The sequence below is a fragment of the Podarcis bocagei genome (assembly GCF_964188305.1).
Source record: "Podarcis bocagei genome assembly, chromosome: W".
NCBI classification, from domain to species: Eukaryota; Metazoa; Chordata; class Lepidosauria; order Squamata; family Lacertidae; genus Podarcis; species Podarcis bocagei.
The window spans coordinates 50993543-51063208 of record NC_138131.1 but is presented as its reverse complement, the minus strand read 5'-3'; the positions used below and the strand labels follow the sequence as shown (position 1 = coordinate 51063208).

At 50.0% G+C, this 69666-nt stretch overlaps 3 protein-coding genes and 1 pseudogene across 6 annotated transcripts; 3 read left to right on the top strand and 1 right to left on the bottom strand.

Moving 5' to 3' along the window:
• Positions 1 to 2905: 2905 nt before the first annotated feature.
• On the top strand, positions 2906 to 11141 carry LOC308578104 (carboxy-terminal kinesin 2-like; the record flags this gene model as incomplete). The annotated part of the gene is made up of 17 exons (XM_081178376.1): positions 2906 to 2950; positions 3072 to 3209; positions 3364 to 3478; positions 3561 to 3626; positions 4763 to 4804; positions 4906 to 5122; positions 5214 to 5412; positions 6231 to 6377; positions 6457 to 6588; positions 7240 to 7356; positions 7806 to 7979; positions 8387 to 8554; positions 9725 to 9863; positions 10042 to 10181; positions 10510 to 10583; positions 10775 to 10888; positions 11030 to 11141. The coding sequence occupies exons 1-17, from the start codon at positions 2933 to 2935 to the stop codon at positions 11139 to 11141; spliced, it is 2112 nt and encodes a 703-aa protein (XP_081034502.1). The 5' UTR covers positions 2906 to 2932.
• Positions 11142 to 32077: 20936 nt separating this feature from the next.
• LOC308578016 (barrier-to-autointegration factor pseudogene) lies at positions 32078 to 32697 on the top strand (annotated as a pseudogene). Its single transcript has one exon. The product of its transcript is annotated as a barrier-to-autointegration factor pseudogene (transcript).
• A 4297-nt stretch (positions 32698 to 36994) lies between these two features.
• LOC308578251 (anaphase-promoting complex subunit CDC26-like) lies at positions 36995 to 39152 on the bottom strand. The gene is made up of 2 exons (XM_081178496.1): positions 38916 to 39152; positions 36995 to 37426 (listed from the first exon to the last, which is right to left on the bottom strand). The coding sequence occupies exons 1-2, from the start codon at positions 38994 to 38996 to the stop codon at positions 37280 to 37282; spliced, it is 228 nt and encodes a 75-aa protein (XP_081034622.1). The 5' UTR covers positions 38997 to 39152; the 3' UTR covers positions 36995 to 37279.
• A 165-nt stretch (positions 39153 to 39317) lies between these two features.
• Positions 39318 to 54899, top strand: LOC308578234 (U4/U6 small nuclear ribonucleoprotein Prp4-like). 3 transcript variants are annotated; one of them, XM_081178477.1, is made up of 14 exons: positions 39318 to 39368; positions 40821 to 40998; positions 46075 to 46261; positions 46364 to 46451; positions 46641 to 46720; positions 46948 to 47041; positions 47487 to 47581; positions 48048 to 48106; positions 48958 to 49081; positions 51244 to 51333; positions 51930 to 52052; positions 53238 to 53345; positions 53751 to 53869; positions 54286 to 54899. In XM_081178477.1, the coding sequence occupies exons 1-14, from the start codon at positions 39345 to 39347 to the stop codon at positions 54477 to 54479; spliced, it is 1563 nt and encodes a 520-aa protein (XP_081034603.1). In that variant the 5' UTR covers positions 39318 to 39344; the 3' UTR covers positions 54480 to 54899. The 3 variants fall into 3 exon arrangements, with proteins under 3 accessions (XP_081034603.1, XP_081034602.1, XP_081034604.1); XM_081178476.1 differs by having other exon boundaries at positions 39321 to 39377; XM_081178478.1 differs by lacking the exon at positions 39318 to 39368 and adding an exon at positions 39558 to 39576.
• Positions 54900 to 69666: the final 14767 nt, after the last annotated feature.

Here is a 69666-nt window from a genome sequence, read left to right as displayed (position 1 = left end):
GGAGGCTTTCGCGTCTGAGTTGCAGGAGGTCCACGATCAACTCCGACGGCAGCTGGAGCTAGCGAAGCACGCATACAAGGTGCAAGCTGACAAGCACAGGCGGGTTGGCGAAGAGATACGAGTGGGAGACTGGGTCTGGTTGGCAGCCCACGCAGTGCCGACCAGATCGTTAGCCAAGAAGAAGTTGGGGCACAAGCAACTCGGTCCATACCAAGTCGAAGCGCAGATCAACCCAGTAGCTTTCAGGCTGGTGCTACCGGAGGGTTCCAGGATGCATCCGGTGTTCCACAGGTCGGTGCTCACTCCCTACAGGACACCTCACAGGTTCCAGGAACCAGGAACGGCACCGAGTCCGTCTCAGGAGCGGACGGAGGCGGGGAGATTGCCACAGCAGGACCCCATCAACGAAGTCACGGAGATTTTGGACTCCAGATGGGGGGAAGACGGAGTAGAATACCTCCTAGCCAGAGAGGGCACCCGGGCCAGTGCTAATAGCTGGGTGCCAGACTACGCTTTGGAGGAACCCCTGCTCAAGGACGAGTTTCATGCCCTTTTCCCACACAGACCCATGCCGGCAGGCTTCTTCGACGACTGGTTGTTCACGCCCACACTTTCCTCCAGCACGTTCCATGGCTTCGACTCGGACGGGGAGCCCGCACAGGGCACACGTTCCCCAGAGGGGTCACCGGAGGGTTCGGCGTCCGACACCTCGTATTGGTGGGACGATCGGCCAGAGGAGCAGTGGCGCCGGAGGTGGCTGGAGATGCCAGGTCAAGCGACCGACGCAGAGACTGACATGGACGTGTGCGGGGAGGATCTCGGTTTCGAGCACGGCGGCACTGAAATGGAGGCGGAGCAGCTCACCGTTGACGAACGCGAGGAGGAAGACTCGGAGGTCTTCAGTTGGCGGCCAGCGACGAGGAGCGAACTGTATCCGGCATTCACTCCTGTGATGATGGAGCACCCAGCAACCACCCTTGAAAGCGGGGAGGGGGGAAGGGGGGGCTTCGAGGGGGGGATGGATGTCAGGGGTTCAGGAGCAGAGACGCAGAGAAGGGAGGAGACAGAGAGCGAGGGGGAGGAATACGAAGGAAAGATGAGTGGGGATGACGACCCGAGATCACCGAGCCTGTCCAGTGAGTCCGAGGATTCCCAGAAGGGAGCGCCAGCGGTCAGAGCAAGGGGGGAAAGCAGGGGGACACCCCAGGAAGAAGGGTCCAGAGAGGGATCAGAGAGCAGCAGTTGGAGATCGGGACCCACGTACCCAGCCGGGAGCAGCGGGGAGAAAGGGGACCAGATATCGGGTTCCGGAGGCTTTCAGAAGGAGGGAGGGCATGAGTCAGGAGTAGTCACGCCCACCTCGGGGAGCGACGAAACGATCAAGAGGAAGGTAGAGAGTTGGGCGCGCGCGCCAAGTTCAAATGTAGCGGAAGCTGGCGCAGTAAGCAGCCCAGAGAGTGAGCCAGGTCCCAAAGCCCGCCGCAAGGAGGCGGAAGGGTCAGAGGTCAGGCGGGCGCTGGTCCGGGTCAGGCGGGCCGAGGCGGGGGAGGGGCGGGGGGGCGCCCCCTTGCCGGCTCCGCTCTGGGGGTCCCTCTTGCCGCGGGGGGGGGCGGGGGGGTCTCAGGGGCGGCGGAGCGGGACCCTCGGCGGCTCCAGCCTCCCGCCGAGCGCCAGTGACGCAGCAGCCGGAGCGGGGGGCCGCCAGGGGGGATGCCGAGGGCCGGGCGGCCCAGCCCCCCCCCAGCGCCCCCACCCGGGCCCGCCACGCCTCCGCCGGGCTGGGGGGGGCAGCGGGGGAAAGACCGTGGCAGCGCCCGGGGGTCCCCCCAATGCCAGGACCCCCCGCCCCCCTCCAAGGGGATCGCCCCGCTGCAGCGTCCCTGTGTGCCCCCCCTGCCTCAGGCCCCCCCGAACCCCCTTCATGGGGGGGAGGGGAAAGGGGCCAGTGTCACTCGGGGTCCCCCCCCTCCAGGCCCCGCCCCACCTGCGCAGAGGGGCAGGCGAGTGTTCAACGGGGGAAGCTGCTGCCCCGGTGGCCAAGGCGCGCTCCGCCGGCCTCCCCCGGGGGGCCCCTCCCGTTTGTTTATTGATCTCCCTAGACATTGATCTCTCTCCCCCTAGATCTCCCTGGCCCCGCCCCTCCGGCGCAGGCCCCGCCCCCGCACTCACGCTCGCCCTCCCGCCGACGCTCCTTCCGGCGGAGGCGGGCTCGGGCGCCTTCTTGGGCGGCGCGCGTGCGCAGTGCGTGCGCCGAGGAGGGACTTAGGGGCGGAGCCGTGGGCGTAAGACGAAGGGGGCGGGTCCGGCCCGCGCGACGGGCGGCGCGGATTGGTCTCCTCCTCTCGCCGCCTGGCCATTGGCTGCCGGGCGGCGCCGCGGAGGAGGACGGGAGCTGTCCGTTTAAATCGACGGCGTTTGGGTCGGAGAGGGAGACGGAGGGCGAGGCGGAGGAGCCGGAGGGGCGCCGGTGAGGCCTCGGGGCGCGGGCAGAGGGCAGAGGGGCCCCTTCCTCGGGCGGGAGGGAGGGGGGACCAGCCAAGCCCCAGCAGATCGGGGGGAGGCGGGCTGAGGCCCGCGGGCGGATCCGGCCCCCGTCGCCTTCTCCCTCCGGCCCGCGGAGGGCCCGGCAATCGGCGCCCTTGGACATGCGCAGAAGGTGTCCTTTCCTTGAAAAGGCATCTCTGGCTTCTTTGCGGGGCAGAGGAATTCGCTCTCTTCCCCCCCCTCCCCGTGTAGTCCGGCCCCCCCAGGGCCTGCGGGACAGCGGACCGGCCCCCTGCGGGAAAGGGTTGCTGCCTCCCGGCCCAGAGGCAGCCTATCTCGGTGCTGGGGGCCATTTGGACTAGCCGGGCCTCCTTTGACCTTGCAGGCTGGGCTTCATTTCCTTACTGGCCTCCCACTGGCTTCTCCCCGAAGGCCTTGCCTGGAGCTGATGGATGGTCCACCTCCCGTGAGTCCCTTTCGGGGGTCGGGGGGGGGCGCCTCTCTCTTGCCTGCCTCGGCCTTTGACTCCCCCCCCTCCACCCTGCTTCTGAGATTCTTCATTAAATGAACTCAGCGGCCTTCCTCAGTTGCCACTCCGGGAGCAGAAGATGAACTCTGAGGGGAAAAGTTTCCTGCTGCCGAAAGGCCCCTCCCGGCTCCCTGTGTCTGCGCTGCACCTCAAGCGCCCGGCCAGCGATGAGAATGAGCCCCCCAAGGTGGACCGGGTGAGTTCCCAAGCCCCTCCCTTCTGCAGCATGGGGGGGGGTGCGAATGGGGCGTTGCCATTTCCAGCAGAGAGGGACGTGGAATAGGACCGGTGAGGGGGCATCCAGCCTGGCCCTGGAGAATAACAAGCGGCTGCCCTTTCCTTCCTCCCAGAAACGGGCTCGGGCTCCCCTGGACCCTACCAAGCAGGGAGGACCTGTGACAGCAGCCCCCTCCGTTCCGAAGCCTCCGCCAGCGGCCCCTGCGCTCCGAGGCCACCGCCAGGCCGGTAAGCTCAGGTCGGGGGGGGGGGGCGGGGCAGAACCTGGGGAGCCCTTCTGGACTTTGCTGTAACACCGCTTTCTTGGCAGGGGGGCGCCGCCGCTCGAGCACTCGAACCCGGGGGACTGCGGGTGTGGCAGGGCCGTCCACCACAGGTAGGCAGCGGGCTGCAGAAGCGTCCCTGTTAAGGGTGCCATATCGTACCTGTAAGGAATTGATCATTTAGAGGAGCAGCACCCATCGTGTTATTTTTCAAAAATATTATAAATATTGTTGTATTGATTTCCATTACAGTGGTACCTTGCTTCTCAAACGGCTTAGTTGTTGAACAAATTGGCTCCTGAACGCCGGAAACCTGGAAGTAAGCTTTCCAGTTTGCGAACGTTTTTTAGAAGCTGAACATCCGACACAGCTTCCGAATGAGTGCAGGATGCTCCTGCAGCCAGTCGGAAGCCGTCCCTTGGTTTGCGAATGGTTTCTGGAGTCTTGGACTCCAGGAACGGATGAAGTTTGAGAACCAAGCCACCTCTGTATAAAAAACAATGGCATTGCATAGCTAACCTATGGAACTTCCCCTCCCACAGGAAGTAGTGATAGCTACTAACTTGGATGGCTTTACAAGAGGATTAAACAGATGCACATCCGAGAGGGCAATCAATGGCTACTAGCTGTGATGTCTGTGCTCTGCTTCTATGGCTGGAGGCAGAAATTCTTCTGGATACCTGTTGCTGGAAGCCACAAAGGGGGAGAGGGCTCTTGGACTTGAATCCTGCTCTCTGGTTTCCCACAGGAAACTGTTTGGCCACTGAGAACAGGATGCTGGGCTAGACAGGCCCCCTTGGGCCTGATCCAGTTATGTTCTTACAACACCAGGCAGCTATCTTTGCTGGACTCTTTTTGGCACCTGCTGAAGCCATTTTAGTTTTGTCAAGCTGATTCAGATGTGTAGAATGTGGGTTCCCCGTAATCCTGCATCTGGTGCCCCTTTAACTTGTGTGCATTCAGTGTAGGAAACAATATAAAAAGTTTGGAGAGGGGCTGGGGAAAATGCTCTGGCAATCCTGCCCACCATTAAATCCAGCATATTTCAGCTATACGTGATTTTGACTTTAGGCGCAATCCGTGGAAGGGAACCCCCACATATGTTGCTTTAATCTGTCTTGAGTTCCTTGCTGATTTTATGTTTTGAAGTATTACTATTGTTTGGAGATATTTCATGAAGCAACGGAGGGGAGACAGGGTCCCCTTGGGAATCCTTTCACTGCTTCATGTCTCGTTCCTTGTTTCCCAGCAGGATCCCGTCGGACGGTGGCTGCGGCAGCCCCTAAGCCAGGTAAGGCCTAGAGAAGGGAGGGAGGTGCCCCCCCCGTGCCATCCTTGAGCCGCCACCGGGACCCTCACACTGTCCTCTCTCTCTCCCTCTCCCCTTGGCAGCCGCTGCTCCTGCCGCTGCTGGCGGGGGTGAGAAGAAGCGGGCCCCCTGGGACTTGAAGGGGCAAGTGAGCGACTTGCGGGCCAAAGGGGGGACCTACAAGGAGAAGGCCCAGGGGCTGGCCGGGGAGAATGAGGCCCTGAGGCATCAGCTGAACCAGCTGGAGGGGGAGCTGAAGCAGGCGACGGCCCGCAACCAGCAGCTGGAGGGGCAGAACAGGTGAGCGAGCAGCAGCCTGAGAAGGGCATGGCGGGCTCCGTCTGCTCCTCCTGCTGCAGGACCTGACCTCTGCCCTACCCTCTCTTGGCAGTGCCCTGGCCTTGGAGCTGCAGACCTGCCAAGCGCAGGCCACAGAGAGCCGGCAGAGGGTGGAGCAGCTGGTGAAGCAGGAGCAGCAGCTGCAGGAGACCGTCAAGAGCCAGAGCCAGGCGATCCGGGAGCTGGAAACCGCTGGCCGCAAAGCCAGGGAGGCCAAGGAGGATTTGGCTGCCCAGCTGGAGGCCAGAGAGGTGAGGGGGGGGGCTGGGGACCCTTCCACCCGCCCTTTAATGGTGCATGGAATCCCAAGGTGAGGCGAGGAATCCTTGGGACTAGCCAACATCCGCTTGTGACGCCTGCATTCCAGCGGGTTGGACTAGATGTCCCGTAGGTACCCTTCTGATTCCACAATGCCAGACTCAAGATCACAGTTAAGGGTCCTCAGCCCCAGAAAAGAGAGCTAGATACCTTAAAAAATGTTTTTTTAAAAAAAATTATTAAATATTTTCAACATATAATACAAACCAAACTAGTTTAAAAAAAGATAATAAGATGAGAGAAAGATGTTGCAAACACTTTTGGAAAACAAGAATTTTTTAATAAAAGATAATAAGAAATACAGAAAAAAGCAATAAAAGGTGGGAAGATAAGGAGAAAAAGAAAGAAAATAAATAAAAATCACAACAGTAATAGTAATAATTGCAATAAAACACAAAATTTTATGTGTCTAGCCCTCTATCATAATTATATCTTAATCTTCAATCCCCCCCATACAGAGAAGTGTATCCCTCTCGGCTCTCGCTGGAAGCGCTTCCCTTCTCCTCAGCCTCACACCCTGTTTCTCACACAAGTCCCTTTTCTATCCATCGCAAGAGGGCCCTAGATATCTGTCTGGGGGAATTGCTAACCTCTGCTGTGTCTGTTCCTGCTGGTGCTTTTCCTTTCCCAGCTGAGGAAGCCTGCATTTGCCGCCTCCTCCCTGAATTGTTGCCTGGCTGAGAGGGCGGGTGGGCGGCTCTGGGTTTGAGGTGGCCCGTCCCTCACTGGCCCTGGGGTTTCTCTGACGCAGGCGGAACTGCGCCTGGCGCTGGAGAGCCTGGCCCGGCGGGCGCAGGAGAATGAGGCGCTGGCAGCACACAAGGCCCAGCTGGAGCAGAAGCAGCACGAGTCGGAGATGGAGCGGCGCTCCCTGCACAACGCCGTCCAGGAGCTGAAGGTGGGCCGGTGGTGGTGGGGGGCTGGCACTGGGGGACCCTTTGTGGGGCTGGGTGCTGACGACTCCCCGCTCCCTCCAGGGCAACATCCGTGTCTTCTGCCGCGTGCGCCCCCTGCTGAGCAGCGAGAAGGAGGCCCAGAAACAGGGGGTGAGCCACCTCCGCTTCCCGCCAGACAACAGCAAGAGCCTGGTCTTATCCAAGGCGGAGGAGGTCAGTCTGGGGGTGGGGGGACAAGGCGGTTGTCGAAGTCTTGGTGGCATCTTGGGCTGTCACAGTTGCCAGGGGACGTCAGGAAGTCTCCACCTGCCGCAAAGCCTGCCGAGAGCCAGTGTGGGGTAGTGCTTAAGAGCGGTGGCCTCGTAATCTGGGGAACCGGGTTCGCATCTCCGCTCCTCCACATGCAGCTGCTGGGTGACCTTGGGCCAGTCGCACTTCTTGAAGTCTCTCAGCCCCACTCACCTCATAGAGTGTTTGTTGTGGGGGAGGAAGGGAAAGGAGAACGTTAGCCACTTTGAGACTCCTTTGGGTAATGATAAAGCGGGATATCAAATCCAAACTCTTCTTCTTCTTCAAATAAGCCAGTGTTGTTCCTGCAATGACCTTTGCAGGAGCAGGAGAAACCCAAATGTTGATGGCCGGCCCAAGGCCAACAGACCCAATGCCAGCTGGAGGATATGTGTGTGTGTGCGAGAGAGAGCATTGTGGCCCCGGGAGAGCTGGCCAAGGGGGAACGCGGCCCCTGTCACCACTTAGTCGGTAGAGGCTCATAATCTCAGAGTTGTGGGTTCAAGTCTTGCTTGGGGGTGGACTAGATGAGCCTCGTGGGTCTTCCAACTCTGCAATTCTTTGATTCTCTGCCAGTCCCACGTTGGCCGGGAGCAAAAAGAGGACATTGTCTATGAGTTCAACTTTGACCAGGTCTTCCCTCCGTCCAGCTCCCAGGAGGAGGTCTTTGAGGAGATCTCTCTGCTTGTGCAGGTAAGGAAAAGCATATTATTCTGTCAACCACCCTGAAGAGCACATAAATCAATCAAATAAATATATAGAATAAATACATTAAGGGGGGAAGCGGCCCAGTTCTTCTAGTTTGTTATTATGTTGAGCATGGTACAGTCGTATCTTGGCCCTCAAACACCTTGGTACTCGTACACTTTGGCCCCTGAACGCTGAAAACCTGGAAGTAAGTGTTCCAACTCCCCAACATTCTTTGGCAGCCTTAGTTTTTGAACGGACTCGGTTCGACAACCAAGGTGCCACTGTATGATGATGATGATCGTGAGGATGATTCCCTGGCTGATTTGGCTGGTTTGTCCTGTGAGTCGTGGCTGAAGGATGGTCTGGAAATTCCACATAGGGCGGCTCTCCCCCTCCGGGGGCAGGTGGGGTCTGGTGGACGCCAGCCTGACGGCTTCCCTTCCTCCCCGCAGTCGGCCTTGGACGGCTACCACGTCTGCATCTTTGCCTACGGGCAGACGGGGAGCGGCAAGACGTACACCATGGAGGGCCCCGACTGCCAGGACCCTTCCACGGCCGGCATGATCCCCCGCGCAGTGCAGCAGATCTTCAGGAAAGCCCGGGAGATGGAGGCCAAAGGCTGGAAGGTGGGGGCAGAGAGGGAAAGCGGATGCAGGTGTCCAAAGGGGGTGGAGACCCCCGCTGCATTCACTCGCCATGCTGCAATTGCCAGGGGGGTTTCGCACTGGGCTTGGGAGCTCCCAGAGAGGGCGCTGGTGAGAGAGGGCTGCCTCCTTCACCCTCACCCACCCCACAGGATGGTGAGACCGCCAGTGTTTTTCTGCAGGGCCTTCCGTTCAGCCTCACAAGATCCCCTGAACACCCGAGGGCTGGCCTGTCTGAACTCCTGGGCCTCACCTTTGGAAGCCTCCTCTTGGAATAGCCATGCCAGTTGGTCCCCGAGTCTGAGCTGGGAGCGATGTGCTGGCTGGGCACGCGCCACCCCAGCCGCCTTCCCTGGTCTGATCCTGCCCCTCTGCCTGTCTCCTCCCAGTACCATTTCACTGCCAACTTCCTGGAGATCTACAATGAGTCTCTGCGGGACCTGCTGGTGTTGCGCCCTGAGCAGGGCTCTGAGCTGGAGATCCGGCGAGTGAGCCAATGCACGGAGGAGCTGCACGTTCCCAACCTCTGCTACGTCCCCGTTGCTTCGGAGCAAGAGGTACCGCGGTGGGGGGGGCAGCTGTCTGTCTGGGATTTTCCTGGGGGGTTCCAGCGGTGCAGGGGGTCGGGTAGATGACCCTTGGGGGTCCCCTTCCAACACTACTCTTCTCCCGCTCTCTGCACTGTGTCCGGCCACCAGCCTGCTTGCAAGGGGTGGAGGAGAGGCAGAAGCCAGAGAACCAGCCCCATTGTGACCCGTTTTAGGGCCTTGGTCTGGGGACAAGGCAGCCAGAGTGTGTCTGCATCCAAAGCCTCTGAGGGGAGGAGCAGAGGGAGGAATCTGGGGTTGGGCTAGATGACCCTGGGGGCTCCCCTCCGACTGTGCCGTTCTCTGAGAGGCTTCTGCATGAAGGCCTGAGCCATCCTGCCTGTCTGGAGAGCTCAGATCACCTGGGTCTTGGCCCCTCGGCTCCTTATGGGGCTTCTGCCTGCCCTAGAGTTCCCAGAGGAAGAACTCCCCCCCCCCCATGCTTCCCTTTCTATTTGCAGGCAATGGTAGAAACTCCAGTGTAGAGGCTAGGCACCAAGCGGCTCCTTAAACCAAGCTTAAACTCACCCAAATGGGATGTCTCGTTGCCATTTTGGGGCCAGGCGTTCTAAAGTCTTATTTTTCAAATGATGGCCTGACTGACTGACTGATTCTCAGTTAAACATCTGGCCAGTTCAGATGACCACCTTGAGCTGGGATTGGGGCAGTCCACATATCTTGGCCTATTCCAACTTCTCTTTCTTAACTGTACATTCAGAATATAAGAATATTCTTTGCAGCTGAGCGTGGGGCAGTGGGGGCAGCGGGGGAGTGAAGTCAGGTGAGAACAAGGAGCTGCCATTGTTCACTGCTCCTGCTCAGGCTGCTGAGAGAAACCGTTTTGGTTCCTGATACTCATTCTGATTGTGTAACGGATAGAATTCTATAGGACGAGGTCCTCGTGTGTGGAAAGAGTCTTGCTCCGAGGATTCCCAGGCTTCCCCTCCAGGCGGTGATGTCCAACGCCATCGGGCGCCCGGGCATCTCAGTCTGGTCGCAAGTAGCCAATAGCCGGGGGGGGGGGAATGTGCCCGGCTAGCCTCTTCACGCTGTTTGCCTGGGGCTGGCTAGGGCCAGAGGATCTCTGGGGTCCCTTCCGACCGCCATTCTCCGCCTCCTGCCCCCCGCTTGCCCCTTCAGGTCCTGAAGCTGCTCCAGAGAGCCAAAGCCAACCGCTCGGTGGCCAAGACGAATCTCAACGAGCGCTCGTCCCGCAGCCACAGCCTCTTCCAGCTGCGCATCGAGGGCCACAACCCCAACCGGGAGCTGCACACCTCCTGTGAGTGTGGCCGGCCCCACGACCCCCTTCGCCGGAGGCCTCTGTCCCTGCCCTGGCCCAGAGGCGCTCCCTTGCTCTCCCTCCTCTTCTAGGCCAGGCCCTCTGTGGGTCCCTGGTCCCCAGCACCCCCCCCTTCTCCCTCCACCCTCACCCCTCCTTTGTCCCCCCCCCCCCGCAGCCGTGCTGAGCTTGGTGGACCTGGCTGGCAGCGAGCGCCTGGACAGGTCCCTCTCCACCGGCGACCGCCTCAAGGAGACCCAGGCCATCAACAGCAGCCTCTCCAACCTGGGCCTGGTCATCACCGCCCTCAGCAACAAGGTAGGCGGGAGAGGGGGGTCGCGTGTGCCTCCGGGGGGGGGAGTCCTGGCCAGCCATGGGGCAGCCCTTTGCAGCCCCACAGCCCGCCTCCCGCAGTGCGCTGGTCTTCTGCGAGGGTGAGGATGTGGCGTCCAGCACTGTCTCACGTGTGGGGTGCCCACCTATCGGGGGCTCTAGAGCTGTGATTCCTTCCAACTCTACAATTCAATCGGGAATGGGACAGCCTCAGGATGCTGGTGGAACCGGCCTGCCCTAAGTGGGGAGGAGGGTCCCCACACATTTCCCCCTCCTGCACCCATCCTTGTCCGCTTCCTTTGCCCCCTTGCAGGAGGCCCATGTGCCCTACCGGAACAGCAAGCTGACCTACCTCCTCCAGAACTCCTTAGGCGGCAATTCCAAGATGTGAGTCGGCAAGGAGGGAGTTGATGGCTCCCCCTCCCCTTTGAGGCCTGGTCTGCGCTGTCCTGCCAGGAACGCAGGGGGTTGGGCTAGATGACCCCTTTCAACCCAGAGGTCTCTGACAGGGGGGCCATGCACCCCCCTTGAGGCAGCCTCTGTTTCTCCTCACCCTCTCCTCTGGCCTTTCCCCCCAGGCTGATGTTTGTTAACATCTCGCCCTCGGAGGAGAACTTTGCCGAGTCCCTCAATTCCCTTCGCTTTGCCAGAAAGGTAAGTGGCTGCAGCATCCGGCTGGGGGGGGGGCGGGGGTGTCCCTTTCTCTGGGCTGCTTGCAGAATCTCCTCTGCGGAAGGGGCATCCTGACCGCAGCTGGATGGAGGAGGTGGCGGCAGCAGCAGCTGTGGGGACCAGTTTCTGGCCCCCCAAATCTGCCCGGTCTTGCCTTGCAGGTCAATGACTGTGTTATTGGCACAGCATCAAAGCGGAAGTGAGGGCGGCGGAGGCGGCTGGTCTTTCTGCGTCTCGGATAGCGACTCCCATTCTTACTCTTTTGTCTTCTAAAGTCATGATACTTTTTTTGTAATAAATGTTTATATTTCTGCATTTATATTCTGAAATTTTCTTCTTCCACTGCTGAATTTGGCTTTTTCTGCTGTCTTCCTCCGGTGAGCTGCGTGCCCAGGCTCCACTTCAGGGCGTCTCCTCCCTCTCAAGCCTCCCTGCCCTTTCGTTGGCAGCAGTGCAGTGGCCTGTGTGGTGTAGTGGTTAAGAGCAGTGGACTCGTAATCTGGGGAACCGGGTTCGTGTCTCCGCTCCTCCACATGCAGCTGCTGGGTGACCTTGGGCCAGTCACCCTTCTCTGAAGTCTCTCAGCCCCACTCACCTCACAGAGGGTTTCTGGTGGGGGAGGAAGGGAAAGGAGATTGTTAGCCACTTTGAGACTCCTTCTGGTAGTGATAAAGCAGGATATCAAATCCAAACTCCTCCTCTTCCTCCCCCTCTTCTTCTTCTTCTTCTTCTTCTTCAGGGGTAAGGGAAATAGGTGGCTTGAGCTTGAGTTTGGCCCTTCTGGAAAGGATCCTGTGGCAACGGGAGGACTTTAACTGTGGCTGAGGCAGGAAAGCCTTGTAGGTAACCGTAAGACCCTTGTGGTCCGAGGAGGCTTCAAGGGCTCTCAGCAACCAACTCTTGCATGATGTGGCTTTGCTAGCAAGGCCAAAACATGCAGAAATGGCCCGCCAGGAAAGATGGGCTACTCCTGTTGAACTCCTTCCTGCAAAAAGCTGCCACAGCACCTCGCCAGAGACTCCTGAACAGGCTATTATGTTCTTATGTACGAAGAGATAAAAGTTTAGCTGTGTTTCAGAGGAGAAAAACATGCTGGTTGTGTCAGGGCTTGTTTGTGAGTTGGGGGGTTCATCCAAGCAAAAATACACACCATAGTAACAAACAACATACTGTTACGGAAGAATCTAGGTGGGAGGCTGCTCAGTCCCCCAACCGGTCGGGCAGAGCCAGAATAAAGGATACAGCAAATAGCTGTAGACCAAAGTTTATTGCGCAACAGGGTCAAAGAGGAATTTGGAACCCCGAGGATGGGGTGGCGACTTTTTAAAACTTTCCCACCATATCCCAGAATACAGTTCAAAGGGGAGGGGTTAACCTTGGCAAACATGTCCAGACAAGTCCTTGGTACAACATCAGCATAAGCAGACATGTCAGGGCAAGACCCAGGTGTTAGATTAGCATAGGCAAACACTTCTGAAGTCCCACCACCCAAAGTAAAACAGAACTTCCTTTGCATGTCTGGCCCCTTGGCAAGTTTGGGGATGGGATTAGGCTCTCCTTGGTATGTAGCCTTTTTAATCCATGGGTAGGAAAAATTGTTGCACCCGAGCAGAGACAAAAGGAGCCAAACGACACCAAGGGGTTAATCCAGAGAAAGAGTGTTTTATTCTGCCATGGGGGGGGGCAGAGGCACCTGTGTGATTCAGTTCACAAAAGACAGGCCGCAGCAAAAAGTATTTTGCATCAGGTTTTTATCCTGTTCTCCAAAGCCCCTCCTTCCCTCTCCCCCTTCACAGATTCTTACATAGAAATGTTGCTTTTCGTTCTCTGACTCTGTTCCCGGAAGTATGTTGCAAGTCAATGTACCAGGACAAGGTTATCTTGGATCTGGGAAGCGAAAGGCTTTACTGTTCTCAGCTGTAGGTTTGTTACAGCGTTTTTGTTACAGAGAGGACTGCTTAGCTCATGCTTTTTGTCTTAGAGGAAAATGCAGTTTTAAAATGCGTACGCCGAGGCCTGGCTGGGGGGGTGGAATTCACAAACAGTTTTTAGGGCTTTCTGGGGTAACCCTAACTACCCCTTCATTCCACACCTCTCAATTTTGGGCAGCCTCCAAGGCTCGTCCCAGGAAGGCACAGGCTGATATACTCGGGTCAGAGCTATAATCTGGGGGCGAAGCATGCGTGAAATCATATTGCGTGTCATTGTATGCAAGCATTGCAGCAGGCAAGGTACAGAAAAGCAAAAAATTAGCAAGATGAACAGTGGGCCAAGCAGCAGCAAAAACAGGCCTTTTACCCATCCTAGGTTTGGCAACCAGTCAAGCCATGACATGTCCCATCCCTCCCAGGTTTCGGTAGGAATATGGGCCACTGTTTCAAGTCCTGCTGCCAAATTGCGAATGGCTTCACCATGATCAGAGATGTTAAAGCAACAGGCCCCACCCGTGAGATTTAACGCTGCACAAAAGCCGCCATATTGCGCCAGGAGAAAGTCCAACGCTAAGCGGACTGAGAGAAACGCGTGTCTCATCCAATTGCGTGGCAATTAACCTAAGGGCCGTGGCTGTTGTGTTAGCAACAATCTCTACCACTGCCTGGAGTCTGATTACGCGGTTCAAGTTCTAGATCAGCCCCCTTGCCCCAGAGATTTTCTCTCCCCGATTCCATGAGGCTGGAGAATAATGGGCCAGTATCCTTTCTGGAGGCCACTGATTTTTGCCCCAATTCTGGGAACTCCCACCTGCAATTGTTGCCAGGTCAGTCGAAACGCCTCCTTCTAGGGAGTGCAGAGGCAATCTGGTCAGGAATCCACATGGGGGGGTATTAAGTAGGCTGGAAAACAGACCCCGTACCATCCTCTTGGGAGGGCATAGAATCATAGAAGAGTTGGAAGAGACCACAAGGGCCATCGAGTCCAACCCCCTGCCAAGCAGGAAACACCATCAGAGCACTCCTGACATATGGTTGTCAAGCCTCTGCTTAAAGACCTCCAAAGCAGGAGACTCCACCACACTCCTTGCCAGCAAATTCCACTGGCGAACAGCTCTTACTGTCAGGAAGTTCTTCCTAATGTTTAGGTGGAATCTTCTTTCTTGTAGTTTGGATCCATTGCTCCGTGTCCGCTTCTCTGGAGCAGCAGAAAACAACCTTTCTCCCTCCTCTATGTGACATCCTTTGATATATTGGAACATGGCTATCATATCACCCCTTAACCTCCTCTTCTCCAGGCTAAACATGCCCAGCTCCCTTAGCCGTTCCTCATAAGGCATCGTTTCCAGGTCTTTGACCATTTTGGTTGCCCTCCTCTGGACACGTTTGTTCAGTTTCGGTTTCAGTTTCTGTTAATTGGTTCTCGTGGGAAACTTGCAGATTCTAGCTTCACCAATTAACTCAAGCTGGTGTCAATTTACTCTTGGCAGAAAGCCCAGGTCTGCTTGACCTAGAAAACTACTCACTCTGATTGGTTAACGAGCAGCACTCAACTCTGTTATCTAGGGATTGCTAGCACAGTTTGGTGTGAGGTGTGTTAGGAGTTAGAAGTGCTGTGTATGGTTATGAGAGAGAGAAAGAGAGGGTTTATTTTGCTTTTATTTGTATGCAGAAACTCTGCTGGTTTTATTTTTCCTTTTAATAAATCCTGTAAATAGTTATTCTGAGTCTAGCTGACTAGTCATTACTGCCGCAACTAGCTTCCTCGCTGTGCAGGAAAACTCTGCTACGTTTGGGCTAAAGCCAGTAGGGCTATGCCTGACACTCCAAAGTTCCATGAGGTTATGGGCATTGTGCTGCCAGCCTGAGTTGCGGTGGTGTCAGCATCAACGGCGTTGGTTCCAGTAGTTCCAGAAGTTGTTGTTCTCTGGCTGGTTCCTGACCGTGGTGAGCTGGTGACGCAGCGGACACAAGGACAACAGCTGCAGCGTGTGAGTGCTGGGTGCTGTGGTTCCTGTTCTCTCTCTCGGTGGTCGTGAGTAGCTGGTTCCGGGTTCCAGGGACATCGCTCTCAAGATGGCCTCACAACCAGTTCAGATGGCTTTTGAGCGTCTGAATGACTCCAATTACTTGCTGTGGTCGGAACGTATGCAGGCAGTGCTGCAGAGGGATCGTCTCTGGCAAGTGGTGAGTAAGTTTCCTACGAAGCCTGATGATGAAGACCTCGATAAAGACCAAAGAGCAAGGGCCACAATTGTCTTGGGGCTGGAAGATTCCCAGTTGCCCTATGTGAGGGGAATCAAGACAGCTAGAGGTGTGTGGCAAGCACTTAAAGAACTCCATGTGCGTGAGACAGCGGTTTCCAAGCTGTTCATTCGCAAGGCATTGTACAAGGCAATGTTACAGCCTGGGGTTACAATGCAAGAACACCTACACAGTTTACAGTTAAAGTTTACTGCGCTACAGGAAAGAGACTGTGCGTTAGACCAGCAGGAGAAGGTGGCTATTATTTTGAGTTCTCTCCCGGAAAGCTGGGATAATTTAGTTTTGTCTCTAGAAGGCATACCGGAGCGTGATTTATCAGTCAGTTACGTTACTGGGCGTTTGATTGAAGAATGGCAGAAGAGGCAAGAAAGGTCGGTGGCTGCAGAGGCTTCTACAGGTGGGCGGTTTGGAAGGAGTTCTCATGCCGTGCCAGAGGTGAAGCAAGAGCAGCGTACTGGTGAGGAGTCAGCGTTTGCTGTTAGGCGTTGTTTCCGATGTGGGTCTTCAGCGCATCTAAAACGACAATGTCCGGAGTTGGTCAAGTCTCAGTTGCCGGTGCAGGAGCAGAGACGAGATCAGCAGCAGCAGCAGCAGCAGCAGCAGCGTAAAAAGAAATTCTTCAAACGAAAACAGTCGGCTCAGCTGGTGACCGGCGAGGTCAAAATTGCTGATGAGAAACAAGCGGTCTGGGTGGTCGATTCGGGAGCGTCTCGGCACATCGTGAATTCAGATGAATTGTTTGTTTCCAAGAACTCAGCACAGCGCAGCCAGGTGGCTCTAGCAGACGGAAGTACTTCCGAAGTGATTTCGGGGGGTGCAGTTTTTGTTCCTTGTCTGCGTGAATGCCTGCAAAATGTACTTTGTGTGCCGTCATTAAGGAGCAATCTGATGTCTGTAGATTGTTTGCTAAAAGCTGGGTTTAAAGTGTATTTTGAAGGAGACAGTTGCATTATTAAGAAGGCTGGTGAGATTTTAGGCACTGCTAAGTCAGAGGGAGGCTTGTTTTGGCTTAAAGCAGGATCTCAAGTTGCAGCAGTAGTCAGTAAACCTCAGCCTGCAGTGAATAACAAAGCTATACATGACAACTGTGTGCACTTATTGCATAGGAAAATGGGGCATGCTTGCTGGAAAAGTGTACTAAAAATGTCTGAATTGGCTGATGGGGGTAATTTAAAGAGTTGTAACAAGTACCTTGATTGTAATGTGTGTAAAAAGGTTAAAACCCACAGAGTCTCTTACCCCAGAAGTGACAGAGTTAGTGAGTCACCGCTACAGCTGGTTCACATGGACGTAATTGGTCCATTTGCTGTAAGCAGGGGTGGATCGCGCTTTTCACTAACAATTGTGGATGACGCCACGCGTTATTCTTGGGTTTTTCCCATGAAAAATAAGGGTGACGTGTTCACTAAGTTTAAAGGCTGGGTGGCATCTGTGGAAAGATTTCTGTCCATTAAACTCAAAAGGATTCAGATGGACAGAGGTGGCGAATTTATGTCAAATGCCTTTAGAGATTGGTTACAAAAGCGTGGCATTGGGCATAGAAAAACGAACGTTTTTTCCCCAGAGGAGAATGGCGTTGCAGAGCGAAAAAACAGATCTTTACAAGATATGATGTTTGCCATGCTTGAGGATGCTGATTTGCCCATGTCTTATTGGGGGGAGAGCATGCTCACCGCGTGTTATCTCCAAAACAGGCTCTTCCATCAAACAATAGGTACAACCCCATACTTTAAATTGTTTCAGAAAAAACCCAAAATTGACCATTTGCATGTGTTTGGATCAAAAGCCTGGGTATTAATTCCGAAACAAATGAGGAAGAAGGGAGATCCTAAGACCAAACAGTTAGTGTTTGTGGGTTACCAGGAGCTGGGAAAAGGTTTCCGTTTTGCTGAAGGGACAAATGGCATTGTGATCTCCAGGAATGCCAGTTTTTGTGAACATAGTGGCTGGGAGAGACTACATGCCAATACTGAGGTTTGGTTTGAACCTTCCCAGGAGCTTCATGACTCTGAAAGTAGACACAGAGAGTCAGAGTCTGAGGGGGAGGAAAGTTCAGATAAGAGCTCTCAAGAAAGTGGAGTTAGTCAGAGATCAGTAGCTAAGCAGCAAAAGAGAGGTCATAGTTCTGAGGAGGAAAGTGGGTCAGAAGAAAAATTTTCTCCCAGAAGATCTAAAAGACAAAACAAAGGAGTGCCTCCAGTGCGTTTTTCTCCTGATACTACAAATGTGTTTAGTGTAAGTGCAGAACCCAAGAGTTTTCAGGAGGTGTTAAAGTTACCAAAAGAGGAGGCAGAGCGCTGGAAACAGGCAATGGAGGAAGAGATGTCCTCTCTGAATGAGCACAAGGTTTTTACACCAGTAGCAGCGCCTGAGGGGGCAAAGATTGTAGGCTGCAGGTGGGTGTACAAACTTAAACATCTGGTGACAGGAGAGTACAAATACAAAGCTCGTTTAGTTGCTCAAGGATATTCTCAGAGGCCTGGAAAAGATTATGATGAGACTTTTCCCCCTACTGCTAAGGGGGACAGTGTAAGGCTGATTTTAACGCTTGGAGCAAAGAGAAAACTCCTGTTAAACCATTTTGACATTCAGACTGCATATTTACATGCACCAATATCAGAAGACCTGTATCTAGCCGAACCGCCTGGTTATGAGACAGGTTCCAATAGAGTGTTGAAGTTAAACAAAGCTTTATACGGTCTCAAACAGGCTGCAAGATCTTGGAACAAATGTTTCCATGAGGCCTTAGTGTCATTTGGTTTCAAGCAGAGTACAGCTGACAATTGTGTTTATGTACGTGGTACAGGCAGTGATCAAGAGTTTTGTCTGATTTATGTAGATGATGTATTGTATGCCTGTAAAACAGATAAACAAACTAAAAGGTTTGCCAAGCAATTGTCCAGTAAGTTCAAAGTGAAAGACTTAGGCCCGGTTAGGACATATCTAGGGTTGGAAGTGTGCTGGGCCCAAGATGGCAGCTGCCTAATTAGTCAGCAGAACAAAGTTAGACAACTACTGACTACATACAGGATGCAGGATTGCAAAGGGGCAGCGGTGCCTATGGATCCAGGTTTCATAAAAACACTCCATATAGATGAGAGTCCTGAATTTGAACATCCTGATGTATATCACTCTGTAATTGGAAGTTTATTATATATAGCACAGTGGTCCAGACCTGATATTAGCTATGCAGTAGGCATATTAAGTAGATTGGTCTCAAAACCCACACTAAATGCCTGGAAAGGGGTAAAACAAGTTCTGAGATATCTCAAACAGACAATTGGCTATATGTTACAATTAAATTCTTCAGAGGATGAAATGTTGAGTTGCTACTGTGATAGTGACTGGGGAAATTTGCCAGATAGAAAATCTGTCACAGGGCTAGTCATAATGGTCGGTGGAGCTTTAATCAGCTGGCGGTCTCGCAAGCAAGACGTTGTAAGTGTGTCATCAACGGAATCAGAGTATGCCGCATTGAGTGAATTGTGCAACGAGGTGATTTATTTCAAGCATTTGTTAACAGATTTAAATGTGAATTGTGGAGAACCAGTACAAGTTTACATTGATAATCAGGCTTGTATAACATTAAGTAAAACAGAGGGTTTCAAATCGCGTTCCAAACATATCTCTGTAAAATACCAAAATGTACGTTGCTGTGTACAAGACAATGTAATCACCTGTACTTATGTGTCAAGTGAAGAAAATGTAGCAGATGTGTTAACTAAACCATTGGCAAAGGTAAAGAACAAGCGAATGTGCAAGGGTTTAGGTTTGCTGGAAAAATGATCTCCTACATAGGTGTATTTGGAGTTAATTGTTCAGCAGAATCTGTGAGGGGGTGTTCAGTTTCGGTTTCAGTTTCTGTTAATTGGTTCTCGTGGGAAACTTGCAGATTCTAGCTTCACCAATTAACTCAAGCTGGTGTCAATTTACTCTTGGCAGAAAGCCCAGGTCTGCTTGACCTAGAAAACTACTCACTCTGATTGGTTAACGAGCAGCACTCAACTCTGTTATCTAGGGATTGCTAGCACAGTTTGGTGTGAGGTGTGTTAGGAGTTAGAAGTGCTGTGTATGGTTATGAGAGAGAGAAAGAGAGGGTTTATTTTGCTTTTATTTGTATGCAGAAACTCTGCTGGTTTTATTTTTCCTTTTAATAAATCCTGTAAATAGTTATTCTGAGTCTAGCTGACTAGTCATTACTGCCGCAACTAGCTTCCTCGCTGTGCAGGAAAACTCTGCTACGTTTGGGCTAAAGCCAGTAGGGCTATGCCTGACACTCCAAAGTTCCATGAACGTTCCAGTTTGTCAGTGTCCTTCTTGAATTGTGGTGCCCAGAACTGGACACAGTACTCCAGGTGAGGTCTGACCAGAGCAGAATACAGTGGCACTATTACTTCCCTTGATCTAGATGCTATACTCCTATTGATGCGGCCCAGAATTGCATTGGCTTTTTTAGCTGCCGCGTCACACTGTTGGCTCATGTCAAGTTTGTGGTCCACCAAGACTCCTAGATCCTTTTCACATGTACTGCTCTCAAGCCAGGTGTCACCCATCTTGTATTTGTGCCTCTCATTTTTTTTGCCCAAGTGCAATACTTTACATTTCTCCCTGTTAAAATTCATCTTGTTTGTTTTTGCCCAGTTCTCTAATCTGTCAAGGTCGTTTTGAAGTGTGATCCTGTCCTCTGGGGTGTTAGCCACCCCTCCCAGTTTGGGGTCATCTGCAAATTTGATCAGTATGCCCTTGAGTCCATCATCCAAGTCGTCGATAAAGATGTTGAATAAGACCGGGCCCAAGACAGAACCCTGTGGCACCCCACTAGTCACTCTTCTCCAGGATGAAGAGGAACCATTGATGAGCACCCTTTGGGTTCGGTCAGTCAGCCAGTTACAAATCCACTGAGTGGTAGCAGAGTCAAGACCGCATTTTACCAGCTTCTTTACAAGATCATGGGGCACCTTGTCAAATGCCTTGCTGAAATCAAGGTAGGCTACATCCACTGCATTCCCTTCATCTACCAGGCTTGTAATTCTGTCAAAAAACGAGATCACGTTAGTCTAACATGACTTATTTTTCAGAAATCCATGCTGACTATTGGTGATCACAGCATTCCTTTCTAGGTGCGCACAGACTGTTTGCTTAATGATCTGCTCCAGAATCTTCCCTGGTATTGATGTCAGACTGACTGGGCGATAATTATTTGGGTCCTCTCTTTTCCCCTTTTTGAAAATAGGGACAACATTTGCCCTCCTCCAGTCTGCCGGGACTTCGCCTGTTCTCCAGGAATTCTCAAAGATGACTGCCAGTGGTTCTGAGATCACATCTGCCAGTTCTTTTAATACTCTTGGATGCAGTTCATCTGACCCTGGAGACTTGAATACATCTCGTTTCTCTCTGATCGGGGACAGAGGGTGGCGCTTGGGGGGGAATTGTCATCGCGTCACTCCTTGGTGTGTGGAGTGCCTCAGGGTGCGATTCTCTCCCCGATGCTTTTTAACATCTTTATGCGCCCCCTCGCCCAGCTTGTCCGGAGTTTTGGGCTGGGCTGCCATCAGTATGCTGATGACACCCAACTCTATCTGTCAGGGCTGCCACTCAGTCCCAGCTCACATAGGACCACGTTAGCCAGCGTTCCGGTTAAAAGAGTCTTTATTGGATTACAGGTTCCATTTCCAAACTGCAATGTGCAGCCCTACTTCTTCTAGGTCAGACCGGCGAAGACCCGTCTGAGTCTCCGCCTCTAGCACACCAGCTTAATACCCTAGCCTTGCTCCACCTCCTGCGCCTTTCCTTCCGTCTCTGGGTCCTTCTGCCCCCCGGGGTCTCTTCTTTCCTACTCTCTTCTGACGCGGATCCCCCTGACCCTTCCGCCTCCTTGCGTCCTAGCATCCCCATGCAAATGGGATAGTATAAACCCCACTTTCTCTTCCTCATCTCTAAAGTCTTTTGCCAGCAGTTGCAGTGCGCACATTACGTCTGCTCGAAAATTGGGGTACTGTTGTAAATTCCCATCGAAGTGAGCCACAAGCCCTCCTGCTCTCCGTGCCAACCCAACCCCCTCCGGTCTGGGTCCTGGCTGCCCATGCTTAACCAATGCTTCAAACCTGGCGTGGAGATCTCTGTAGGCGGCTGCCGCATCCTCCTCCCTTTTCTTGGATGCCTGTACCTCCGCGTTCAATTGGGTCACTGCCTGTTGCAGCGCTGAAATTTTCTCTGCTTCCGTCATCTCTGCCAACCGTTGTGAGCTCGCTCCCAAACACCAATTTCCTCCTCTCGCTGCTTCTGCCTCCGCTGCGAGGTATCAGGTGTCCGAAGCTTAAAGGAGACGGGTCTTACTGTCAGGGCTGCCACTCAGTCCCAGCTCACATAGGACCACGTTAGCCAGCGTTCAGGTTAAAAGAGTCTTTATTGGATTACAGCTTCCATTTCCAAACTGCAATATGCAGCCCTACTTCTTCTAGGTCAGACCGGCGAAGACCCGTCTGAGTCTCCGCCTCTAGCACACCAGCTTAATACCCTAGCCTTGCTCCACCTCCTGCGCCTTTCCCTCCGTCTCTGGGTCCTTCTGCCCCCCGGGGTCTCCTTTTTCCTACTCTCTTCTGACGCGGACCCCCCTGACCCTTCCGCCTCCTTGCGGCGGGCTTTGGGACCTGGTTCACTCTCTGGGCTGCTTACTGCGCCAGCTTCCGCTACATTTGAACTTGGCGCGCGCGCCCAACTCTCAACCTTCCTCTTGATCGTTTCGTCGCTCCCCGAGGTGGGCGTGACTACTCCTGACTCATGCCCTCCCTCCTTCTGAAAGCCTCCGGAACCCGATATCTGGTCCCCTTTCTCCCCGCTGCTCCCGGCTGGGTACGTGGGTCCCGATCTCCAACTGCTGCTCTCTGATTCCTCTCTGGACCCTTCTTCCTGGGGTGTCCCCCTGCTTTCCCCCCTTGCTCTGACCGCTGGCGCTCCCTTCTGGGAATCCTCGGACTCACTGGATAAGCTCGGTGATCTCGGTTCGTCATCCCCACTCATCTTTCCTTCGTATTCCTCCCCCTCGCTCTCTGTCTCCTCCCTTCTCTGCGTCTCTGCTTCTGAACCCCTGACAGATATTTATTAAGATTTTCAAAGTATTACAAAATAAAAATAAAAAGTAAGAAAATACAAAATAAAAATAGTTAAAAACAACTCATTCTTTCCATTACTTATTTTTCATTAGCTTATTTCCCGGACCTCTCACACCTCCCTTTTTTGTATTCCAGTTCAGTTTGTTGGTTCAGCAAATCCTTACCCTCTTTGTTTATCCTAGTCTTTAATCTTAAGCTATTGTAACATTAAATTTTTACCTATTAATAATCCATTTTTCATATTCCTTTATAATATTACAGCTGAAAACCCCTTAATTTCTATCCAACATCATTCTAACATTCATTAATTTTACAATATTTCTGTAAATAGTCTTTAAATTTCTTCCAATCTTCTTCCACCGACTCTTTTCCCTGGTCTCGGATTCTGCCAGTCATTTCCGCCAGTTCCATATAGTCCATCACCTTCATTTGCCATTCTTCCAGGGTGGGTAGATCTTGTGTCTTCCAATACTTTGCAATGAGTATTCTTGCTGCTGTTGTGGCATACATAAAAAAAGTTCTATCCTTCTTTGGCACCAATTGGCTGACGATGCCCAGGAGAAAGGCCTCTGGTTTCTTCAGGAAGGTATATTTAAATACCTTTTTCATTTCGTTATAGATCATCTCCCAGAAAGCCTTAATCCTTGGGCACGTCCACCAAAGGTGAAAGAATGTACCCTCAGTTTCTTTACATTTCCAACATTTATTGTCAGGCAAATGATAGATTTTTGCAAGCTTGACTGGTGTCATGTACCACCTGTATATCATTTTCGTAATATTCTCTCTTAAAGCATTACATGCCGTAAACTTCATACCTGTGGTCCATAACTGTTCCCAGTCAGGAAACATAATGTTATGTCCAACATCTTGTGCCCATTTAATCATAGCAGATTTCACAGTTTCATCCTGAGTATTCCATTTCAACAGCAAGTTATACATCTTTGACAAAATCTTAGTTTTGGGTTTTAACAGTTCTGTTTCTAATTTTGATTTTTCCACCTGGAAGCCAATTTTCTTATCCAAATTATATGCCTCCATTATCTGATAGTAATGAAGCCAGTCTCGCACTTTATCTTTTCACAACTTCAGCATCATGATGTTCCAGAAGCATCAGGGACTTTTTTAGTAGCCTTGATTACTCAGCTAAATATGAACTCTATGCTGATTTTAACATGTGTATTATTTGTTTTCTTGATACCAAGTACTCAGTGTATCTATCTTCCCCCTGGCACTTCTTCTAGTCATAACTATAATTTGTGGATGCGTTTCGCTAAAGTGGCTAACGTCTCTCATTTTTGTCTGAGTGAAGCATATGATATGCACACTACCTTAGGAAATTGTATACTCCCTGTTTGTACACAACCCTTTCATATGGCACATGCCACACACATGGGAAAGTGGTTTTCTAAATGGATTCCTGAAGGTATCATTGGTTATACCAATCTCCATGACTGGGAAAAGGTGACACAAAAGTTACCTCTGGATGCGATAGCATTATACACACCTAGAGTTGCAGCACCACCAGACACCTCTTGTGTTCAGATTGGGAATTGCAGTAAGAAAGCAACTTGCTGTCTGGACGCAGGATGGCCAACTTGGAATTGCTCACATGTTCAGCAGATTATTTTTAATTATGCTCATGTTAGCTTGCCAGATGATTGGTTTTTCACGTGTAATCAAAGAAGTTATAACTACATTCCCGCCAATTTATCTGATGCTCAGTGCTGCCGCAGCAGACTGACTTTGGTCTTGCCTAGTCACTCAATTTTAGAAAAGAATAGGCAGAGGTTGTCGAGCACTCCTTTAGGAATGTCTGCTAGACATCGTTATGTGATACAAGAACACATACATGAACATGAAGAGAACACAGTACATCTATTACCTTAACCTCTACTATCTTAAGCTCTTCTTACAAAAAACAAAAACAAATAAAAAAATTTAAAAATAAAAAGCGGTGAGATGTAGGGGTGCAAATATCCAGAGTGTGGGGGTCAGGTGGGATTGCTATGAGGAATTATGAAATATGGAGCAAGCCATTTGTGTCTGCGATGAAAGCATCGCGTTGACGGGGGTTGATTCATTGACAATAATTTCTGATCGAATCCCACAAGCCTCTCCACCTCTGCCATTTGCTTTCTCTACGCCTGACAGGCACGTATAAACATTCTAAATACACAGGCCAGTTGTTCATCAGGCATCCTGGGTCATAAAGATAGAAGGTAGCTTTGATGTAGTTTAATTTTTAGATAGATCTTAAGGGCCAGGAAGAGAGTTCACGAGAAGATAGTAAATACTGCCATCCTGCCTCTCCTGTTTACGACCTCTAGGGTTTTGCTGAATGCATTCCTCCTTTTATTCCTATTTTATTTACTCTGAACTACATATGCATGCTCAAGTAGGAAATAGTTTCTTTGTCGTTAAAAGAATTTCTTCTGATCTGACTTTGTCCCACGTTGGGGTTTTGAAATGCTCAGAGGAAATCTGATTGGTTCTTATGAACACTGTGTAAAAAGTTCTTTTGTGAATCAAACGACCTGGGCCAAGGGGTGGACAGAGGAGAATTATTATTATTGGCACTCCTCCCAGAGTTTTGCTGTTCAAGCCTCATGTGAATTTTGGCTAGGGCTGATGGGAGTTGGGAGTTCACAACATCCGGAGAGGGTCTCCAATTGGCTACCCCCATCTACAGTAGCCCTTTGGGCAAGTTTATTGGAAGCTAAAAATGAAAGCAGTGTATCATTTAACTGTTGGTCATTTAATATGTTGTTATGTTGCTTAGCATATAGTAAGAGAGGCTTTTTAAAAATAATTTGCCTAAGCTCTTCCCTGCAACCGCATTCATTGAGTCCTAATTGAAATAAAACACTTAAGACTGAAGGTCTATACCTCCATTACCAGTAATGGAAATATTCTGGATTGACTTCTTTGGCATAATTTCTTTAAAAGGCATGTGCAACCCTTCTTGAGCAGGCTTGGCTTTCAGTCCCTGCATATAAAAATCATACCCACTTTTCTGCTTTAGACTTCTGCAAAAATTGACTTTGGAGGCAACAAAAGAGTAGAATTTAGATAGCCATTTCCTTCAAGTTGTCTTTTTTTTGTAAATTGCTTTGAGTGTGGGTGATTCTTTTCATCCAAGATCACTACATGCCCCAAATGAATAATACTGTGCAAGTAAAGTTAGTAACTTTATAAAGTGAGATGCAAGGTTATTACAGAATTTCCGCATGCAGTCTGTCTTTAGCATGAAGCAAACAAACTGTGTCATAGTTTAAATGTCACAGTCAAATGGCTTCCCCAGGTCTATGTTGTTGTGTTTTATGTGTTTTTAACATTTCACTATACACTAAGTCACTTGAAAAGGTGAAAGTCTATAGTAGATGGCAGGTAACTGAGCTAGGTGCAAGCAGCTTCCAACCTCTGAATCATCCCTTTACAGGCAAGATGCTCATACTAGAGTACAGGGATGGGGAACCTTTGGGCCCACCAGGTACTGCTGCACAAAAGTTCCCATCATTTCTGACCAGGGGCCGTGGTGCTTAGGACTGATGGGAGCTGGAGTCCCAACATCTGCAAGGCCACAGATTTCCCCACCTCTGCCCTAACTAGTATCGGTGTGCTCTCAGCTTTAGGAGACTTAAACTTTCATTTTATATAGATGGGAGGAAACCAGTCTCTTCTAGTGTGGCTAATCTTGGCTTAGATCTTGGCTTAGAGTATGAGGCCTGGGATTGCTACCGTGGAGGGGCGAGGGAGGTATGGCGGTGGGGGCAGATGTCATAGGCGAAGGGGATCGAGATACGGATATGCTCGTACCCCTTCCAATCTGCGCCCCATCCCGAGAGACGAGGGTAGGGTGAGCAAGGATTACTCACCTCCGTCACTGGTGTTGTGCAATGCCAGGTCTATAGGCAACAAAACCGCGAGATTTCATCATCTCGCAGGGGGTCGACCTGGCTTGTGTGACGGAGACCTGGGTGCGCGAAGGGGATACTGTTACCTTACGAGAGATGGCGCCCCCGGGTTTCTCCGTCCTCCACCAGTCACGGACTGTGGGCCGCGGGGGAGGGGTGGCACTATTAATCCGGGAAGATTGTTCTTTCAGGGCTCTACCACCGCCATCGATCCCCGGCATTGAATGTGTTGGCCTAGTGTGGGGCTCCAAGGTGAGCTTGGCTGTCTGGCTGGTGTACCGGCCACCTAGCGCACCAGCAGCCACCCTGTCAGGCCTGCTGGAGGCGGTGGCCGGCTGGACCTTGGAGTTCCCCAACCTATTGGTATTGGGGGACTTCAACATCCATGCCGATGCCACTCCCTCCTCACAGGCTCTGGACCTGGTGTCTTCCATGGCGACACTAGGGCTCTCCCAGTTTGTTTCGGGCCCCACACATCAAGCAGGCCACACGCTGGATCTGATCTTTGGCGTCGGTATAGATGTGATCATGTTTCCTTCGATGAAGGTGCCATGGTCTGATCACTACGCTCTGAAAGCCAGGATTGACGTTCCACCCCCACCCTGCTTAGGTGGTGCGCCGATTTGGGCTCGCCCGTGGAGGCTGATGGACCCTGATAGATTCCGTCAAGCCTTGCGGGACCTTTCTCCCCCTGGCGACTCATTGACTGAGCTTGTTGAGGGCTGGAATACCCAGCTCCTGGCAGCCATCAATGAGATCGCACCTAAGCGCCCTCTGCGACCCCGCAGAAACCGGGCTCCCTGGTTTACTGAGGAGCTCCAGAAAATGAAGCGGGACCTCAGACGGCTAGAGTATGGCGGGGTGCCCGTGACGGAGCCTCAAGAACATCTTATAGGGTTTTTATGAAAACCTATGAGATGGCAGTGAAGGCCGCTAAGAAGTCTTACTTCTCGGCCTCCATTGCATCCGCTAGCTCTCGCCCGGCACAATTATTTAGTATAATTCGGTCTTTAACGTCCCTCAAAGGACAGCCAAATTTAAATAACAATTCGACACACAGCTGTGAGGCATTTGCGAGCTTTTTTGCGGAGAAGGTCCTGTCGCTCCGCCATGACCTCCCTGCCAATTTGGATACAATAAAGGAACTGGAGGCCCCTCGACTGTCCTCGGGTCCAGTATTGGACCACTTTGACCGGATATCCCCAGCCGATGTGGACAGACTCCTCCGAGCTGGAAAGCCCACCACTTGTCCTCTCGACCCGTGGCCGTCTTGGCTGATTAGAGCGTGTCCAGACGAGGTGCGGGCCCCCCTGGGGGATATCATCAATTTGTCCCTTGGCACCGGGACATTCCCAGGGGAACTGAAGGAGGCAGTGGTGCGTCCGCTCTTAAAGAAAACATCATTAGATCCCTTAGATCTATCCAATTACCGCCCAGTTTCGAATCTTCCATTCCTGGGTAAGGTGATTGAGAGAGCGGTTGCTGAACAGCTTGGTAGGTTTCTGGATGAAACATCGGCTCTGGATCCATTCCAGTCCGGCTTCCGCGCTGGTCATGGGACCGAGACGGCTCTGGTCGCCCTAACAGATGATCTTCGTAGACAGCTGGATCGAGGCGGGTCGGGGCTGCTGATTCTTCTAGATCTGTCAGCAGCTTTCGACATGGTCGATCACGAACTTCTGGACCACCGCCTCGCCGATGTGGGGATCCAGGGCACAGTCCTTCAATGGCTGCGCTCGTTTCTCTCTGGTCGGGGACAGAGGGTGGCGCTTGGGGGGGAACTGTCATCCCGCCACTCCTTGGTGTGTGGAGTGCCTCAGGGTGCGATTCTCTCCCCGATGCTTTTTAACATCTTTATGCGCCCCCTCGCCCAGCTTGTCCGGAGTTTTGGGCTGGGCTGCCATCAGTATGCTGACGACACCCAACTCTATCTGTTGATGGATGGCCATCCTGACTCGGCCCCAGACACACTGATCAGATGCTTGGAAGCTGTGGCTGGATGGTTACGTGGGAGCCGGTTGAAGTTAAATCCTTCGAAGACAGAGGTCCTCTGGCTGGGACGGGACGATATGGGATTGAGGGGGCAACTCCCATCTCTTGCGGGGGTGCAATTAGTGCCAGCACCGTCCGTTAAGAGTTTGGGTGTAATCTTCGATACCTCCCTCTCCATGGAGGCTCAGATTGCAGCTATAACAAAGGCGGCATTTTTTCATCTCCGCCAAGCTAAGCAGTTGGCTCCTTACCTCTCTCGCCCTGACCTAGCCACTGTGATCCACGCGACGGTCACCTCCAGACTGGATTATTGTAACTCGCTCTACGTGGGGCTGCCCCTGAGACTGACCCAGAAACTCCAGCGGGTGCAGAATGCCGCAGCGAGACTCCTTACGGGGTCTTCGCTGCGGGATCACATTCATCCGGTGCTATACCAGCTGCACTGGCTCCCGGTGGAGTACAGGATCAGGTTTAAGGTGCTGGTTTTAACCTTCAAAGCCCTACACGGCCTAGGACCCTCGTATCTACGGGACCGCCTCTCCTGGTATGCCCCACAGAGGAACTTACGGTCCTCAAATAAAAACATCTTGAAGGTCCCAGGCCACAGAGAGGTTAGGCTGGCCTCAACTAGAGCCAGGGCTTTTTCGGCTGCGGCTCCAACCTGGTGGAACGCTCTGTCACAAGAGACAAGGGCCCTGCAGGACTTGACATCTTTCCGCAGGGCCTGCAAGACAGAGCTGTTCCACCAGGCCTTTGGCCAGGGCACAGCCTGACTCCCTCCTTTGGCAATCTTTACAATACTTTAGTTTATGGTTGCCATCATTTTTGATTTTAATTAATTCTTATGATGTTTTTGATAATGTTGCACTATTTTAGTGTTGTTAGCCGCCCTGAGCCCGGCTTCGGCTGGGGAGGGCAGGATATAAATAAAATTTATTATTATTATTATTATTATTATCTTATGTATAACCGGAAGCAAAGCAAAACAGGCAATTTGCATCTTATGTGCATTTAACATGTGTTTTCAGCAATACATGCTTGGCGGCAGCCACATTCCAGCCTTTTTCTTCTGCCTGCTTCTGTTTCTCTGCTTGCTTCCCTCCCATCAGCCCACAAACCCATGTTTGCCCAGGCAAGTACTGCTTGGCATGTTCTGTGAGTGGGGTGCCTTTGGTGGAAGTGTGGTACCTCTTGAGAGTGAAGATCCACAATGTTCTCATGAGAAGTTGCAATAAAGGTCTGGGTGTACTTGAGGCCTCCAGCTTCCTCCCACCTCTGAGCCTTCAACTTGCCAGTTGCCCCCTTTGAACAGTCATGGCTTCTCAAAGAATCCTGTGAACCTCAGTTAAGAGTACTGAGAATTGCTAGGAAACTCCCTTTTCCCCTCACAGAGTTACAATTCCCAAAGTTCCCATGGTAAAAGGATTGACTGTTAAACCACTCAGGGAATTGTAGCTATCAGAGGACTAGGGGTTTCCTAACAACTGCGGCACCCTTAACAAATTGAAGTTTCCAAAATTCTTTGGGGAAATCATGACTGCTTAAAGCAATGTGATATTGCTTTTAAACACATGGTGCAGTTGGGGCCTCATTTTACTTGCTAAAGAATTGTGTTGCTGGTGCTGTATACCCCACTGTGCCCAATAAACAATGGTGCCTTTCAATATATTTTCAGACTTGTCTCTCTCTTCTAGCAAAGTATTCTATGGCAGATGTACATTAAATCCAGTTTGAGATTGCGCATCTGATAACATTATATAAGTACAGATGAACAGTCTGTGTATGTAACTAATAAAGCAGAATGTATTTTATAGAAATTGTGGATGTGTGTGAAATGTTTCAAAGCACCCTGCATGGCACCTAACAGTACCATGAAGCTAGTGTCTTCTTTTTTTTTTTTAGGCCAGCATCTTTCATGCATTTCGGTGTCAAAACATTTTTCAGAACCACATGCAGGAGACAGATTTTGATGCTGCCTCCTTATATACAGGTGAAACTCGGAAATTAGAATATCGTGGGAAAGTTCATTTATTTCAGTAATTCAACTTAAAAGGTGAAACTAATATATGAGATAGACTCATGACATGCAAAGCGAGATATGTCAAGCCTTTATTTGTTATAATTGTGATGATCATGGCGTACAGCTGATGAAAACCCCAAATTAACAATCTCAGGAAATTAGAATATTAAATAAAATCAGAAAAACAAGGACTGCAAATAGAGCCATATTGGACCTCTGAGAAGTAGAAGCATGCATATGTACTTAGTACTTGGTTTGGGCCCCTTTTGCATCAATTACTGCCTATCAGCCTGTGGCACTGCTGAGGTGTTATGAAAGACCAGGATGCTTCAATAGCAGCCTTCAGCTCTTCTGCATTGCTCGGTCTTATGTCTCTCATCTGTCTCTTGGCAGTGCCCCATAGATTCTCTATGGGGTTCAGGTCAGGCGAATTAGCTGGCCAATCAAGCACAGTAATCCCATGGGCATTGAACCAGGTTTTGGTATTTTTGGCAGTGTGGGCAGGTGCCAATTCCTGCTGGAAAATGAAGTCAGCATCCCCATGAAGAATGAAGTGCTCCAAAATCTCCTGGTAGACGGCTGCATTGACCCTGGACTTAATGAAGCACAGTGGACCAACACCAGCTGATGACATGGCTCCCCAAATCAACACAGACTGTGGAAACTTCACACTGGACTTCAAGCATCTGGCATTGTGTCCCTCCCCGTTCTTCCTCCAGACTCTGGGTCCTTGGTTTCCAAATGAGATGCAAAAGCTGTTCTTATCAGAAAAGAGATTTGCTCTATTTGCAGTCCTTATTTTGCTGATTTCATTTAATATTCTAATCATCACAATGATAACTAATAAAGGCTTGACATATCTTGCTTTGCATGTCATGAGTCTATCTCATATATTGTTGTTGTTTAGTCGTTTAGTCGTGTCCGACTCTTCGTGACCCCCTGGACCAGAGCACGCCAGGCACTTCTGTCCTCCACTGCCTCCCGCAGTTTGGTCAAACTCATGCTGGTAGCTTCGAGAACACTGTCCAACCATCTCGTTCTCTGTCGTCCCCTTCTCCTTGTGCTCTCCATCTTTCCCAACATCAGGGTCTTTTCCAGGGAGTCCTCTCTTCTCATGAGGTGGCCAAAGTATTGGAGCCTCAGCTTCAGGATCTGTCCTTCCAGTGAGCACTCAGGGCTGATTTCCTTCAGAATGGAGAGGTTGGATCCTCTTGCAGTCCATGGGACTCTCAAGAGTCTCCTCCAGCACCAGAATTCAAAAGCATCCATTCTTCAGCGATCAGCCTTCTTTATGGTCCAGCTCTCACCTTTTAAGCTGAATTCCTGAAATAAATGAACTTCTCCACAATATTCTAATTTTCCGAGTTTCACCTGTATACTGGCCACATTCACAAAACACACTTAAAACACTATTGTTTTAAATAGTCATGGCTTCCCTCAAAGAATCCTGGGAACTGATTTGCTAAGAGGGCTGATGTCAGGGAACTGACATCGGAGCTAGAGGCGGAGGGAAGGCTCTTAAATGATGCTGGAGAAGGGCCCAGCAGGGAGAGATGCAGCTCCGCAGATGGGGAAGCAAATCAGCGCAACACCAGGGATATAGAGGGGCTGATGGGGGAATCGGCGAGAGGGCTCCAGGACTCTTCACCGGACACCAGCGGGGAGAGCACGGGTCCTCCGCTACCCACGCCCACCCTGCACAGAAGACTTCCGCGCAGAGAGAGTAGGAGGAGACTGGGTGTCAAACAACTTTTATGTTGGAAAAGATTTAAGAAACGCCCACTGACGGATTCTGCTAGCGACTGAGGCAGCCACGAATTGAAGGGCTATGCAGACAGAAAAGTTTAACAAGGCAACATAACCAGGAGAGGCAGCAACTTACGCATGAGCAACCCCATACCCATTACAGCTGAGAACCCCTTTTCTGCTCCCAGAGCAGTTTATCAATCCCTCTTCACAGGGAACTCTGGGAATTGTAGCTCTGTGAAGAGACTAGTGGGTCTTCTAACAACTCTCAGCACCCTTTGATGGGAGCAGTGGTTGAGGCGAGAGAGCAGGCAGAGCTGCAGGCAACATGACCACCAGTCAGAAGCATCAGGACTTCATGGCTGAGCCCATGGGGGACAAGTCTCTTGGTACTTTAGCTGGCATTGGAGATGTACTTGGCAGGAAGCTGGAAGACAAAGGCTTTGACAAGGCGTACGTGGTTCTGGGACAGTTCTTAGTGCTGAAGGACCTCTTCCGCGAGTGGCTGAAGGACACATGCGGTGCCAACGCCAAGCAATCCAGAGACTGTTATGGCTGCCTGAAGGAATGGTGTGATGCTTTCTTGTGATTGTTGGCCAAAGCCTGGTGGATGCTGTGAGGGCTTTTGTAGTTGAATAGAGATTGTTTCTCCCCATCTCTCTCAGCACCTACTTCTTATAAACCTTCCAACATCTACACAAGCTGCTGAGGGCTATTGCTCCCAACACTGGGGCAGGGTGGGGGGAAGCCACGGCTGCCTTTTAATGTAACTGAATCTTTTTTCCTCCAGGGAGAGGATTGAGAAACATCAAATGTTCTAAACATCAAGTAGGTCGTTGTTTTTTACGTGGCTTTAATAGCACCCCCCCCCTCACTGTTAGGCCACCCAACTCCAGAACCAGACCTGCCTGCTAACAATAATGGAAGTTCCCCTACTACCTTTGTTTGAGCTCCAGTTAGACTGAGATTTACCCGTCAATTCTGAAGTCAAAAGATGTTATTAGGATTATTACAGTGGTGCCCCGCAAGACGAATGCCTCGCAAGACGAAAAACTCGCTAGACGAAAGGGTTTTGCGGTTTTTGAGCTGCTTCGCAAGACGAATTTCTCTATGGGCTTGCTTCACAAGACGAAAACGTATTGCAAGTTTGTTTCCTTTTTCTTAAAACCGTTAATACCCAGGGTGCATTGCTTGAAGAGGTGCAGTTGCGACTTGACTTCGAGGAGCAACTCATAGCACGTGGTGTGGTAGTATTTTTTGAAGTTTTTGAAGACTTTGCTGCTTTTTGAAGCTTTCCCAAAACTTCTTTTGCAGCCATTTGGTAAGTTAAACTTTTAAAACTTTTTTGGGGGGTTTTGGATTTTGGGTTGGGGTGTTTGGAAATCAAGGACTTGGTGTTGGGGAGGGGTTTGTAAGAATCTGGAAGCTTGTGTGTTTTTTTCCTGCATTTTTTGTGACCATTGGGCCACTCTGCTGGTTTTTTTTTTTAAAAAAAAAACTGGGTTTGAATTTCTGTGTGGTGGGTGGCTGGGGGAACAGTTGAGGAGGGGTTTGCAATAATTTGGAAGCTTGTGTGGTTTTTTCTGCATTTTTATGATTTTCTGTGACCATTGGGCCACTCTGCTGTGTTTTTTTAAAAAAAAATTCTGGGTTTGAATTTCTGTGTGGTGGGTGGCTGGAGGAACAGTTGGGGAGGGGTTTGCAACAGTTGGGGAGGGCCTGGGGGAACAGTTGGGGAGGGGGTTGCAACAGTTGGGGAGGGGGTTGCAACAGTTGGGGAGGGGCTGGGGGAACAGTTGAGGTTTTTGAAGACTTTGGTGATTTTTGAAGCTTTTCCAAAACTTCTTTTGCAGCCAATCGGTAAGTTAAAGTTTTAAAACTTGGGGGGGGGGGTTGGATTTTGGGTTGGGGTGTTTGGAATTCAAGGACCTGGTTCTGGGTTTGAATTTCTGTGTGGTGGGTGGCTGGGTGCTTTTGAATTTTTTGGAATTGAAGCACTGATTTATTTATTTTTGGGGGTTTGCGAAGGTAGGAGCTGTGCTGCCATGGGACCCAAGAAGACTGCTGCTGCAGAGGCCGGCGAGGGGAAGAAGGCGAAGGTTACGCTGGAAATGAAGAAGGAGATCATCCGGAAGCACGGCGGTGGAATGCGTGTGACAGACCTCGCCAGGGAGTACGGGAGGAATCCATCGACCATCGGGACCATCCTGAAGGTGAGGGAGAAGATCCTTGCGACTGATGCAGCCAAGGGAGTCACCAGGATCGTGAAGAACCGCCCAGCTGTTCTGGAGGAGGTGGAGAAGTTGCTGCTCATCTGGTTAGAAGAGAAGCAGCGTGCAGGGGACACAGTGACTGAGGCCGTCATTTGTGAGAAGGCCAAGGCCTTGCACGCAGACCTCGTCCGGGAACAGCCAGGAACCTCAGGCGAGCCAGAAGTCTTCAAGGCAAGCAGAGGCTGGTTTGACCAGTTCAAGACAAGATCTGGAATCCACAGCGTGGTCAGGCATGGAGAGGCTGCAAGTTCTGATGTTTCTGCGGCTGAAGACTTTGCAGCGGAGTTCCTGGAGGTTGTGACGACGGAGGGCTACGTTCCACAGCAGGTCTTCAACTGTGACGAGACCGGGCTGTTTTGGAAGAGGATGCCCAAAAGGACTTTCATCACACAGGAGGAGGCCACGTTGCCTGGCCACAAGCCCATGAAGGACCGTCTGACCCTGCTCTTCTGTGCCAACGCAAGCAGCGACCTGAAGATCAAGCCCCTGCTGGTGTACCACTCGGAGAACCCACGGGCCTTCAAGAAACACAAGGTCGACAAGGAGCAGCTGAGTGTCATGTGGCGATCCAACAGTAAGGCTTGGGTCACACGTGTGCTGTTTGTGGACTGGGTCAATCTTGCTTTTGGCCCTGCTGTCAAACAGTACCTGCTGGACAACGACCTGCTGCTGAAGGCTTTGCTTCTGATGGACAATGCTCCTGCTCATCCTAAAGGCCTTGAAGAGGACTTGTTGGAGGAGTTCAGCTTCATCAGCATCATGTTCCTGCCGCCTAACACCACGCCACTGCTCCAGCTGATGGATCAGCAGGTCATCGCCAATTTCAAAAAACTCTACACCAAGGAGCTTTTCAGGCGATGCTTCGAGGTGACTGATTGCACCACCATCACCCTGCGGGAATTCTGGAAGGACCACTTTGACATCGTCACCTGCTTGAAGATGATCACCACGGCCTGGAATGGGATCAGCCAGAGAAATTTGAATTGCGCTTGGCACAGCCTGTGGCCGGACTGCGTGGCACCAAGTGACTCTGATGCACCAGAGTCAACAGTGGTGCAGGACATTGTTGCCTTGGGGAGGACCATGGGCCTGGAGGTCACAGAGGAGGACATCAGCGAGCTGGTGGAGGAGCACGACCACGAGCTGACCACCCAGGAGCTGGTCGAACTGCAGGCAGAGGCTGCGCAGGAGCAGGCCTCGCTGGAAGAGGAGGAAGCAACTGAGGAATGGCCGTCCTCCAAAGAACTGAGGGACATTTGCCTGAAGTGGAAGGATGTGCAGGCTTTTGCACAGCGGCACCACCCTGACAAGCACGTGGCACATGACCTCGCGAACACTTTTGATACGAGGGTCATGTCGCCTTTCAGGGAGGTGCTGAAAAGGCGGATGAAGCAGCAGACCATGGGCAGGTTCTTCAGCAAGAAGCAAAGAGTGGAAGAGGAACCTTCTTCGAGTGGTCCCCCAGAGTCTTAGAAAATGTACTGTACACTTTGTTGATTTTTAAATGTTTTTCTGTCATGTTTAGAAACTTAATTGTTCCTTCAATTTTTGAAATGCTCTTTACAGTATGTGTGACTTTAAAGAGCACTTAATAAACTCTTGTTGTACCAAATTTGGCTTTGTTTGGACTTTTTTTGACCATAGGAACGCATTAATTGAATTTCAATGCATTCCTATGGGATTTCGTGCTTCGCAAGACGAAAAATTCGCTAGACGAAAAAACTCGCGGAACGAATTAATTTCGTCTTGCGAGGCACCACTGTATTTTTGTGAGTTCTCTCCAGTATTTGATCCCCGCTATAATTTTTATGCTACTCAGTTTATTGGCAAGAACCAAAAATCAGCTGTGTTAACTAAAACGACTCCTCTCAGCACCCTTAACAAACGGCAGCTCCCAGAATTCTTTGCAGAAAACCATTACCAGCTAACGCTTGTTCTAATCAGTAAACCCAAATAAAGTAATGGACCCAAGTTAGTCTCGTTCATTAATTTCAGTGTATCTACTCTGAGTAGGACTAGCATTGGCTACAGCCCATTGCTTATGAATGGATCACACAGAATTCAAGCACAAAAGGCAGGAGCAGATGTTTTATTGCAACCCATGGACTTGTAAGGCAGCCTCTTGTGGCATACTGTTTTGCAGGAAGATTAATTTGTCAGTATGCAGCAGCTTTAGACAGAATGCCTTCTTCCCAAGACAAAAGGGGAGGGGGAATCCTCAAACACTAAGTAACATCTCCTGCACCTTTGGAGCATCTCTGTAACAAGTAGATCTTGGTACCTTGTTTCACCCCGAAAATAAAACCATATTGATCATAACCGTGGTCAACTCATCTTCGTGTGAGAAAGATGAGGAATATAGTGTGGTTGCCCCCCAAATCCATTTTGCTTCGAAGTCAGACTTTTCGTCCACTTAACTCAGTACAGTCCACTCTAAAGTAGGCGAAATTCTGCCACTGTCCACCAGACAATGGTGAACTCCTAATTCCTATCAACCTCAGCCACCCTATTTCAGTGGTCAGGGAGGATGAGAGCTATGATTCAGCACTGTCTGGAGGGCCACAGCTTCCGCACTCCTTGTCTACTCCAGGGATACAGGCAGCAAATGGTCATTTCCCAGGCTGGCAACTCAGAAGCATTTTTAACTGGTGATGTCAGCAGTTCAGCCTGGGACCTTCTGCATATCCAGTCTCTGCTCTTCCACTAATAATCTAGGGCCTCTCAGTTGTAAATAAACCCACTCTACAACCACCTCAAAGTAAAAAGTAAAAAATGCTCAATTTCACTTCTGTTGCTGCACCCATCAGCAAGGCTCAAGGTCTCTTTCACAAGTAAAAATGTCCATCTATGTTTATACAATGAAGCATGCAAAGTTAAAAACAAATATTTTATTAAGCACAGCAGCCTAGCAAGGTTGCACAAAAGAAACCATCAAGTAAGGAAGATCCCATCTTTGTAGGGAAAGCAAGACTTGCTCTGCTTGGAGGAGGAACTCCATTTAAAACCTAGAGGAGAGCAGCTCAGTCTCTTCTGCTATTTCTAAACAGAGTTTGTTGGGCTCTTGAAACAAATTCCTGCTTTCTTCCAAAGCTCACAGGTACCAGGCACTCCCACTGTCCACCCTTTGGGCTCTAGAACTCAAAGTTCCCAAACTGAGATTAACAATTGTTTGGTTTGGGCTGGGGTTTGTAGCCAATCCGGTCATGTATCATCTGCTCCCGGCTCTTATGATCAGTGCTGAGTCCCAGCGCACACTCAGCATCGCTGGCTCCCACCATGTCCACCTCCTCGCGCTTCCTACGACTCTGTGGAAACATAATTAAAGCATAATTAAAGAAAACTTCTCCAGGACAATCACATATGTACCTCCTCCGCCCATGCCATGACATGTTTTCTTTTTCAAATATAGCTGTAATGAATCTGATTCTTTGCTTTCAGATTTAAGACATTGCAAGCTGTCAAAAAATTCTGCCACAGAAAGGGGCCAAACACCTTTACTCGTGAGTGCAGGGGGCTAACATGGAGGCAACCTCAAGCATAATTTGGCATTTAGATCTGCTACTGTGTACGCACAAACACACCTTCTTGCACAGGAATACAAGTAGCCATTTTATACCAAATTGGACCATTGTTTCATCTTGTTCAGTATTGTCTACTCTAACTAACAACAATATTGCAGGATTTCAGGCAGGGAGTCTCCCAGCCCTACCTGGGAGACTGAACTTGGGAGCTTCTGCATGCAAAGGAAATGCTTTACAGCTGAGCTTATGGTCATGGAACAAAACACAGGAAGCTGCCTTTTACAGAGTCAGACCATTGGATCCACTTAGCTCAGTATTGTCCACCCTGTTTGGCAGCACTTCTCCACGGTTTCAGGCAGGAAGCCTCTTCCAAACTTACTTGGGGATACTCACAATTGAACCTGGGACCTTCTCAATGCAAAGAAAACCCTTTGACACTGAGCTGCGACCTTTTCCCCAGCCAACAACCTTTTATTAAAACAAGCAAATGGCAGCCCTGAGGAGCCAGTGTTCTTTCTCCGTACTGTGCATAATTTTATAAGCTTGTTTGTGCATGTTCCACCCAAGTAAGAACAGTGGGGGGGGGGGACTGCGCCCAACTCCAGCGGGTGGCTCTACCTCACCGCCTGTTTACTATACTCGGTACCCTCCTGAGTGGGAGAGAGAAGACCGGGCCTTGCAGCTCAATAACAAACAGGATGGCTACTCCCCTTGTGAGGAGAAACAGGTTTTTAAAAAAGAAAAGAGAAAGCAAGGCCAAGAGAATCTCTAAGCATGTGCAGAGTGCGCAAACAACAACACCAACACCGAAGAAAGGTGGGCAAGGAGCGCCTTGCCGTCCCGCAACCAACCAACCAACCAACCACTCACCCCAGTGGCATAGCGTGGGGGGTGCAAGGGGGGCAGGCCGCACCGGGCGCAACATCTGGGGGGGGCGCGCTCGCTGCCTCCGGAGTCGCCGAAGAGCCTCGGGCGCAGGCTGTAGCGGAGCCGCATGTCTCGCGGAACCGACGAGCTGTGCGCGCGTCCGGGCTGAAGGCGCCCGGCAGGCAGCGGCTCTCAGCGCTCGCCGCGAAGGACGCGCCAGGCAGCCCCTCCTCACAGCCCCGCCTCCGCCGGTGCTGCTGCCGCTGCTGGACCGTTGCATTTTCCTCGCCTCTCTGCCCCCCTCCTCCTCCGGGCAAGCGGCGTCGTTTGGGCGGCAGCGGGGGGCGCAAATTACGTGCCTTGCCCCGGGTGCTGACAACTCACGCTACGCCGCTGACTCACCCACCTCGAGTTCCTTGCGGGCGCCGTCGAACTCCTCGATGTCGTCCAGCTTCAACTCAAGCCGCGTCGGTTTCCGCCGCAGCATCTTGCAAGCAGACCTTTCCCCACACTGCGGCTCTCTCGCACGTGCGCAGCAGCTCCCCGCTCTTTTCTTCACCTGCACCTCTAGTTCAGACGCCGACGCCAGAGGCTCGATCCCACCACGCCCCACGTCGCCAGCCAGCAACCCGGAAGCTCTCGCTCCGCATAACCATGGAGCTCCAGGGAAGCTAGAGCGGCCCACTCTCCGGGATGGAATGGAAAGGCATCATTGGCTGTGGCGCTCTGCAAGGGCGGGGGAAGCCGCTGTGCCGGAAGTGTTTGTGGGGAGCCCGTTGCGTGTGATTCCCCCACTACAGAGCCCCGGTCTGAGAGCAGGGGTCGGGAAAGCGCCATGGCTGCGTCGCGGATCGCCGCGGTGAATAAGGCAGGGGGTTTGAAACTGGGATAGAATGTGGTTTCTTTGTTTAAAAAACGTGTATCTTTTCATAGAAATGATAAAATGAAAAATCTGTTTGAAAGACACCAGTGTCTACTTATTGACTGCAGTGACTAACGTAACCTCACGTCGGTAGTAAAAGTTTTTAGAGCGTAACGGATTGTATCCAACTAAAGCTCAATTCAAGGTTGGACTCATTTGAATTAATGAATATGACTCGCTTGCGGCTGTTAATTTCAGTGGCTCTCCTCTTTCAGTTGAGCTGAGTTGGGTGCAACTCAACGCTTCAGCTTCTGCCACAAAAGGCAAAATGTTATGCTTTAAGAGTTCTAATATTTCTGCTGCATTAAAACAACAAGGCATTCTTTGCCACCTTAAAGACTAACAAACGTTGTTGTTTCAAAACCACCTATTAGAGTGGACTTGTAGTCCATGAAAGTTTATGCCAGAATAAATATATATATATATATATATATATATATATATATATATATATATATATATATATATATATATATATATGTTAGGATTGTATCCAGTGCTATCTCTACACGGAGCAGACCCACTGAAATGAATAAACATAACCAATTCAAGCCCATTAGTTTTATTGGGCCTACTCAGAGCAAGACATGGATTTCCTTTGCTTTTAAAGTACAGTGGCACCTTGGGTTAAGAACTTAATTCGTTCTGGAGGTCCGTTCTTAACCTGAAACTGTTCTTAACCTGAGGTACCACTTTAGCTAATAGGGCCTCCTGCTCCCGCCGTGTGATTTCTGTTCTCACCCTGAAGCAAAGTTCTTAACCCGAGGTACTAGGTCTGGGTTAGCGGAGTCTGTAACCTGAAGCGTCTGTAACCTGAAGCGTCTGTAACCTGAGGTACCACTGTACCATGATACTCATGGACTAACAGGACTGTTCCTGTGGAATATTTTATGTTAGTCACTGTAATAAATATATTACCAAACAGTATAATCCTTAACAATGTCAACTCACAAGAAAGTCCTATTGAGTTCAGTAGTGCTGACTCCCACAGAGGTGGGCTTAGGGTTTTAGCCTTAATGATTAACAGTATGCTGGGATTCAAAACAAAATTGTCTCATGTACTGTTTGATGGGGTGGGGGCTGTCAGATGTGCGCAGATGTCATGAGTCAGGAGTATAGGGAGAGGGGAGCTGGTTACTGCCTTTTGGCTCCATTCCTCTCCAGCCTCCTCTTCTGCCTCAGTCTGGACTGCTCTCTGCCCCATGTCTCTTCCTGCTCACTAAAGCCTGTTGCCTCTTCTCCCTCTGACCATGCATCGCTGCCCCCCTGGCTCTGAGCCTTCTTCCCCAGTTCTCTGCATCAAGCCAGCCCATGACAGCAGGTGGGGGAAAATCCAAATTTGCTCTCTTCCTTCTCCATGTAGGCTACTGCTGAGTTTCCTTCTTGCAGGGTTCAAAAACAAAGGCTTCAGATCAAGGGGATGCTCCTCCAGCCAAGAAAGCCCCAATTTTCTATGGGAGCTTAGAGGAGAAAGAGCAAGAGCGTCTCCTCAAAGGGGAGTCTGGGTTGATGGGCAAGGATGCAGTCAAAGCAGCTATTGAGGCTGGCAACATCAATATCACCAGTGGTAAGAGATGGTAGTGAGCTGACTGGGAGATGGAAGGAAAAGGATGGAGGGAAGAACTGCTTAGTGGGGCTGATAATTTGTTTAGAATGCTTGTAAGCAGGCCATTTTCAGCAAATGCTCTCAGAGAAGTTCTCAGTTCAATACTAAAATTACAATTAAATCAGGAAGTCCTTTAAAACAAATCACACTAAAGCATTACACAGCATAATGAGATTAAACGAGATGCTGACATAAAACCACATGCAAACAAAGAAGACATTCACTTGGTGCTGACAGAATGCCACAACTAAGAAGCCTGTGTCATTGTCCACCATACTTCCAAGGGTGGTAGGACCTAGAATATATCTTAATGTTTGGGTGGGTTCATGTGGGAACAGGTAATCTTTCAACTAGCCTGGCCCCAACCCATTTGGGGCTTTGTAGGTCAAAATCTGCACTTTGGCTTGAGCTTGGCAATGAACTTTAATCCAGTGTATCTCTTTAGGACAGGCAAAATAGGTTCCATATGACCAGTCCCATTTATTTGCTTTAACTGTAGTTTCCAAGCAATCTTCAAAGGCAGCCCCAAGTACAGTGCGTTATAGTAATCAGCCCATGGATAAATGTGACCAGGCTATCTTTATCCCAGGGATGCTATCAGTTATACATACAGTGGTACCTCCAGTTACAAACCTAACCCGTTCCAGAGGTCCGTTCGTAACCGGAAACCGCTCGTAACATGAAGTGCGCTTCCGCTAATGGCACCTCCCGCTGCTGCCGCACCACCGGAGCGTGGTTTCTGCTCGCATCCCGGGACAAAGTTCACAATGAGGGGCATCTACTTTCGGGTTAGTGGAGCGCGTAACCCGAAGAATTTGTAAGGGGGACGGTTCGCAACATGAGGTACCACTGTAGTTCTTTACAGGAGAAAGCAAGCAAGAGACAAATCCCTGCCCTGAGGTCTTTATAATTTAAATCTAGATAGGGGTAGCAAAAAGCAAAACACTAGATGAGAAGGAGTGTCACAGGTGGCAGCAGATCAATGTGGGTAGGTTTCGTTTCAGGGGAACAAATGCTTGTTGGCTAGCTCCTGCGCATCTGCAGATCCTATTTGTTCCCTCTGGATATAAAAATGTGTACTTCCAGTGGCCATAAGAGATTGTGCTCTCTTACCCCCCTCCCCAGCAAAACATTAATTACATTTTGCCTTTGTATGAATGTTGATTTTAAGCCATTTGGGGAGCCAGTTTTGGCTGAAAAGAGGGATAATAATAATAATAAATTTTATTTATATCCCACCCTCCCCAGCCGAAGCCGGTCTCAGGGCGGCTAACAACAATCAAATAATCAGTCAAATAGTCACACAATCTAAAAATATTTCATTATGAAAATTAATTAAATCGAATTGATGGCAACCAATTAAGCAAAATTCTGTGCAGGTTGCCAGAGGAGGGAGTCAGGCTGTGCCCTGACCAAAGGCCTGGCGGAACAACTCTGTCTTGCAGGCCCTGCGGAAAGATGTCAGGTCCCGCAGGGCCCTAGTCTCTTGGGACAGAGCGTTCCACCAGTTTGGAGCCGCAGCCGAGAAGGCCCTGGCTCTAGTTGAGGCCAGCCTAACCTCTCTGAGGCCTGGGACCTTGAGGATGTTATTATTTGCAGACCGTAGGTTTCTCTGTGGGGCATACCAGGAGAGGCGGTCCCGTAGGTACGAGGGTCCTAGGCCGTATAGGGCTTTAAAGGTTAAAACCAGCACCTTAAACCTGATCCTGTACTCCACCGGGAGCCAGTGCAGCTGGTATAGTACCGGATGAATGTGCTCTCGCAGCGAAGACCCCATAAGGAGTCTCGCCGCGGCATTCTGCACCCGCTGGAGTTTCTGGGTCAGTCTCAAGGGCAGCCCCACGTAGAGCGAGTTACAATAATCCAGTCTGGAGGTGACCGTCGCATGGATCACAGTGGCTAGGTCAGGACGAGAGAGATAAGGTGCCAACTGCTTAGCTTGGCGGAGATGAAAAAATGCCGCCTTTGTTATAGCTGTAATCTGCGCCTCCATAGAGAGGGAGGTATCGAAGATTACACCCAAACTCTTAACAGACGGTGCTGGCACTAATTGCACCCCCGCAAGAGATGGGAGTTGCCCCCTCGATCCCATATCGTCCCGCCCCAGCCAGAGGACCTCTGTCTTCGAAGGATTTAACTTCAACCGGCTCCCACGTAACCATCCAGCCACAGCTTCCAGACATCTGGTCAGTGTGTCTGGGGCCGAGTCAGGATGGCCATCCATCAACAGATAGAGTTGGGTGTCATCAGCATACTGATGGCAACCCAGCCCAAAACTCCGGACAAGCTGGGCGAGGGGGCGCATAAAGATGTTAAAAAGCATCGGGGAGAGAATTGCACCCTGAGGCACTCCACACACCAAGGAGTGGCGTGATGACAATTCCCCCCCAAGCGCCACCCTCTGTCCCCGACCAGAGAGAAACGAGCGCAGCCATTGAAGGACTGTGCCCTGGATCCCCACGTCGGCAAGGCGGTGGTCCAGGAGTTCGTGATCGACCATGTCAAAGGCTGCTGACAGATCTAGAAGAATCAGCAGCCCCGACCTGCCTCGATCCAGCTGCCTGTGGAGATCATCTGTTAGGACGACCAGAGCCGTCTCGGTCCCATGACCAGCCCGGAAGCCGGACTGGAATGGATCCAGAGCAGATGTTTCATCCAGAAACCTACCAAGCTGTTCAGCAACCGCTCTCTCAATCACCTTACCCAGGAATGGAAGATTCGAGACCGGGCGGTAATTGGATAGATCTGAGGGATCTAATGATGTTTTCTTTAAGAGCGGACGCACCACCGCCTCCTTCAGTTCCCCTGGGAATAATTTGTTCCCCTGGGACAAATTGATGATATCCCCCAGGGGGCCCCGCACCTCGTCTGGACACGCTCTAATCAGCCATGACGGGCACGGGTCAAGAGGACAGGTGGTGGGCTTTCCAGCTTGGAGGAATCTGTCCACATCGGCTGGAGATATCCGGTCAAAGTGGTCCAATACTGGACCCGAGCACAGTCGAGGGGCCTCCAGTTCCTTTATTGTATCCAAATTGGCAGGGAGGTCATGGCGGAGCAACAGGACCTTCTCCGCAAAAAAGCTCGCAAATGCCTCACAGCTGTGTGTCAGATTGTTATTTAAATTTGGCTGTCCTTCAAGGGACGTTAAGAGACCGAATTATACTAAATAATTGCGCCGGGCGAGAGCTAGCGGATGCAATGGCGGCCGAGAAGTAAGACTTCTTAGCGGCCTTCACTGCCATCTCATAGGTTTTCATAAAAACCCTATAAGATGTTCTTGAGGCTCTGTCACGGGCACCCCGCCATACTCGCTCTAGCCGTCTGAGGTCCCGCTTCATTTTCCGAAGCTCCTCGGTAAACCAGGGAGCCCGGTTTCTGCGGGGTCGCAGAGGGCGCTTAGGTGTGATCTCATTGATGGCTGCCAGGAGCTGGGTATTCCAGCCCTCAACAAGCTCAGTCAATGAGTCGCCGGGGGAGCAAGGTCCCGCAAGGCTTGACGGAATCTATCCGGGTCCATCAGCCTCTGCGGGCGAGCCCAAATCGGCTCGCCACCTAAGCAGGGTGGGGGTGGAAAGTCAATCCTGGCTTTCAGAGCGTAGTGATCAGACCATGGCACCTTCATCGAAGGAGACATGATCACATCTATACCGGCGCCAAAGATCAAATCCAGCGTGTGGCCTGCTTGATGTGTGGGGCCCGAAACAAACTGGGAGAGCCCTACTGTCGCCATGGAAGACACCAGGTCCAGAGCCAGTGAGAAGGGAGTGGCATCAGCATGGAAGTTGAAGTCTCCCAATACCAATAGGTTAGGGAACTCCAAGGCCCAGCCGGCCACCGCCTCCAGCAGGCCTGACAGGGTGGCTGCTGGTGCGTTAGGTAGCCGGTACACCAGCCAGACAGCCAAGCTCTCCTCGGAGCCCCACACTAGACCAACACATTCAATGCCGGGGATCGATGGCGGTGGTAGAGCCCTGAAAGAACAATCTTCCCGGATTAATACTGCCACCCCTCCCCCGCGGCCCACAGTCCGTGACTGGTGGAGGACGGAGAAACCCGGGGGTGCAATCTCTCGTAAGGTAACAGTTACCCCTTCGCGCACCCAGGTCTCTGTCACACAAGCCAGGTCGACTCCCTGCGAGGTAAAGAAATCTCGCAGGGTAGTGGTTTTGTTGCCTATAGACCTGGCATTGCACAACACCAGTGAAGGAGGTGAGTAATCCTTGCTCACCCTACCCTTGTCTCTCGGGATGGGGCGCAGATTGGAAGGGGTACGAGCATATCCGTATCTCGATCCCCTTCGCCTATAACATCTGCCCCCACCGCCATACCTCCCTCGCCCCTCCACGGTAGCAATCCCAAGCCTCATACTAACCTCCATTTACAAAATAGAAAACAAAACAACCAAAACAATTATGCCCAAACAAAACCAGTCCCCACCCCACTCAAATGTCCAACCCCAAAACCAAAACAAGACGGAACAAACAAAAATACATAGATAAAAACCACCATTCACGGTGGTACAACAAAGTAAACAATAAAAACACCTTTAAAACAACTTAATATATATATAAACATCTTTAACATTTGCTGCAGATAATGAAATAATATAATATTATAAAAAACAACAACCCCCATTTAAGGTGCTGCAAATTAAAAGCAATTAAAACATTTAAAACTATTTTGTCCATTGCTGCCGGTAGCTGCTCAGTCCTCTAAACTGTAATGGTAGTGCAGGCCCCGCCCCCTAGGCCAGATGGAGTTGGCAGGAGAGGGAGCGGTCTTCCCAGCACTCACACAAGCAGCAACAGCAGCCGTCAAAGTCTTAAGCCACAGGCCTCACTGATAACATAAGCTTTGACCTGGACACTCAAGGAGCAGAGAGAGGTGACACAGCATATACCACATATTGTTGCTCTTTGAATGTGGCTTCATTGGAATGAAGCAAACTTTTGAAGTGAGGGTCAAGTGTTGAGGCTTTGTAGGGTCCTGTTGGGGTTGTATTTCCTATAACCTTTGGCTTTCTACTATGATCAGGTGAAGTTTTTGACTTGGAAGAGCACATCAGCGAGCGCCAGGCAGAGGTCCTGGCAGAGTTTGAGCGCCGGAAGCGTGCCAGGCAAATCAATGTTTCCACAGATGACTCTGAGGTCAAGGCCTGCTTACGAGCCCTCGGGAAGCCCATCACACTTTTTGGAGAGGGCCCTGCAGAAAGGAGGGAGAGGTGAGAGAGGATGAAATTGACTTGCTCTCACTTCCTTTTCCAGTTCATTGATGTGACTCATATAAACAAAGGCAAGTTAATCTTCACTTTATTTCTCAACAGGCTACGTAACATTCTGTCTGTGGTTGGCACAGACGCATTGAAGAAGACCCAAAAAGAAGATGAGAAGTCCAAGAAATCAAAAGAGGAGGTAATAAATTTTAAAGTGTGTTATGAGTGACAGCAGCTCTGGGGTTTCAAATGGGAGTCTTCACAAACCCTGGGAGCTCACACTTTCCCACTGAGCTCCGACCTTTCCCCTTAGCTATAAATGTGTGCCCACTATAGTACCCAAGTCTCACAAGAGATACCCACCCCTTTAATGTTTCATTTCTCTTAGTATCAGCAAACCTGGTACCACGAAGGACCAAATACCTTGAAGACGGCCAGACTGTGGATCGCCAACTACTCCCTCCCTCGGTAAGGGGCTGGGATTGAGAAATGCTAACGCAAACATTGATGAGGCCTTGTATATCTATTGTCCCTAACTAGAGTGGTGGTGATGGTTGAGAAATGGGGGATTTCAAACCCACCTCAAAAGACAGATGGCACGTGGCAGAAGAATTGTCACCATTACAACTTGTAGGCCTCTGCAAGGGTTGAATATGGGCAAGACCTGGTTGCATTAATTTTTGTTCCCTTCACAGGGCAATGAATCGATTGGAGGAAGCCCGGCTGCTCAAGGAGGTCCCTGAGGCCACACGGACTTCCCAGAAACAGGAGCTGCACAAATCTCTAAGGGTAAGTGGGACCCATCTCTGCTATGACTTAAAAGTTCTGGGCACTGGGCTGCTGCAGCCCAGAAGGCCCCCGAGATGCTGAGGTTCAAATGAGCTTGCAGAAGGCTTCTGTGCCTCTGCTCCTCCTCAGCATAATTCAATGGTAGATCAAATGCTTTGCATGTGGATGATCCCAGGTTGACTCCCTGGCATCTCCATCTCCTGGACAAGGAAAGATCTCTGCTGGTTGCTTGGAATTCAGCTGCCAGTTCAGAGCACATAACATTGCACTAAATGGGTCCCACAATTCAGCTCAGTAGGAAACACTACTGGGGGTGAGGTGGGGGAGCAGCCTGGGCAGGAAACGTCATCTCTTTTCTTTACCATCTCAGCGCCATCTCATTTTATTGAGCCCTTCATTTCCTCTGGTGGCAAAATATTATCTTTTTTTGTTGTTTTTCTTTCAGTCTTTGAATAATTTCTGCAGCCAAATTGGAGACGACCGCCCTATCTCCTATTGCAACTTCAGCCCCAACTCCAAGCTCCTGGCTACAGCTTGCTGGTAAACTTTGTTCTGCTTTTCATTATGTCCCTCCCAATCCTGCTAAGTTCTCCTATAGTGCACAGGAGAGGCTGCCTGAGCTGTTGGGAGCAGTCATAGAATCATAAAATTGTAGAGCTGGAAAGGATCCCGAAAGTCATCTTGTCCAACGCCCTGTAATTAGCAAGTTCTGGAAGGCTATTGTGGGAGTAGTTTTTAGAATGTGATAGTTCTGTGGGTGCATTTTATCATTTTGTTGAAGGTTGTTTTTAGACTTGCTATCTTCTGTTTTGTTTTTAGACTTGTTATCTTGCAACTGAATTTTGCTTGGTTTTTATATGTGTTTGGTTTTTTTTTTACTCTCTTAGCTTCCTTGATTGCTTTTGTTTGATTGGTTTTGTTTGTAAAACAGAAAGACAAGGGATAGAAAACATTTTAAGATAAAATAAAATGCCAGTCAGTTTTCCTTCTGCCTTTTCTCTCCCAGGAGTGGCCTCTGTAAACTGTGGTCAGTGCCGGATTGTAATCTCATCTGCACTTTGCGAGGTATAGTATCTGACTCCCACCGCACCCATTGCCAAAGCAGCCTGCTTTTCTCTTATCTTCCCTCAAATGACTGGAGCAATTACAGTATATGGCTGATTAGGAGCATAAGGCTACATGGGTGGGAGGCTATGAATTTTGAGAGTGGTGCTGTGCAAACTTCTTCCTTTATTTGTTTGTCCCCCTTGGGCTTGGGTGAGATGGCATTCCTTTCTGGAAGACAGCCTTGACTCTAATAATCAGTGTTGGGAGTCATATCCTATAGGTCCACTGCTTAGCTGCTGACTAATTCAGAGCATGGGAACGTCAGACCCGTGGGCCACATGTGGCCCTCACAGCCTCTCTGGCCCTTGGGGCTCTCTTCAAACTGCACCAACCCTGCTTGGCACCCTCCTTTAGTGTTTTTACTTGGGTGGAATGTGGCCTTGAATTCTGATCAGGCCTGGAAGGAGACTAGAAATGGGAGTGTGAAGGCAGGTAGCCTACTATACAAAGGGAAAAGCTGCATTTGTTGCTCCACCTTCTTTTGCTTTTGGCCCCTCCCACTATTGGCATGCAGCAGAAGACACTCAAGAAGGGCGTGAAGCAGGGAGAGTGAAGTGTGTGGCCTGAGGGGAAAGAGTGAATTAGTGTGGGGAGAGTGCCAAGGACCAAAGTGGAAGGCCTTGAGAGCCACATTTGGCTTACAGGGCCAAGGTTCCCCACCCCGGCTTTAGCACAAAAACTAAATTTGGAGTGATTCCCAGTCAAAGAGTCTCTTTGGAGCAATAGGAAGAGGCCCAGACTCAGACAGAGGAAGCAAGCTTAAAATTGGCTGGCTCTCAAACTGTCTGTCTGTCTCGTCTGTTCCCAAGGGCACAACACCAACGTTGGAGCCATTGTCTTTCACCCAAAGGCAACCATCTTCCTGGACAAGAAGGACGTCAACCTGGCTTCATGCGCAGCAGATGGCTCTGTCAAACTCTGGAGTCTTGAAAGGTACGCCTGGGCCCAGGAAAATCAGTTGCCTTCCCTTCCTTATTTTATTGGCTGCTGCGGGTGGTAGAGAAAAATATTAAAGAATGGCTTCCTGCTTAACCTCCTTCTGCAACAAACAAAACACTAACACAAGTGATTGAGGCAGGGGCATGACCACACCATACTTTTAAAGCACATGGCTCCCCCCAAAGAATCCTGGGAGCTGTAGTTTGTTACAAGTGCTGGGAATTATAGTCCTGTGAGGGTGAACTATAGTTCCCAGAGTTATTTTGCTGTGGGTGCTTTTGGGGGCCTGATCCAGCAGTGCTCCTCTCTCCTTATAATGAGGCTTCTTTTCTGTGTTACTGTTTCTAAACCTTTATAGAGACACGAGTTTGCTTGGCTTATTGGTTGTGCCCCCTGGCCCAAACTGTGAGGTGGGGGGTTCCCACTTCTCCCCCATGTCATACTTGTCTTACTTTTTACACCTCTTGTCTTGCTATGTCCCCAGATAGGCTGCATTTGTTCCAACAGTCAAGGCACTGTGACTCTTGGGGAAGGCAGTTGATTCTGTCAGTGCGTTATCCAAGGAAACAGAGAGAGAGCAGATTCTTTAATTGGGCCTCAGGGAAGAGGTTTATTTCTGTCAGATACTGTTGCTGTGGGCCGAAGCATCAGTGGTGGTAAATTCGCACTCCTTCTCTCAGTCTTGGGTGCCTGTGAGGTCATAGAATCATAGAATCATAGAATTGTCAAGTTGGAAGGGACCACAAGGGTCATTGAATCCAACCCCCTGCAATGCAGGAATCTTTTGCTCAAACTCATATTTAGTGATAGATTTTTTCCCACCTGTTGAACTCGAGACCCTCTTATGCAACAGTAAGGGACCTGTGGCCCATGGGCCTGACTGGGCCTGGCAGGGAACCTGATATGGCCCATGGGGCCATTTTTGCCAAGCCACACCTGCCCCACCCCTGACATCTTGTATAACATGGGGCAGGTAAAGACACGGCCGCAAAAGGAACAAGTAGAAGAGCTTTAAAACATGTTGTTCTGGGGCCATTCTGTGGCTTGTTATATTGATGTCAAATTCAAACCCCACTGGGCTAGGCTTCCTTCTGGAGTTCCCTGAGTTCCTTCACCTTTTGTTTAAGAAAGTCAGGGTTGCGTGTACAGGACTGGATCATTCCAGCAACAAGGGGGCTCAATCAAACTGAAGAGAGCAGCTACAGTAAGTGGAGCTGGTCTAGTAGCTCTTATACTTGAGGAAGTATTAGGACTTCCTCCTGCCAATGAGGTTACTGGTTCACTATCCAGTTGCTTTCTTTTGGAACACAGGGTTGTAGACCCATTGAAATGCATGGACATGCATTAATTTCACTGGGTCTACTCTGAAATGAACTGAATTGAATACAACCCCATAGGAAGCTGCTTTATAGCAAGCCAGACTAATTGCCTCTCAAGGCCACTGTTGTCTGCTCTAACAGGCAGTGGCTCTCCACAGTTTCAGGTGGGAGGATTTCCCAGCCGTACTTGGAGACACCAGGGATTGAATCTGGGATTCTTTTGCCTGCAGAGTGTGTCTACCACTGAGCCACAACTGCTCTGCTTGGGCAGGCAGGGTTTTCCCTTCTGTTTCGAATGCCCTTTGATTACTTTAATATTTGTACTTTGCAGCCCTGGGAACAATGGGGAGTAGCCTACATGAAGCATCCCAAGCTGCCTGTGTATTTTTGCAGCCAGTCAGAGACAGCATTGTTTGTTTACTTGTGAACTAGTTTTGCAAAGCCCCGTCACAACATATTTTAGGCTTGAAAGGCAGCAAGCAGTGTACAAATCTTATACAGTAGTATACTATGACTAAGCTGTTAATAAAGTCATTGGATAAAGCCAAGCTAGTCTGTGAATCTTTCAATAACAACTGAAACATTTTTCTCTTCTGGGCACCCTTCAGGGGGGTCACTTACCAGTGGTGGGTGGAGTAACTACTGTAAATTTTACCTTCACACAGCAGATTAGTTTCTGTACACCCCCCCCCCTCTGTCCTCCAGCCAGCCAGCTGGATCCACCCATCGCACCTTTCCCTTTCTCCTATTCTGTATTGCTCCCTCTTTATTTTAGTCTCTCTTATGGGACAGTCAGCATCATCAAGAATTTGCCGTGAGATGTTGTGTTTCTTTCAGTGATGAACCAGTGGCTGACATCGAGGGACACACAGCGAGAGTAGCCCGGGTGGCATGGCATCCCTCTGGCAGGTTTCTGGGCACCACCTGGTAAGTCAGAGGAGGGGGTGCTGCCCAAAGGGCCACACATGGCACCTGGTCTAATTTCTTGTGGGTAGCAAGGAGGTGAATAAATAGGGAAATGATGTGATGGAGAAAGAGGAAGAGCAGAGAGCAGCAGAAAGAAAAGGAAGAAAAGAGAGTTCCTTCCATTGTTAGTAGTCTCACCACCACTGGCAATGCCACCACCATGGGTTACCTTCGAAATAATTCTGCCCTCGATAGAAAAACAGTTGTTGTCATCCCCTTGTGATATGTTACTTCTTTCCACTCAGCCCAGCACTCATTACACAAGACTGGAAAGTGAGAGGTCAGAATGGGAGGAAGCTGCAGTTGAAGATCCCAATACTGAGCAGAGAATTGAATTATGTGTCCTAAATGCTACACATATCCCTGTATCAGTTGGCTGATTGTCTAAGTTTGTGGGGGCCAGGGGCAGATTAGATTAATTCCATGGTCTTAGCTTGTAGTGGAGATCAGGATAGACAATCCAGCCACCTGCTTGAACTTCGGGGGGGGGGGACCTGTTGGGGCCTTGTGAGATATTCACTTGAGTCTTTGTCTCTTCTCCACCTCCCCCCCTGCAGCTATGACCACTCTTGGCGCCTGTGGGACCTGGAGGCTCAGGAGGAAATCTTGCACCAGGAGGGGCACAGCAAAGGAGTTTACGACATCACCTTCCATGTTGACGGCTCCCTTTCTGCCACTGGGTAAATCTACATGCATGTGCAAGTCCTAACCCTCCCTGGGGGTGTCACTGAGCAAGTATCAGCCAGTCAGTAATGATGCTCATTCTTGCTAGTTCTAAAATGCCAGAAAAGAGAGAGAACTGGTTGGGATTCTACCTTCAGAAGATCCCACTCAAGTCTTCACTCCTGGAGCTAAAAAGTCACAGGGTGGAAATTCTAATGAGGGAGGGGCCATAGCTTCGATAAGAGCGTCTGCTCTGCGTGGAGAAAGTCACAGCTTCAATCCCCAATGGTTATCTTCCTATCTATAATCCTGGAGAGCAGCTGCCAGTCAGTGTAGACACTACTGAATTAGATGGACCAATGTTCTGACTCATTTCTAGGAAACTTCCTTTGTTCCTAATAGCTTGACTGTATTCCTGAGTTTATACTGCTCATTAAAATAAAAGTTTCAACTTTTTAGGGCAATATTAAGATTTGCCCCATCATTGTTCTTAATTTGCAAATTCTGATCTGGGCAGCTCTTGCTTTAGCTTGTTTGTAATTGAGTCGATCCTTCATTGTCATGTAACTATGCTTTGGAACTCCCTTCCTATTGACATTAAGCAAGCTATATAGTTGTAGGCACCTGCTGAATCCTTTTTTTTTTTTTTTGGCTTGAAAAGCCTACCCAAGTGCATAATTTAGTTACTTTGTTTTTAAAGTTCTACTTATTTTTATGCGTGTTTATAATGCCAATGGCTTTTAGGTATATTTGCTTTTTAATTGTTCTGTAGATTTTAGCTATGTTTCACGTTCAGTTTTTGTACTCCTCTTAGATAACTTTTTGATTTAAGTGCATAATAAATATTCTAAATCTATGCAAACAAAGTGTGCTAATTAGACTTTCCTACATGTGATTTGCCAGGTAGGTCAGATCTGGGTCCTGCTTGCAAAACCTTGGAACTGCAGACAGGAGGTGGTAGTAACATGGGAGGCAATCCGAGCTGCATTGCAGAAAGGCTTTGCTCCAATTTAACAACTGTGGTTCGCAGAAGCTCCTTTGGCTCCTGTTTAGTGATGTTAAGAGGCATCCAGCCTAGGTGACAACTAAAGAGGAAAGAAGATCCAAAGATGGCTTTAAGTGATGCCTCTTATTCAGAGTGGAAGCATGGGAAGGGGGTTGTGTGAGAAAGAGATTGTTTGACGTTTTTCTCTTCCTTTCAGTGGCCTTGATGCATTTGGCCGCGTGTGGGATCTGCGCACAGGGCGTTGTATCATGTTTTTGGAGGGTCATCTCAAGGAGATCTATGGGATCAACTTTTCCCCTAACGGGTAAGAACCAATTTGCCTTCCCCTCTTGGGGTGCAGGTCTTAATATTGACACACAGACAACTAACTTCTGCTCGGAGTAGATTAATTGAAATTAATGGAACTAATTTGGTCTGCATGCACACTATACATTCAAAGCACATTTCCCACCCCAAATCACCCTGGGAATTTTAGTTTCCCCCTCACAGAGCTTATAATTCCCTATGCCCTTAGTAAACTACAGTTCCCAGGATTCTTTGGCAGAAGCCGTGTGCTTTAAATGTATGATGGGTACATAGCCTTCCCCCCTCCTCCAATATATTTTATTAAAGCTTTTTCATAATCATGTAGGATTATGAATAGGGCTGAAACTGGGAACAACCCCCTTGCACGCAAACCCGAATTCCTCCTCTTCCGTACTTCTCATAGGTACCACATTGCCACTGAAAGCGGCGACAACACCTGTAAAGTGTGGGATCTCCGCCAGAGAAAGTGCATCTACACCATCCCTGCCCATCAGAACCTGGTGACCGGAGTGAAGTTTGAACGTAAGTCTCTGTAGCTGCTAATGCCTTTTCCCAGAAACTGAGGATATATAATGGGTTGAAAAGTACCTTGTCTGTGGTTTCCATGTGCAACATAGATTCCCAAGACTTGGATATATACCGCTCCCCACCCTCCCCAAATACACTGGCTCTTGAGAATAGCCTGTATGCTCTGTCACTCACCCTCCCTCTTCCTGCATCCCCCGTTCCCTGCTTATGGTTGGCTTTTGGGTAAGGTTTTGGGGAAACTGGTAGCACTCTGGAAGTTGTTGGACTCCCATCAGCCCCAGCCAGCATAGCTAATGGTCATGGACGATGGGAGTTGTAGTTCCTCACCCCTGCTGTAAGTGGTAAATCTCTATATTACCTCCTTAGTCCTCCTCCCCACTTCCTGTTATTTTTCTCTTTCCGCCACCCAGCAAATCATGGCAACTTCCTGCTTACTGGATCTTACGACAACACAGCCAAGGTCTGGACGCACCCAGGCTCATCCCCGCTGAAAACCTTGGCAGGACACGAGGGCAAAGTCATGGGCTTGGACATCTCCCTGGACGGGCAGCTGATCGCCACATGCTCTTATGACAGGACTTTCAAGCTTTGGATGGCAGAGTAGGCGGAAGGAGCATTTCTGCCGGATTGGCCCTGCCCAGCTCCCGCAGCCAAGGAAGGCAGCCTGCTGTGACTCCCTGGGCCTCCGCTGCAGATCAGGGCATGGTTTGATGCACTTCTGGGATACTGCCTCCTCCTAACACATGCACACACCCTCTGGTCAGGCCAAGCTGAGTTTGAGAATGCCTTTCCTATTGCATTTTGCTTTAGTTGTGTACTCTCCTCTCCCTTCCCTGTGGAATTGGCTTGCATTGATCCAGCACTACCAACCTTTAGGAATACCCAGGGTGCTAACAGAGATGGTAGGGTGGGTTGTTCTGGTTGTTATTTTGGAGTGGGGTCACAGCTTCTTCTCACTCGGACAGAGACTTTTCTTGAAAAACGACACCCTAACATTAAAGCAGAGTGGCTGCTTGAAAATGGTGACGCCTGTGTGGGTTGCGTTTTTGACACATTTCTTGAGCCAAACAGCCTCTGGTGATGGGGTGCCTCCCCTGCCCCACCCATCAGTGCTCAGCTTTCCTATTATCACTCCTGCATTCATAGAATCATAAAGTTGGTAGGGACCTTAAGGATCATTAGCCCAGGAATGGTGAAACCACAGGCCCCCTAAGCCAGATGTGGCCCTCCAGGCTTCCCTGCCTGGCCCTCAGGACTCTCCCCTGGCCACAACCCTCCACAAACCATGTTTCACATCCTCCCTGAGAGTTTTTGCCTGGCAGGAATGCGTTCTTTCACTCTGATAATACTTCTTGAATCCTGACAAGACAGAAGTACTGTTTTTGGGGGACAGGGGGCGGGCTGGTGTGGAGGACTCCCTGGTCCTGAATGGGGTAACTGTGCCCCTGAAGGACCAGGTGCGTAGCCTGGGAGTCATTTTGGACTCACAGCTGTCCATGGAGGCGCAGGTCCTCAGTGTCCGGGCAGAACGATGGGGGTGGAGACGCTCCTTCAGGTATACTGGGCCGAAGCCATTTAGGGCTTTAAAGGTCAGCACCAACACTTTGAATTGTGCTCGGAAACGTACTGGGAGCCAATGTAGGTCTTTCAAGACTGGTGTTATGTGGTCTTGGCGGCCGCTCCCAGTCACCAGTCTAGCTGCCGCATTCTGGATTAGTTGTAGTTTCCAGGTCACCTTCAAAGGTAGCCCCACGCAGAGCGCATTGCAGTAGTCCAAGCGGGAGATAACCAGAGCATGCACCACTCTGGCGAGACAGTCCGCAGGCAGATAGGGTCTCAGCCTACGTACCAGATGGAGCTGGTAAACAGCTGCCCTGGATACAGATTTGACCTGTGCCTCCATGGACAGCTGTGAGTCCAAAATGACTCCCAGGCTGCGCACCTGGTCCTTCAGGGGCACAGTTACCCCATTCAGGACCAGGGAATCCTCCACACCTGCCCGCCTCCTGTCCCCCCAAAACAGTACTTCTGTCTTGTCAGGATTCAACCTCAATCTTTTAGCCGCCATCCATCCTCCAACCGCCTCCAGACACTCACACAGGACCTTCACCGCCTTCACTGGTTCTGATTTGAAAGAGAGGTAGAGCTGGGTATCATCCGCATACTGATGAACACCAAGCCCAAACCTCCTGATGATCGCTCCCAGTGGCTGCATGTAAATGTTGAAAAGCATGGGGGAGAGGACAGAACCCTGAGGCACCCCACAAGTGAGGGCCCAGGGGTCTGAACACTCATCCCCCAACACCACTTTCTGAACACGGCCCAGGAGGAAGGAGCGGAACCACTGTATATATAAACAGTGCCCCCAGCTCCCAGCCCCTCAAGACGGTCCAGTAGGATGTTATGGTCGATGGTATCAAATGCCGCTGAGAGATCCAGCAGAACTATTAAACAGCTCTCACCTTTGTCCCTAGTCCGCCGGAGATCATCAACCAGTGCGACCAAGGCAGTTTCAGTCCCACGGTGAGGCCTGAATCCCGACTGGAAGGGATCCAAATGGTCCGCTTCTTCCAGGCGTGCCTGGAGTTGTTCAGCAACCACTCGCTCAATCACCTTGCCCAAGAATGGAAGATTTGAGACTGGGCGATAATTGGCCATCGTGGCCGCATCTAAAGATGGTTTTTAAGAAGCGGTTTAATAACCGCCTCTTTCAGCAGGTCTGGGAAGGCTCCCTCACAGAGGGAAGCATTCACCACCCCACGAAGCCCATCGCCCAGTCCTTCCCGGCTAGCTTTTATAAGCCAGGATGGGCAAGGATCCAGGAGACAGGTGGTTGGCTCCACTCGTCGAAGCAGCCTGTCCACATCCTCGGAGGTAACAGGTTGGAATTGATCCCACGCAACTTGACTAGACAGAACTCTAGCACTCTCCCGCCCTGCTCCCACGGTGGAGTCTACCTCTTCCCGAATCTGAGCGATTTTATCTGCAAAAAACTTTGCAAAATCATTGCAGGAGAACATGTGGCCCGTATTGGGCCCCGATGTTGCAGGTGGTTCCGCTAAATTGTGAACCACCTGAAAAAAACCACATACTTTTATGCTGTGCTTTATGCTTTTTAAAAGTTTTGTAAGTTGCTTGGAGACGCTTTACATGGCAATCAGTTAACAGGCTGAACATTTAATAAACGTTACCTTACAGGGCTTTTGTAAGGATTATCATTGGGAGGTAGCTACATGCTATTATACACTATGGTAGGCACAACTGCCTACCAAAGTCCTCAAAGGTTCTTCACAGGCTTTTCCACATTAATTCTTAGAAACAGCCCTGTAAGGTAGGTCAGCACTATTATTATACCTGGGGCCAAGAACATGAGGGGGAATGGCTTGCCTGATGCTGAGATTTGTAGTGGGATTCAGAAATCATGGTGAACAAACTTCATGAAGAAGGTGGTGTTGAATAATTGCCCCCAGGTGGACCAGAAGGAAAGCTCAGCTAGCTATTCATTCTGTCCTTTAAATAAGCCTGAAAATGACTTTAAATATTCATAGTACAGCTTCCTTTTCTGTCAAAATGATGAACACCAGGGGTAGAAAATCAGCCTCAACTCCAACTCCCATCAGCCCCAGTCAGCATTGCTAAAGATTCTGGGAGTTGTAGTCTGACAACAGCTGGGAGATCAGTTTCCCCAGAGAACTGCCTCCTCCCACATGAATGCCAAGATCATCCTAAATTTGCCATTTTTGCCATCTTAAAAATTAAATGGTAATGGACTGGATGAGAGCCAACAAACTGAAGCTTAATCCACATAAGACTGCCTTGGTCACACTGGTTGATGATCTCCGGCGGGCTAGGGACAAGGGTAAAAGCTGTTTCCTTGTTCCGCTGGATCTCTCAGCAGCTTTTGATACCATCGACCATGACATCCTTCTGGACCATCTGGAGGGGTTGGGAGCTGGGGGCAGTGTTTTGCAGTGGTTCCGCTCCTTCCTCCAGGGCCGTGCCCAGAAAGTGGTGTTGGGGGATGAGTGTTCAGACCCCTGGGCCCTCACTTGTGGGGTGCCTCAGGGTTTTGTCCTCTTCCCCCATGCTTTTTAACATCTACATGAAGCCGCTGGGAGAGATCATCAGGGGGTTTGGGCTTGGTGTTCATCAGTATGCGGATGATACCCAGCTCCACCTCTCTTTCAAATCAGAATCAGTGAAGGCGGTGAAGGTCCTGTGTGTCTGGAGGCGGTTGGTGGATGGCAGCTAACAGATTGAGGTTGAATCCTGAAAAGACAGAAGTACTGTTTTGGGGGGACAGAGGGCGGGCTGGTGTGGAGGACTCCCTGGTCCTGAATGGGGTAACCGTGCCCCTGAAGGACCAGGTGCGCAGCCTGGGACTCATTTTGGACTCACAGCTGTCCATGGAGGCACAGGTCAAATCTCTGTCCAGGGCAACTGTCTACCAGACTCATTTGGTACGCAGGCTGAGACCCTACCTGCCCACGGACTGTCGTGCCAGAGTGGTGCATGCCCTGGTTATCTCCCGCTTGAACTACTACAGTGCACTCTACGTGGGGCTACCTTTGAAGGTGACCCAGAAACTACAACTAATCCAGAATGTGGCAGCTAGGCTGGTGACTGGGAGTGGCCGCCAGGACCATATAACACTGGTCCTGAGAGATCTGCATTGGCTCCCAGTACGTTTCCGAGCACAATTCAAAGTGTTGGTGCTGACCTTTAAAGCCCTAATGTGATGGCCTGGGAATCCGATTCAGAGGCTGAACCGGAGGAATCCCAGCCTGCACAGGAGTCCCCGCCTCCAGGGCTGGCTGAGCTGGGGCAGGGCCTTGATTCTGAAGCGCCTGCACCTCAGGAGCAGGCACCAGGTGAATCCACTCTGGCTCCGGAGGTGATTGAGGACACATTGCCTACAGGTGCGCCTCTCCCAGCCCTGTCAGGGGAAAATGAGTCTCCCCCTGGGTCCAGTAACCCACCGGCCTCTCCTGAGCTGCAGAGGCTCAGGACAGAGAGGTGGAGGGAACTGGTTTCTCCCAGGAGGAGTGCTCGCCTTAAGGCCAGGAGAGGCGGGTCACCTGGGGGCCGGGACTGCCCCCGGCCTCAGAGAAGATAAAGGCCAGTCAGCCCGGTCCCAGGTTGCGGGAGCAACGTCATTGAAGAGCTGTTTCGGCCAGCACCCAGTCCTGTTCCTGTCCTTGCCCGGCTCCTCGCTGTGGACCCCGCTTCGCTCGTGGAGAACTGTCTGCCGACCCTCGACTCAGGTCCTGGACCTCGCCCCACGGTAACTATGGCAACGGAGAGGTCAGAGTTGCCATGAGTTCCAAGAAAAACAAACATGGAGTCCAGCACGCTTCCCTTTGCGCAGCTCTGCTGTCTGTCCATGCTGATCCAAAAATCCTTCCTGCCTCTCCCTCTTGCCGGTAGCAGAGATAAACACAGCGGTGAAGCAATTGCAGCATGTGGGTGAATAATTCAGAACTGACACAAAGCGTTCCTTATCTTGTTAGCCTTTAATCATGAAGTAAACCAGATCTTAAATCTGTCCCGGTGACAACGCACACATCTTGCGTCCTCTCTCCGCAAAAGCGAAACCAGACTGAAACACGTAGCGTCAAACCACTCCCGTATGTGTTTCTAACCACGCCTCAGGAAAGAGACGTCACCAGAACTCCTTAACCCTGTGAGTTCTGAAACCAATAACACCCCCTCTCGTCTCGAACCCTGAGGGAAACTGTGAACCCCTATTTACAGACCTCTTTGAGTTCAACTCACCTCCCATTGCCTTTTGCCTCCCACTGGCATCTATCCCAGGCAATTGTTGAATCCCTTCCACACTCCCAGAATCACACTGTGCGAAACCAACCCACGCATTGGTGACCTGAAACCTTTCCGGTGGAATCCCCTTTTTGGTCCGAGTTGACCGCCAGAGTACAACCTCGGGCGCTCCTCCTGACCCACTGGGGTCAGCAAGTGTGTCTCCCAGCACAGAGGACTCCCCCTCTGACTTGCTGCGTCTTCGGGCCTCCTGCACTTGGCTAACAGGAGATGAAGGCTCACTTTTGGGTTCCATCTTAACCTGTGGAGAAACCCACCCCTGTGCTTGACCATCATCAGCAACCTGGTCATCAGCAACAGGCTCCGCCTCTGACTCTCCTTCCTCCCTTTCTTCCTCCCTTTTCTCCCCCTCAGAATCGGACAGACATTCTGAGAGAAAATCAGAACCATACCTAGGCTGTGACCAACCACCCTGCTCAAAGAACTCAGCATGCTTGCTGACCAGCAGCTTGGTCTGATCACCCTCTGGGTATGCAAACTTCCACCCATTTGTTGCAGGATCATACCCACAGAAGATCATGTCCTGGCACCTAGGACCACCCTCCTTCCGTTGCGCTGTTGGTATCGGCACTGAAGCCCTAGACCCAAACGAACGGAAGAAATGCACCTGTGACTTCCTCTTGTGCAACAGAAAATACGGTGTGTCACCTACATCATGATTGTAGGACCTGTTAAAAACAAAGCTGGCAAATTTCCAAGCTTCACTCCAAAAGCTCTGAGGCAACCCAGAGTCACACAGTAAAACCCTGACAGCTTCAGCCAGTGCTTCACTCCTGTGCTCTGCCATGCCTCTCTCTTGAGGAGACTTTGCACCCGTCACCTGGTGACGAATTCCCTTTTCCTTGAAGAATTCCTTCAGAGCAGACCCAGTGAATTGTGACCCACGGTCGTTCCTGAACTCTTGCACCTTGGTGGAGAACCTTAGTTCCACCTCCGCAACCCAATCCTGGATCAGTTGCGCTGCCTCCCTCTGTGACCTGAGAGAGAAACACCATAAATTCTGAGAAAAATCATCTGCCATCGTTAGCAGAAACCTGGCCCCACCCAGACTCTCACACTTCATGGGTCCTGTAAGGTCTGTGTGAACCAACTCAAAAGGTTTTGTGGTTACCCTCTTTACCCCGGGAAACCCGCACCTTTGAACCTTGCTGCATGCCCTGCACACTAGGGATCCCTCACATGGTGTGATTTTACAACCTTTGGTGCAGCCTGGCAGCCTCTTAACATCTTCCAGACAAGCATGAGACATTCTCTTGTGCCATACATGAACACATGAATCATGACTGGGAACACTAGCACACTGCGCCTGTGCTTTTCCTGCATTCCCCCCACCCTCCAGAGGTGTCTCCAGAACAAAGAGATTGCCCTTGCCTTCCACGTTGACAAGCAGCTTCCCCCCTCTGGAAATAGAACAGGTGTTATTTTCAAAACAAATTTTGTACCCCTGCTTCGCCAAAGCAGGTATCGATAACAGGCAACACTTCATCCCTGGTACAATGAAACACTCCAGCTCCGCCTGCAAAACAGAAACATATACATTTGCAGCATTAGAAACTTTTCGTTTTGTCCCGTCAGCTAATGTGACAGCAGTTCCAGTTAAAACAGCCCTGCAATTCCGCAGCTCCCCAGCAGATGGCGTCCCAATGAGGTGATGACTGGCACCCGAATCCAACACCCACTTCACATCTGTGTTCCTGCTGGCATTGTTTTTCAAAGTTGCCATAGCAGCAACAAACGTCCCGCTGCCGCCTCTGTCCTTGGCAGCGTCCGAAACCGCAACATCCTGCGTTGCTCTGAAGACTGGACTTATCTCAGAGTTCCCAGACAACTCTGCAGGCCTTATCTCCCTCTGCAGCAGATGTCTGACCTTGAAGCATTTAGCTCTGTCCTGTTTCCCAGGCTTCGACTCACGACGCAAACAACTCTTGGCAGCCTTTGGAAAAAGAGGCTTTTCTGTTCTTTTACTGCTCACTGCCCCCCCACTGCTCCCAGGGCTCCCAGGACGCTTTCCTGCACCCCCAGTGGTAGGTAAAGGGCCCCCAGCAGCTTGCCTCTCTCCAAGCTCCTCACGCAGACACGTTGCATCACCCACGCAGCTTTTAGACTCTGCAAAACTGGCAGCAACAGCAGCAGTAGTGGTAATAGTCCCTTTGCCCCCCTCAGGGGTCCCACAGCCTTTCCCAGCTGTGCACTGGCTTCCACGAAGGTGGTAAGCTCCATCTTGCCTCTCCTGTTCTGATGCAGCCATCTCCCGGCCCTTGCTTCCGCCCCCAGCGTTGCACACTTCCTGGAGAGCTAGCCAAGCGACCGTCGGCTTCCTTGCATCCAGAACTATAGGCCTTAAATCAGCACTTACATTCTCAGCCAGAAAACCAGAACACGCTGCTCAGCTTCACGTTGGCTTCCAACTGCCCCAGCTGACGAAGACATCGGCTTCACCAATTCCCAGAGCTTGGCTCCAACTAAGGACAACTCTGCTAAATAACTCCACTCCAACCACGTTTGGGTTGTTAACTTCGCACATGGCAGCTTAAGCTCAAAGCCATGTTCCTGGGACTGAGCCATCTCCTTCTCCCCCGGGGTAAGCGTACTCACGACAGCATCAGCTTCCTCCGGCCTCTGGCAGATCGGCTTCTCCTCCCAGCGAGCTCCTTCCAGCCTCAAAGACAGCTCCGGCTGGCCCCAGCAACTTTCCTGCTGGCTTCCCCCACATGTGGGACGTTCCTGCAATGCTTCAAAGCGTTGGCAAGCACCCATAACCTATGGCAACGGAGAGGTCAGTGTTGCCATGAGTTCCAAGAAAAACAAACATGGAGTCCAGCACGCTTCCCTTTGCGCAGCTCTGTTGTCTGTCCGTGCTGATCCAAAGATCCTTCCTGCCTCTCCCTCTTGCCGGTAGCAGAGATAAACACAGCGGTGAAGCAATTGCAGCATGTGGGTGAATAATTCAGAACTGACACAAAGCGTTCCTTATCTTGTTAGCCTTTAATCATGAAGTAAACCAGATCTTAAATCTGTCCCGGTGACAACGCACACATCTTGCGTCCTCCCTCCGCAAAAGCGAAACCAGACTGAAACACGTAGCGTCAAACCACTCCCGTATGTGTTTCTAACCACGCCTCAGGAAAGAGACGTCACCAGAACTCCTTAACCCTGTGAGTTCTGAAACCAATAACAGTAACCTCCCCCCTGGACCAGCACACCTAAACTGCCTCAGTCCAGTAGACCTGAAGGAGTGTCTCCACCCCCGTCATTCAGCCTGGACACTGAGGCCCAGTGCCGAGGGCTTTTTGGCGGTTTCCTCCCTGCGAAAAGTGAGGTTACAGGGAAACAGGCAGAGGGCTTTCTTGGTAATGGCACCCGCCCTGTGGAACACCCTCCCACCAGATGTCAAGGGAATACTGTAAACAGCTCTCTGACTTTTAGAAGACGCCTGAAGGCAGCCCTGTTTAGGGAATGTTTCACATTTTATTGTGTTTTTAATACCCTGTTGGAAGCCACCCAGAGGGGCTGGGGAGGCCCGGCGAGATGTGTGGGGTATAAATAATAACTTATTATTATTACTGGTTTTCTGTGGAGTGTGGCCCACTAAGCGTGTGCACCTTAAAATTATTACAACAATTTATTTGATACTAATTTGCATGAATTGAAGCAAATTCAAGTAGACACACCCTCTTTTGTGCTTCACTACCCCAGTCTCCGAAGGGTGTGGGACTCCAGGGGTTTCAGGCACTTACCCATGTTCGGTTTCCTTGGAATGATGGACAGCAGCAATTGTTATGTCTTTAGGAGAGATGGTTTATCTACACATATATACAACCTGAGTCTACAATGGAGGTGCTCACAGCATCAGCACCCCGAAAGGGTCTTGCTTCTCCCACGACCACAGCCTTGGATTCCAAGCAGGAATCGGGTACAGCTCTGACGCCCTGGCTTCTGCCAGCCGCCTGCTTCTAGCCCAGCTCTCTCACACAACGCTGGCTATTGCCCTTCTCACTAGCAGCCAGGTGAGGGAGGGGGCCCAGGGCCCACCCATTTGTCCTCTGGTACAAAGCCACTTCCTTTGTTATACCATGCCCAGGCCCACTGACTCACCCAAAAGCTGGCCTGGCTACTTTAACCACTGAATCCCCCAAACTAACCACATTATATATGTTCAAGTAAGATGTAATTATGCTACCTGGATGAAGGGCCTCAGCAGTTTCACTCCAGCACCTTGCAGGGCTGGTCCCAACACAGCTTGTTCTTCCCTCCATTTTTCAACACCACAGTGTTGAAAAGTTGACATCGCCCAACCCTGCACAGCCGTGAGGCATGTCTCTATGCACTCAAAGTCTCTCTGGTCAGCTGCATCTCATATTCTAAATTCCCAGGCAAAAATGTTCCTCTTCAACCAGGCCTTTTTGGCTGAGTAAGCGTGTGTTTGAGGGAGGGAGTATTAGTTTGTATTGTTTTTATTAAGTATTTTATGTTCTTATATTGTATTTTTATGTTTTGAACAGCCTTGAGATCTATGGATGAAGGGTGGTATACAAATTTAATAAACAACAACTTTTCTGAAAGGCTAGAAGTACTTTATCAGTCACTGCCTACCTTGGAGGGAAAAGGGACGCGGGTGGCGCTGTGGTCTAAACCACTGAGCCTCTTGGGCTTGCCAATCAGAAGGTCGGCGGTTCAAATCCCTGCAACAGAGTGAGCTCCCGTTGCTCTGTCCCAACTCCTGCCAACCTAGCAGTTCGAAAGCACGCCAGTGAAAGTAGATAAATAGGTACTGCTGTGGCAGGAGGTAAATGGTGTTTCCGTGCGCCAGAAGCAGTTTAGCCTTGCTGGCCACATGACCCGGAAAGCTGTCTGTGGACAAGCACCGGCTCCCTCGGCCTGAAAGCGAGATGAGCGCCGCAACCCCATAGTTGCCCTTGACTGGACCTAACTGTCAGGGGTCTTTTACCTTTACCTTTTTAACTAGGGTATATCAATTTCAGTGATTTATCAGGCACTGCAGCCAGGTATGAAAAATGGGTACAAAGATCTCAGGTCCCAAGCACACATTATGTATTTATTATTATTTATTCAATTTATATCCTGCTCCTTCTGAAGGAGCCCCAGGTGGCAACCAGGTCATTAATAATTTTCAAGACTTTTTTAAGACTTCTAAAAACAATTAAAAACATTAGCTTTCATTCAACTAAGTTTTCTTGACAGCAGACACACTGAAATTCATATACCCTAGTTAAAAAGGTAAAGGTAAAGGACCCCTGACAGTTCAGTCGCAGACAACTCTGGGGTTGTGGCGCTCATCTCGCTTTACAGGCTGAGGGAGCAAAAAAAACTGTCTGCAGACAGTTTTTCTGGGTCATGTGGCCAGCATGACTAAGCCGCTTCTGGCGCAATGGAACACCGAAACCAGAGCAGTGCACGGAAACACTGTTTACCTTCCCGCTGGAGCAATACCTACTTGCACTTTTTGGTGTGCTTTTGAAGTACTAGGTTGGCAGGAGCTGGGACCGAGCAACGGGAGCTCACCCCATCACGGGGATTCGAACCGCCGACCTTCTGATTGGCAAGCCCAAGAGGCTCAGTGGTTTAGACCACAGCACTACCCGCGTCCCTATACCCTAGTTAGTCATATTTATTGAGTAGGGTCAATATAACGACTATTGAGTAGTTACCATGAATATCCCAGCAGGGAGTGACTGTTAGTTTCTGTTTGCCACTGAGCAGCTGCTTAGAGTCACAAGGCTCTGTTTACATTCCAGAGACAGTCCAGGCTATTGGAAGTCTCACGGGAGAAGGGAGACGGATGTGATGTTTACTGGTTTCCTGTTTCCTTTGTTCCAGTTGCTCTCTGCTTTCATAGAGAGAGGATGTATATTTCTTTGCTGTCTGTGTAGTAAGAAATAAAGCATAGTGATGTAGCCATAAATCTCATCACTTCTGCTGCTTTGGAAACTCTGCTGAATGGGGGAACGTGCCTTGGAGCCTTATCAAAGGCTCAGGTCATTAATTATTTGTTAGAGGGCGATTCCGAAGGACACTAGATGGCACCAAAGCTTTGAAGGCAGTGAAATGCTACTTGTGTGGACGTCTAGGCCACATGAAGAGGGATTGCAAACATCCCAAGGCCAAGGCAACAGAGCAGCGCAGCGAAAGCTCAACACATGGAAAAGGCAAAGGCAAAGGTCAGAAGTCCAGGACGACGCAACACAAGGCAATGGTCTCACGCTTCACTCCAAAGGTCCAGAAGACGTCTAGATCTTTCTTCATCATCGACTCGGGAGGCACATCTGCAAAGACAAACACCTGTTCGTGTCCTTTACTCCACAGGAAGGTGCAATTCACCAAGCGGATGACCACACGATCTCCACTCAAGGCTATGGAACGGTTATTCTTCACAGCTTGGATGCATCAATACGCAACATTCTTTTTGTTCCAGATACTGTACACAACCTATTGAGCGTCTCGCAGCTGACTGAACAGGACATAGACGTTTCCTTCAAGAAGAGGAAGTGCACCATCACCAAGAAAGATGACTTTGTATTGCATGCTGATTATATTGATCATTTGTTTGTATTGCATTATGATGATTCTGTTGATGTTGTGCAGGATGAAACTTGTATTGCAGATACTAACAAGGTGTTGCATGCAGGATGTATCCATGATTATCACAGGAAATTTGGTCATTTAAACTTCAAGGCAGTTCCAAAATGCCTGCCTTAGTTGAAGGTATGACAATTAAACCCTGCAGGTACCACATGAAGTGCAAGGCATGCGCAGCAAACAAGGTCAAAATGGCTGCAAAAGGTAAAGTGTCTAGTAGACAAGCTACAGAACCATACCAGGTAGTGCATGCTGATCTCGTTGGTCCACTAACACACTCTTTGGGTGGAGCCAGGTACCTTATGGTTCTCATTGATTCATATCCCAGATATATTCATGTGTTCAATCTCAAGCAGAAATCAGAAGCATTTCCTAGGTTCAAGGAATTCTGTGCTTGGTTGAAAAATGTGCATGATAAACAGGTGAAATGTTTATTTACAGATCGAGGGGGAGAATTCATTTCTCAGCAGTTTGAAGCTTTTCTGACTGAGAAAGGAATTCAACATGGCCTGTCAAGTCCACGGTCTCCTTGGATGAATGGACTTTGTGAAAGGGCAAGCCAAACATTGCTTCAAGGCTTGAAAACCTTGCTGCATGATGCCAATCTTCCAGAGAGTTATTGGGCAGAAGCGCTCGGCTGTTTTGTTTACACCTATAATCACAGATTATAATCACCGATTGGTTGTACCCCCTATGAAAAGATGTTTGGCAAGAAACCATACATCAAGCACATGAGAATTTTTGTTTCTGACAAATCAATCAAGAAAGGTACTAAAGGACTCGAATGCAGAGCATGCGACGGAGCAGCCCATAGGCATTGCCTTATCAATGAAATACGCCCCCTCAAATCTAAACCCCAACCAACGGAAATCTTCTGGATGCACAGGCAGGAGGCAGAATGCGAACTCGATGTCGCATTTCGCTAGGAGCGCTCCTCGGCCAAATCTACAAATCATTTTGACTGCCTGGTCAAAAGAGGCGTATTTTACCGTGCACAGTTCCTGAGGTATTGCATCATTCACTGAACCTCCCCTTGGGTAAGAGAGGTTGTGGATCATGTGAAATTCCCCCGGAGCTTTTTTAGGTACTATGCCCAGAGGGGATAGGTGAAGTCCCTCCAGAGGGGGCTCGGGAAAAGGGCCTGCAACCCTGCCTGCCGTGATCTCCTTCTGTATATTTTTCCTAACTATCTCTGGCCTTTCCCGCACAGACTTCTGATTTTGGGGGTCCACGGTGTTGGGGGGGAATGCTACTGGGATTCTAAATCCCATGGAGAACCCGTCCCTTGAGAGCAGTACATGTGAAAAGGATCTAGGAGTCTTGGTTGACCACAAACTTGACATGAGCCAACAGTGTGACGCGGCAGCTAAAAAAGCCAATGCAATTCTGGGCTGCATCAATAGGAGTATAGCATCTAGATCAAGGGAAGTTATAGTGCCATTGTATTCTGCTCTGGTCAGACCTCACCTGGAGTACTCTGTCCAGTTCTGGGCACCACAATTCAAGAAGGACACTGACAAACTGGAACGTGTCCAGAGGAGGGCAACCAAAATGGTCAAAGGCCTGGAAATATTGGATACTTTGGAGGTCTTTAAGCAGAGGCTTGACAACCATATGTCAGGAGTGCTCTGATGGTGTTTCCTGCTTGGCAGGGGGTTGGACTCGATGGCCCTTGTGGTCTCTTCCAACTCTATGATTCTATGATTCTATGCTTTTGTGCAGTTGTTATTAGACAGATATCATCAACATACAAAAGTAAATAACAAACACTTCCTTGCACCATTGCTGAATATAAACAGGAATCAGCCAGGCTTTGTTTGAATCCCATCTTTTTCAAAGTTGTGTCTATGCAGTCATGCCATAGACGTGCACTTTGGTGTAAACCGTATAGTGCCCTTTGCAGTTTTAACACCATGCTGTCTTTTCCCAGCTCATAACCTGGTATTTGCTGTAAATACACCTCAGCGTCAATAGGAGCATTTAAATATGCTGAGGCAACATCAAAATGATTAACTTTTAACCCTCTCAGACTTGCCATTGCTAAAACTGATTTTACTGTTTCAGCCTTTGCTGTTGGGGCAAACACTTCATCATAATGTATCATTTTCCTCTGTGTAAAGCCCCATGCAACCAACCTGGCTTTCCTCTGACAACTTCCATCAGCCAGCTTTTTCACTTTAAAAACCCACTTACAGCTTATGGGCTTTTTACCTTCAGGCAATTCTGAAGGTACAAGCACATTGTTGTTTAGCAGAGAGTTATACTCTGCCTGCATTGCCTTTAACCACGCCTCTTTCTCTAGAGTAGGTAACTCTAGCACTTCTTCAAAGTTTTCTGGCTCAGTTACACAACCTGGTTTATGGTGGCTGGGAACCCATAACGGTCTGGAGGTTGACCTTTATTACTTCTTGCAGACCTCCTTGGTTCATTAATCTCACCCCCTGGGCTACCTTCAGGACTGCTTTTGGGGTGGATTGACTCTGTAGAACTACCTCCTCCTGTCCCTGTTCCACTTTCTTCTCTTCCCTGCTCCATGCTAGCAGCTGGAGATAAATGCTCAACCTTTACTTCCTCCCTTTCAGTTTCTCTGGGAGAGCTGCCAATTCTTAGCTTTGTTTCAGCTGCCTTATCAGGTATGCTCGGCAGTAAAACTTTTCCTGGCAGCAGGTTTGCATGTATCTTGTGCCAATTTTTTTGCTCATTAAAGCTGGCTGATCGACTATAACTCAAAAGGTTTTTATCATCTTCAAACCTGTAGGCTTTCGTACCACTTTCATACCCAAGAAATAGCAACTGCTGTGCCCTTTTCCCACCTTTTCTTCGGTTTTTCACAGGTATGTCAACCCATGCCTTTGTCCCAAAGATTCTTAAATGTTGCAAACTGGGACTTTTGTTATAGAGAATTTTATAGGGTATGTTATCTAGTACCCTTGACCACAAGCGATTCCCAATATAATTCGCAGTCTTAATACTTTCAGCCCAGTACTTAATTGGAATATTTGCATCTGCTAACAATGCTTTCATTTGTGTCTGCAAGACACCTCCCCTACGCTCTGCTACTCCGTTCTTTTGAGGCGTGGCCACATTGGTAAGCCTATGTTTAATCCCTTGGGAACGCAACCAGTTTCTTAGGGAGCTTGCCATAAACTCCCCTCCCCTGTCTGATTGAATAGAGCACACCTTTTCACCAAGTTGCCTTTCTACCCTTCTTACCCAGAACTTCAAAGTTTGGGCAATGCCAGACTTTTGCTTTAATGGATAGATCCAGCCAAATCTAGAAAAATCATCCACTAGGATCAAACAGTACTTGTTGTGGGAGACACTTGGCGGAAAAGGACCAGTTACATCAGCATGAA

What these genes read in the sequence shown, in the direction of transcription:
- LOC308578251 (XM_081178496.1), bottom strand. Translation starts at nt 38,996, where the DNA reads ATGCTGCGGCGGAAACCGACGCGGCTTGAGTTGAAGCTGGACGACATC. An exon ending in GCGCCCGCAAGGAACTCGAG is followed by an intron (nt 37,427 to 38,915) that starts GTGGGTGAGTCA and finishes ATGTTTCCACAG; the next exon opens with AGTCGTAGGAAGCGCGAGGA.
- LOC308578234 (XM_081178476.1), top strand. Translation starts at nt 39,345, where the DNA reads ATGGCTGCGTCGCGGATCGCCGCGGTGAATAAG. An exon ending in AAACTCTGGAGTCTTGAAAG is followed by an intron (nt 49,082 to 51,243) that starts GTACGCCTGGGC and finishes TGTTTCTTTCAG; the next exon opens with TGATGAACCAGTGGCTGACA. An exon ending in GACCGGAGTGAAGTTTGAAC is followed by an intron (nt 53,870 to 54,285) that starts GTAAGTCTCTGT and finishes TCCGCCACCCAG; the next exon opens with CAAATCATGGCAACTTCCTG.